The sequence below is a fragment of the Rattus rattus genome, chromosome 13 (genome assembly GCF_011064425.1).
Source record: "Rattus rattus isolate New Zealand chromosome 13, Rrattus_CSIRO_v1, whole genome shotgun sequence".
NCBI lineage: Eukaryota > Metazoa > Chordata > Mammalia > Rodentia > Muridae > Rattus > Rattus rattus.
In genome coordinates, this window is record NC_046166.1 from 52,422,542 (window position 1) to 52,494,630 (window position 72,089).

At 44.2% G+C, this 72,089-nt stretch overlaps 1 pseudogene across 1 annotated transcript; it reads left to right on the forward strand.

Annotated features, from left to right (window-relative positions):
- Window positions 1-14,931: 14,931 nt before the first annotated feature.
- LOC116914342 lies at window positions 14,932-16,199 on the forward strand (annotated as a pseudogene). The gene has a single exon (XR_004389743.1). The product of XR_004389743.1 is annotated as a 60S ribosomal protein L4-like (transcript).
- The last annotated feature ends 55,890 nt before the right edge of the window (window positions 16,200-72,089 follow it).

Here is a 72,089-nt window from a genome sequence, read left to right on the forward strand (position 1 = left end):
CATTATCACAAAGATTAAAAAAGATGGACACTGTCCTCCTCAATTCAGAAAGGGAGACACTGAGACAGAGGTTAGCTAACTTGCTCACATTGAGCAGCCAGCGAGGGATGTTTGTCTGGCTGACATCAGTAGATCATTCCACAATGTTGTCTCTAATTGGGAGTGGTGATGGGGCACAGACAAAAGATGTCCTTCCAAGAAGAAGTAGCAGGAAAGAAGTTAGTCACGTGGAAAGGGCTCCACTGGGTGTCTTTCCTCTGTGTACAACTTGGTGTATGTTCATGTCTGAGACCAAGACCACAGGCTGCTTAGTGCTCGGGATATGAAGGGATCGGAATAGAAGGTGATCTTGCAGAGAAGGTATGGACATGGGTCAGTTTGCTTGTGTCCAGTGAGAAGCAAGGATAGTCTGTCTTCCTGCACACTGATGGTCACCTGTACCAGTGGGATCCATAAGGCAGTAGTAGACCTTTCTTTTTCCTATTCTCAGCATAGACATTTCCCGGTCAAAACGTTCCTTTTTCATTCTCTGGCAGAAAGTGGGATCCAGGGTATTTGGAACAGAAACTGCAGGTAGAAGCTGGGCTTGTGGAGCTGTCTCTGTTCGTTGGTATTAACTCTGTTTTCTCATCTTGAACATTCCTTCCAGCCCTGGAGTGTGTAGTTTCTTTTTTCCCCCCCTAACTTTGTATAATTTGTTTCAAACCTGCTCAATTATTTGTTCTGTTGAAGAAAATCTCTGGTCCCTCCATTTCAAAGTCCAAGTTTTGCTCCATGAAGAAGCCTAGCGAAGGCCAGACTCGAGAGCTGCCACGTCTCTCAATCTTCTATCTTGGTGAGCGGTGGTAGCCTCAGGCTATGTGCTCCCTCGTCGGGCAGGTCATACCAGATCCCTGGCAGCCTGTGAATCTCTCCTGTAACTGTGACTCCTAAGTCACCTTTGTGTGATTTCTGAAGCCAAGTCATCCTACAGGGCCACACTCAAACATTCTCCCTTCAGGTTGCCCTTTGTTCTAGTCCTCAGAGCTACCGTGGGAACGCACCTGATGAATCATGGAATTGAGCTTACTAGGGAGTTGTGGGTATCATCATAAAGGCCCTAACAGGGACTGAAGGAGGTCCTGGGTACCAGTGGACTCAAGTCAGGTTGTGGTAGCCCTCCTGGACTTGGCTCTCCTCACACTATTCCCAACACTGACCATTTCTCCTCACAGACCCTTCTAACCTTCTAAGCTTCTAACCCCCTCATTCCGTCTCAGGGCTGAACCTTTCTTCCCTAGATATTGGCTTAGAGCTCCATCATTCTCGATATGAGTTTCTTCTCTATTGCTCATTCCCATCTCAGACAATCTTGCAGGGGGTGGGGTGAGGAGGTGAGAGGAGCTGGGCCATAGCAAACTGCAGATGAGTCACCTCCCCAGGTTGACGTGGGGAGAAAAAGAACGGGTGGATGTGCTGGGAGGAAAAAATGACACTCAAACAAAGAGTACATCTGAATCAAACATTAGTCACTGAACCCAGGGGAGAAAGATGCCCTCTCCGGGAGGGGTTGTTTGTGTATAGGGCTGTGGGTGGGGATTCTGTTATAAAGAACAGACCAGACAGCAATAAGACCTACCACCCAGTGCAGGTCGTTAAGTGTAGTTTAAGAGGGAACTGTGGATCGCGTAGATTCATGAAAGACCATCAATATTCATTACTGATACCTATCAAATGGAGACTCTGTGTTAAGTGCAAGTAAAGGAGGTTGTATTAGATTTCATGCTCAAAGAAGGAACCCTGATTCTGAAACTTTTGTAGAAATATAGCTTTGGTTCCCTAGTATCTAAAGTGGCTAAGGCCAACCCGAGGTTAGAATGGCACTAATTTATTTATATAGATCTCCAAGAGCATGGGCCTCTCAACTCAGACGGGAATCTGAGGACAGAGGGCCATGGTTCTACAGATGGAGGTCACAGTCACTCTAAAAAAGTTGAGATGGTTTAAGGTGAGTCTCTGTCACAGAAATTCATACTTTCTGTTTTGTAGGACAGAGGTAGTACCCCCCCCCTCCCTTCCTTCGGAGAGACTGGTGCCTTCAGTCTAGTGCTGGCCATCAGTTCCTCCTTCACTGACCCTGCAATGGACTGCATTTAGTAAGTTACCTGAGCATCCTGTTGTTCTTTGTCTAAAGCTGATCGCTTCCTCCAACTCAACCGTTCTTTTTGCAATCTTTTCTTCTACGTTCTGCTGCCATTGGCTGCCTTTGGGGCTTCACAAAATCCTCCGCAGTCTCCGTGTTATCCATTTGCAGCTGGTATTTATCTTGCCCAAATGCCCCTGATTTCTGCTAGAATGATGAGGTGATGGGTTGAGTGCTGGGAGCTGCTGCTGCTTCTCCTTAGAGGTTTACATGGGGGCAAACATTCGGTCTGTGCCCCACAATTTCCTGTCTCCTACCTTGTCACATGGCTGGCCTGCATTTTCCCATCCCCCATGTATTGAGCTGGAGGCACATAACTTGAGTCCCGGGCAGAAGGATGTTAAGAAAATGACTACTCCCTAAGGAACACCAGCTACAGGCAGACAATAGCAGAGCTGAGTTAAGTTGTCAGCACTGGAGATAAAAGTTCCTCAGTTCTTGAGGAGAGAAGTTGCCCACTATGAAGTTAGACTTCTACCTACATCAGTAGGAAATGCACTGGTATATGGAAGTGTTTGGCTCTATTTATAACTTTAAAAGAAAAAAGAAAAAGTCTGTCTTCCATTTAGTCTCTAACCCCTTTCATAAGTACCTCTTTCCTATTTGGCTTCATGTACTGCTGTTCTACCTGGGTTATCCTGGCCTCTCTGTTAGCCCCGAGCATGCCCATTCCTGACTTCCTGCTCAGGCTCGCTGCTTCTCCTGACCTCTGCCTTCATTTCCCTTGCTCATCTCAATCCGCAGCTCTTCCAGGAAGAGTTCCAGACAGTTTTACCCACGCTCCTCTCTCTAGCTCAGAAACTCGTCACTCTTGATTTCGTTGGAGCCAGTCCTCTCTGGCTTCCAAAGCAAGAAGAGTCCCCTGGGCCTACTCCTCTGTGCTGGGTATAGAGCACAGGCTGAGGACATTTTGTGGATGTGTGGGGAGGTTACCATCTCAGGCACGCAGACTCTATTCCTTGGAATGAATCATGTGCGGCATGTTCTCCAGTAGACAATTTGCTTATTCAACAAAAGGCTCACCGGGTGTCTGTGTTAGTTAGAGCTCCGTTACTGTGAGCAAATTGCCGGAGAGAACAACGTAAAGGGAGGATTGCTTATTTTTAGCTCACAGTCCTTTGTTCATTTTGGGTCCAAGTGAACCAGAACATTATGGCAGGAAGCAGTTACAGGGAATATAGGAAGTGGGTAGGACAAGATGTAGCCTTCAGGGATAAACCCCTAGTGACCTGCTAGACTCCACTAGAGCCCACCTCTGCTATCTACTACCTCCCAATAATACCATCGGGCTATGAGCCCACGGGAGCGTGTGTGATCCATCCATTGTGTCAAAGCCCTTATGATCTAATTGCCACCCCAAAGCTCATTAGCTTGCAGCCAAGTCCCTGATGCATGAGCCTGTAGGAGAGATATCATATCCAAACCACAATGTCATTGCTATAAACAACTGTACTGAAAGCTACAGGAACACATTAAAATGTGACGGCCCTTGCACCTATGCCGGACTGTGGAGTGCCATTGTCTAATTTACTTCTGTCCTGACTAGTCGCAGGGAGGTAAGGGACAGTTTCACTCTTCCTTTAAATCTTTATGTTAACACTGTAACTCCTACCCTGAACTCCAGGACTGCAGGCCGCCAGGGCCAGACCTCAAGAAGGAAGGGTCTGGCATTGGTTTCCCATTTGACTCGGAGTCTAACAGTTCACTCTCTTGACCTTGTTAGCAGAACAGTGGGCTTACAGGCTAGGCTTGCTGAGATAAGAGGCCATTTTCCATCTCAAATAATTTCCCTGAACTTCTTTCTCCAGGCAAGGATATATATCAGCTTGAAATAGAGACCAAGAAGATGAGAGGACCTGGTAGAGGAGACCCTCCTCCCCCGCTTAAAGGGTATTTCTCCACTGTCACAAGGATTTGGATGTCAACATCATTAGGGTAGGGTCTATGCTTCGTTTTCTGATCCCAAACATGCTAAACTATAACTGGCGTACACTAGGTGTGCAGGGCTAGACTGGATAGGATCTGCCTTTCGGCAGTCTCCTCATATTGTTTGGAAGGTATCCAAGAGTCCCCAGGGTGGACAGACACAAGCGGGTCGAGCAAAGTGGAGATCTTCTGTTAGATGCTTCCACAGTGGGGACTGTGTGAAGGATCCTTCTGACTGGAGAGGAACAGTGTTCCCAGCCATTTGCAAGGGGCCACTGCATGCCAATGAGAGGCAGGTGAGGCCAAGTCAGCCTCGGGTGACTGAGAGTGGCTGGCTCTGAGCCACAACAGCCTCTTTGACACAAATCGGTGAAGGTTCAATAGACGGGGTCACCATCTCCTACAGGTTCTCTACAGGACAGAGGAGACGGGAGACCACTTTAGTACCTTCATGGACATGGACTATCTGAGGCCCCCAGATAACATGTGGAACAGCTGGAGAGAGAAAGAGATGCCTTGGAGGGGGAGAACTACTTGAAACTGAAGTGAAACTTTTGGAGTAGTCGGAGTCTTGGAAAGATGCTAGGAAGCATATTTCGAACCTGTCTCTACTCCTTTGAGTTGGAGGTTATGTAGCCGCTCACTTCATAGGACTGCTGTGAGGACAGAGTGAGCGGATAAGGCATTTTAAGTGTCACCCAATTTGTTGTAATCAATGTTGTTGGGGCCGTGGTTGGTGTCACTCCCAGAGGGTTGCAAACCTCTGGGGAAGACTAGGTCAGTGATCAAAAATAAGATGTTATATTCGTTTTGCATATCAGTGTGCACTGTGTATAAGAGCTTAACTTAAGGGCATCACCCTCAAGGGCAACATCGCTTATGTAGAGATTTGCAACTTCCAAAGCACTTTGAAAAGCTCTTTCTCCAGAGTTAGAAATGAAATCAATCAATTGGGTAGATTTGACCTAAGTCATAAGCTCGCTTTCAAACCCAGGGCTCCGGGTCCCGTATCTCCTATTTCAACTCTGTCACTGTTCCCTGAACCAGTTCCACCAGAGGGAGCATGTCTTCCCACTGACACCCTGGGCCACGAGACTTCCCATGACAAGCACACTTTTGTTGTTTGACCAGGATGCTAACAGGAATGTGATACAGGGAGGTGCAGGAAGAATAGTGGCAGACAGATTCTGGGTTCATTTCTACAATGATGTTGCCTGTAGGAAAGACACTTGAATGTTTTTAAGTATCCCTGGTCCCCACCCCTGCATAGCCATTAGCCAAGAGAAAAGGCAGCTCAGAGAGAGGGAAGGGGAAGACATTAGGAGGTTTTCCTGGGCCATACAGAGGTTGTTCAGATAGAGGAACCATCAATGAGTCGAAGAAGGTGGTCCACATCAAGGAAGGGGAGGCCTAAAGTGATGCTGAGCTCTGGCTTTGGCTTAAGCCCTAGCACTGGAAATACTAGAACCCCAGCCACACAAGATGCCCCATTCAAAAGAAAGACCTTGTTGTCATTCAGCTCCTCCCAAGAGCATGAGACCACACTGCCTCTGCTGTCTCTGACACCACAGCCCACACAGCCTCTGCCCAGTGTCTCTGAGACCACTGCACTGCCCGGTTTTGTTGAGCTGGACAGTCTTGCCTCTGACTATCACTCGTGATGTCCTCTCCTCTGTGGGGAGGTCATCTTTCTGATATGGTCCAGGCCCTTTCTCTGTTGCATTAGTCACAGGACAAGGAGGTTGCCAAAGGAAATTGTTTCACTCCTGGGACTGAAATTACATTGTTAGGACCCAAAATAGGATCGTTCTATCTCTGATTGCATTCAGTAAGAGCTTCCCTAAGAGTAAAAATAAAATCACTTAGAAAGAATGTGGCTGATGTGTGTGATTCTTTGCCAGTTTGTGTCATCCCATTAAGAGGTGGCATGGTCAAGGCCATCCTCTGCTACATATGCGGCTGGAGTCATGGGTCCCTCCATGTGTACTCTTTGGTTGGTGGTTTAGTCCCTGGGAGCTCTGTGGGGTCTGGTTGGTTGATATTGCTCCTTTAGTCCTTTCTCTAACTCCTCCACTGGGGACCCTGTGCTCAGTTCAATGGTTGGCTGCAAGCATAAGCCTCTTTGTCATGGGAAGACTCAATGCTCCAGTGTAGGGAAATGCCAGGGCAAGGAATCAGGAGTGGGTGGGTGGATGAGCACCTTCATAGAAGCAGGAGGAGGGAGGATGGGATGGGGGTTTCCAGAGGGGAAACTGGGAAAGGGGATAACATTTAAAATGTAAATAAATAAACTATCCAATTAAAAAAAGAGGTGGCATGGTGACTGTTGCTTCAGAGGACATTTCAGTGCCATGCTCATCAAGACAATTAGGAAAGCCTGCCTGAGAGAGATTTTCTTGGCAATCGGCCATTGATTTCAGGAGTCAGTAGGGGAGAAACAGAAATGTCTGCTGGGCAGCATGGTGGATTAAGAAGGAAGCATAGGAGGGATTTAGGATTTTGCCATCACTTCAAAGACTTGAGTTGCCCACAGTGTCTTGCTCACCATGATTGGCCTAGCATTACTATAATAGGTAGCTATGGAACAGAACAAAAATGAAGAGATTTTTTAAAAATTTTTTCTTTATTATTATAGGAATTACCCTGGACCTGCCCCAGTTTGAAACACTAGGAACTCTGAAGGATAAAGTATATATGTCTACAAAAACCACAGTGACCTTTAGTCATCCAAGAGCTCCATACCACAAAATGTAATACACCAAGGGAGGACAAGGCCACAGGCATCTCTCTACCTAGCATTGGGTTAGGAGTCCACATGCTACCCCCTGCCCCTGCCTACCCATCTCTGCCAAACTCTTTTTGACACAGATTGCACAGGCTAGCCTCAAATGATCTTCTTCATCTAATTTTATGTTATTCTGGGAATCGGGATGCAGGGCTTTGTGTGTGTTAGGCAAACACTGTATCAAGGAAGCCACATCATAGCCCATGTTAACCCCTTCCTATTGTCTCCAGGAAGAGCTGTAGCTCTCCAACTCACACTGCTGTGAGCTTTCTTCACCAGCTCTGACAATGTCTGGGGTCCCTGGGTGGAACTGGGAAAGAGAAATCTCTGTGCTTGACTCTCCTCTGTTCTTAACATTCAGCTCCTCTGATCCCCAGAGCTACCACTGACTCTCCTGGAAAGCCAGACCTACTCCAAGTGTTAACTTGTCTGCAGGACACTCAAAGAAGAATGCTCAGATCACAAGTTGAGGGATCTCAGGCTTGAAGAGAGGCAACATTAAACCCCTCTGAAATGACATTCTCAATTCCGGTTCCTCAAAAGGCCACATGAAACTTCCTGAGAACTGCAGATGTGAGGGTTACTTGTGGGACTGATTACACCTGATTCCCTGAAGAAGCCTGAGGTACTAGCATAAGCTATTTTCCAACAGAGTGTGCTATTGCATGGGCCAAGGCTCTCTACTTTCTCCTTACCTTCTCAAAGTGCTGCCGTGTTACATTTGCTGTCCCGCCCCCTTGGTCCCCCACACCATCAGTTCAGTGCAGTCTTTAGAAGTCACAGTCTAGAGCGCAGCTTTCAGACCTCATCAGCAAAGAAGTTTCTTTATGCAGTGGACAGAAATAAGTGATGAAACTTACTACTGGTTAAAGTGCAGAGAATAAAGGACCGTGAAGTGCTCAGGCACAGATAGGATACCTATACCATATCTTCTCTCCAATGCCTAGGGACCATCAAGAAGAGAGTGTGGAAAGCCAGTCAGCAACTGGGGAGAACTGGAGCGAATCAGGGTCTTCTGGACAAGAGAGGATTGCTGTCTTCATGGATTCATAGAATCCCCTCCTAAGGTCTGCATAAGACCAAGCCAGGTTCCAGAGTAGAGCAGGAAGGGGCTCAGGAACTTCTGTTGCTAAAGAGGTATCAGTGGCTTCTGTGGGGATGAGAGTCAGGTTTGTTTCTGGTTTTGTTTCCGTTTTCTTTTAACAGTGTGGCTCCTAGTAGGTCAGCCATGCTCTGGTGAAGGGCCCCATCAGTGAGTATATGGACCACACAAGTCAGACTCAGTGGGTTACTGGAACAGAAAAAAGAGTTGATGAGATTGGGAAGGGGAGAGGGTGGGAGTAGATCTGCAAATATTAGGAGGAATGGCTGTGTGATAGAAACATTGTATACACATGTAATAAAATATATACACATACAGACAAATATATGTATCTATACAATATTTTGGTCATAGTCGCACGCGCTCCTCCTAATTCCTCACAGATCCATTCCCAGCTCATTACTTCTTCCCAACTTCATGAATTCTTATTTTATTTCAATAACTCACTGAGTATATATCCATACATATACATGTACATGTTCATGTTCATATACACATACAATACAAACATATATATACTACACATACATATACATATATGTATATATACATATGCACATATACATATACACATATATGTATGCATACATATACACATACACATGCACATACCTATACATATACACACATAGTCTTATGGTTTCATGAGTAACACTTGTGAAGGACAACATGTAATTGGGGCTGGCTTACAGGTTCAGAGGGTCAGTCCATTATCATCATGGCAGGAAACATGGCAGTATCCAGGCAGGCATAGTGCAGGAGGAGTCAAGAGTTCTACATCTTGTTCTGAAGATGGAGAAGACTGGCATCCTCAGGCAGCTAGAAGGAAGCTCTCAAAGCCCACTCCCAGAGTAACACACTTCTCCTAACAAGGCTACACTTCCTCATAGTGCTGCTACTTTGAGACCCTCTTCATAGCCTCCTGGAAGACAGTAGTCTCCTGTCTGCCCTTGGATCAAATTGTAGAACTCAGCTCCTCCAGTGCCACGTCTGCCTGCTTGGACACTGCCATGCTTCCTGCCTTGACGATCCAAGACTGAACCTCTGAACCTGTAAGCCAGCTCCAGTTCAATGTTGTTCTTTACAAGACTTGCCTTGGTCATGGTGTCTGTTCACAACAATGGAAACACTAACTAAGACATATATATATATATATATATATATATATATATATATGATATCGTTCTAATGTGTGTGTGTGTGTGTGTGTGTGTGTGTCTGTGTGTGTGTGTGTGTGTGTGTGTGTGTGTATCTCACATCCTTGTCCAGATGAGGCTCCTGAAGCCTGTCAGATCAAGGGACAAAACAATGCCTGTGGGCTGGGAAAGTGCTCGGTGGTAGAGCAGTTAATCCTCCCCTGGGCTGAATTCCCAGCACTTCTCAAAGAGAAACCAACTGATCAATTAAAGAAGCAAGTTCAGGCCAGGCTCAGTGGAGGCGCACACCTTTAGTCCCATCCTTTGGAAGGCAGAGGCAGGTGGATCTCTGAGGTTGAGTCCAGCCTGGTCTACTGCCAGGGCTACACACACACAAAAAAAGAAACCCTGTCTCCAAGGAAAAACAAACAAAATGAAACAACAACAACAACAACAAAAACAAGCACAGGAGCACAACAACAAAAACAAACCCACTAACCTACCCCCCCTCCTCCTTCCACGTCCCCTGTGACAACCCCTTCCCAAACAAAACAAAACACAAACCAGAAACAATGCTCTTGACATCATTATGTTAAGTTTATTCTCAAAGCGTTACTATTTTTGGAAAGGAAAATGAAGGCACATAATAAGAACAATTTTTAAAGTGAGGAAATACTCATTATTTGTACATGATCTGACCTTAGTAATTGAAGTCCTCAAAACAACTATCAGAGATACCGGATTTAATACAGTGGCCATATTTTAAAGTGCAAAATCCTTCCCTACAAATGTGAATTAATTATAAAGTAGCATGTATTAAAATGTCCTATTCTTGAGACCAGGGGGATGGCTCAGTCAGAGAACGTTCTTGCCTTCAAACTAGAAAACCTGAATTCGATTCCTGAATCCTATGGCAGAGGGACTGAAGTGACTTAGTGACTTCTGCCTGTTAGTTGTCCTCTGCATTCCGCATGCACACGCATAATACACACACACACGCACACACACACACACATACACATACCCCAAATAAACAAACAAACAAAATGCAGTGAAACATTTTAAGAATCCATACCAGTTACTTTTCCGTTGCTGTGATAAGACACAATGACCAAAAGCAACTTACAGACGAAAGTATTTACTTTGTCTTAGGGTGCCAGGGGAATGATTGCTCATCATGGCGGGGAAACAAGGCAGTAAGCATCCAGCTTGGTAGCAGGAGCTGCAGACTGAGCCATCACAACTCAACTGGACACCCAGGAAGCAAAGAACCTACCCTGGAGGTAGGGAGAGGACATTAACTCCCAAAGCCTGCCCGCAGGGATATACCTCCTCCAGTCAGGCTCTGCACTATAAGAGTTCTATAACCTGCAATCACAGAGCTACAACTAGGGACCAAGCGTTCAAATACACGAGTCTGTGGGGGACATTTCTCGCACAGCCAACAGCATCATATTTACAGCAGCAATCACAACACAATAAGTAAGTAAGCACCTGTCCTAAACTTTAAACATATGTGCACGATTGATGAAGGGAATAGTCAAAACCCATCCTAGGGACAAAAAAGACCTAAGTAAATTAGATATTTTGCTCTCAGGCTTACCTACTGTCTTAGTCAGGTTTCTATTCCTGTACAACATCATAACCACAAAGCAAGTTTGGAGGAAAGGGTTTATTCAGCTTACACTCCCACATTGCTGTCCATCACCAAAGGAAGTCAGGACTGGAACTCAAGCAGGTCAGGAAGCAGGAGCTGATGCAGAGGCCATGGAGGGATGTTACTCACTGGCTTGCTTCCCCTGGTTTGCTCAACCTGCTTTCTTATAGAAACTAGGACTACCAGCCCAGGGACGGCACCACCCACAGTGGGCTGGGTCCTCTCCTCTTGATCACTAATTGAGAAAATGATTTACAGCTGAATTTCATGGAGGCATTTCCTCAAGGGAGGCTCCTTTCTCTGTAATAGCACCAGCCTGTGTCAAGTTGACACGCAAAAGCAGCCAGGACACCTACTATTATTTGATTTCTAATTTTGGGGTCATCTCCCAGTTATCTTTTGGATGTTGCAAGAATCCACTGTAGTCAAAAGCATGGTCCGTGTGACCTCATTTGTTTTCAGTTTGCTCAGGCATGTTTCCTAGTCCAGGAGATGATGGGTCTGAACATTGTATCTGCCTCTGAAATCACACGCTCACTCCTCTTGTTGGATAAAGCAGTCTAGGCATTAACTCCACGAAAACGCTCGCCTCTGGTATTTTGGCTGATGTTCTGTGCACTTTCTGTTGGTGACTGAGAAGGAAATGCTGACCTCTGAGCGATGGTTGTGGGCGTGTTTGTTCTCCCCGCCAGTGTTATCCCATCTCTACACACACATGAACCACATACTTGGAAGCTCTACTGCCAGCACAGCCACACTTAGGACTGTTCTGTCTTCCTGGTGAGGGTATCACTGGTTGGAATTGTGTTTTCCTGGCAAATTAACATCCTTACCACTGGGTAATGACCTGTTGTACCTCCTGTATTATAAAGTCCGTGTGAGATTGATAACTTCTCTTCAGATGGTTTTGATCAATGCTCAGTGTAACTTTTAACTTTAAAGAACAAAAAGATTTGCTTTTTACTTTATGTTTATGAACACACTGTCACTCTCTTCAGACACACCAAAAAAAGGGCATCAGATCTTATTACAGATGTGGTTGCTGGGAAATCAACTCAGGACCTCTGGAGTGCTCTAAACCACTGAGCCATCTCTTCAGCCCTGTAACGTTTTACTTTTAACCTTCATCTCTCAACCTAAGATCCGTTAGATCTTAGTACTTCCTTTAGAAGTACTCTATTTAGATCTTGTTTTTCTGATTGATTTCTCTTAATTAGTATGTTCAGTGACTTTGTAAATAATACAATCATTGACAGGAATTTAAGTTTACAATATTGATACTCACCCCTTGGTGTTTTGTTCTGTTGTTCCTGATTGCTTTCTCCTTCTTTCATTAAATGGGAATTTTTTTATTACATTTTTGTCCCTACATTCTTCTCTCTCTCTCTCTCTCTCTCTCTCTCTCTCTCTCTCTCTCTCTCTCTCTCTCTTCTCTCTCTCTCTGATTGTCTATTCTTTCTAATGCCTTAAGAACTCATCTCTTATCTACCTAACTTCCAATAACATTCTACGGTTTCTTTATTGTTGAAGAATCTGAAATCATTCACTTCTGATGCATTCCTCTCACTATCAGGCTCTTGTCAGAAAGCATGTATCATGTATTCTATAACCCCCACAACATATTACTCCTGCTTTGTCTATAGCCAAAATGAATTCTCTTTTAGAGGAATTAAAAATGAGGGAAAAGTAACTTATATTTGTTCTTGTTTTGACCATCTCTGGAATTCTATTTCTTTGTACATGTCTGACTTTTCTGCCCAAATACTTTACTTTAACATTTCTTGTAATGTGTATCTGTTTGCACATCAACTACAATGACTATAACCTTTCTTCAATGTGGTGATTTGAATGAGAATGGTCCCCATAGGCTCATATATTTGAATACTTTGTTCCTTCTTGGTGGAACTGTTTGAAGGAGTAGGAGATGTGGTTTGTTGAAGGAGGTGTGTCACTGGGGGTGGGCTTTGAGGTTTCAAAGACCCTAGCTAAGCCCTTTCTCTGTCTCCAATTTGCAGATTAAGGTGTAAACTCTGAGATACTGCTCCAATGTCATGCTTGCCTGCCTGCTACCGCATTTCTGGCTATGACAGTCATGAACTCATTCTCTGAAGCTATAAGCAAACACCCCAATTGCTTTCTTTTATAAGCTGCCTTGGTCATGGTGTCTCTTTACAACAATGAAAAAGTATCTAAGGCATTCAACCTCCTTTTTTGTTTTTCAAAATAGATTTTGCTAACTAAAAATGTTCCAGATTAACTCTATTTTTCCTCTTTCCAGTATTTTGTTTTGTTTTGTTTTAAGATTTATTTATTTATTTTAATATGAGTATATGAGTACACTGTAGTTATACTGAGACACACCAGAAAACATCCAATCCCATTACAGATGGTCGTGAGCCACTATGTGGTTGCTAGGAATTGAACTCAGGACCTCTGGAAGATCAGCTAGTGCTCTTAACCGCTGAGCTTGTCACTCCAGCCCCCTCTTCCACTATTTGAACACATTTTCTGTTGCCTTTGGGTCAGAGAGTTTCTAGTGAGGAGAAGTCAGCTTCCCCACTTTATAATTTTTATGTAGCCATATATTAGTTTATATACATATATGTATGTTAACTAGCTTGAAAGTTCAGAATAAAGCGGATTCCTCCCTTTATTCCACATATCAAAATAAGTTTTAGGTAGCTTAAGTTTTAAAGTGGGAAAACATAAAGTTATAAATATACTAGAAAAGAAAGATGGACAACGTTTCTTAAACTTGGAATATAAAAATATTTCTAAATAACATATAGAAATCTAGAAATCTGGCCAGGTGGTGGTGGTGCATGCCTTCAATCTGAGCAGAGGCAGGTTGGTCTCTGAGTTTAAGGCCAGCCTGGTCCACTGAGTGAGTTCCGAGAAAGCCAAGGCTATACAGGGAGACCCTGTCTCAAAATACCAAAACCAAACCAACCAACTAAAACAAAACAGAAAACAAAACAAAAACTCAAACCACCAACAACAACCAACAAACAATGCACAAGCACAGTAGGAGTAAAGCTAGTATTTGGTAACTTCCTAGTAAAAGGCTTTCATCAGGGTCGTCCTTCAGTGACCGAGTGAGAGACACGTTGCTGCAGCTTCTGGGCTAAGCATGAAGTTTATATCTGCAATAATGGATTTTAGATGTTAGTAAGAAAAAGATGGCTGATTCACTTACATTAGGACAGGATATACAAAAAGGCAATGTTAGAAACAAAAATTAAATAAGCAAACCTTTTAGAATCTGATTGCTTGAATCATACAGATGCTAGTAACAAGAGATGGCTTCCTTCTCGGCGCGTCAGATTGGCAAAGGGGACAAGGACAACTCTGTAGGAGCAATGAGAAGACAGACCTTTTCATGTGTATTTTCTTGGTTTTCCAACTAAGTCATTCCAGTGGGTTTGTTAGTGGCATCGTGTAAAAATTTAAAATATTACACCTCACACCCCACACCCCACACTCACCCCTGCCTTGGACTTTTAATGCAGAAAACGGCACAGTGGTTGTTAGGTGCATAGGATTCCAAGTCAGATCTCAGTTTCTAACATTGTTGTAGGCTTGATGGGTGACAGTTCATATGTCTCTGCTTCACTGTGCATCAGTGAACGACATGTATCCCTCCTTGGGTTATCATTGGGGCTTTGATCAATATTTGGTAAGTAGATAGAATAGAGAATGACACACAGTGGGTCCACACCAATGTTTTTATGGCCTCGTGCTGGTTCTTACAAAGATCTTTGAAATTTGAGGCCATTGAAGCAAAAAAACCAGGTTTCAAGGAAGTTTGGTTTTTCTTTTACTGCAGAGTGATTTTTCTAAATGAGTCAGACCTACAGCTTCAAAACGACTCATAAATCATGTCATCAATCATAGTAATATGTAGCATTGTCAATTAGAATAAAACTGAATAAAAAGAAGATCGTAAGAGAGATTAGAGTCATCGTGGTTTGAGATGACAGTATAATACTTTGTCAGAGGCACAAAGAAGTGTTTGAATTTCATCGGTTGCTAGACGTTTAATGGAATGATGGTTTATATGACCTTAACCAGTAAGTGTCTGACTTCTATCCGAACTCTTGTTGCAATTTATACTATAAATTAAGAAGTCTGCTACAGAGAGAGGAGCGTGGCCTTCTCCTCTCCCCGCCATGGCTTGTGCCCGTCCCCTCATATCGGTGTACTCTGAAAAGGGGGGGTCATCTGGCAAGAATGTCACTTTGCCAGCTGTGTTCAAAGCTCCCATTCGACCGGATATTGTGAACTTTGTTCACACCAACTTGAGGAAGAACAATAGACAGCCCTATGCTGTCAGTGAATTAGCAGGTCATCAGACCAGTGCTGAGTCTTGGGGTACTGGCAGAGCTGTGGCTCGAATTCCAAGAGTTCAAGGTGGTGGCACACACCGTTCTGGCCAGGGTGCCTTTGGAAACATGTGTCGTGGAGGCCGCATGTTTGCACCAACCAAAACCTGGCGTCGTTGGCATCGCAGAGTGAACACAACTCAGAAGCGATATGCCATCTGTTCCGCCCTGGCTGCCTCGGCCTTACCAGCTTTGGTGATGTCTAAAGGTCATCGTGTTGAGGAAGTTCCTGAACTGCCTTTGGTGGTTGAAGATAAAGTTGAAAGTTATAAGAAGACCAAGGAGGCTGTTCAGCTGCTTAAGAAACTTAAAGCTTGGAATGACATCAAAAAGGTCTATGCCTCCCAGAGAATGAGAGCTGGCAAGGGCAAAATGAGAAACCGACGGCGGATCCAGCGCAGGGGACCCTGCATTATCTATAATGAAGATAATGGAATCATCAAGGCCTTCAGAAACATCCTGGTATTACTCTGCTTAATGTAAGCAAGCTGAACATTTTGAAACTTGCTCCTGGTGGGCATTGGGGCGTTTCTGCATTTGGACCAGGCTTTCAAGGAAGTTGGATGGTTTTGGCTTTTTGGCGTGCAAGGATTTTCAAAGTAACTACAACCTCCCCATGACAAGATGATCAAACACAGACCTTAGCAGAATCTTGAAAAGCCCAGAGATCAAAAAGCTCTTGAGTAATATAAGAAGATTGTCAAGTCTTGAATAAAAGAATAAAACTGAAGAATCTGAGGATCATGTTGAAGCTGAACCCTTACGCAAAGACTATCGTAGGAACACCATTCTCCTGCCAGGCTAGGAATCACAAACTTCAGTGAAAAAGCTGGAAGCCGCAGCTGCTGCACTGGCAGCCAAATCCGAGAAGATTGTTCCAGAGAAGGGGCTGAGACAAAAAAAACCTGTAGTAGGCAAAAAGGAAAGAAGCCTGTGGATGACGTTTAAGAAGCCTGGAAAAAGGTGATTACCAAGAAACCAGCAGAGAAGAAAACACAGAAGAAAAAAGTCTGCTGCATAAACTATTAAAATTTGTTAAATTCAGAGAGCAAAAAGATACAGCCTATTTGAATAAATCAGAGATGCAGTGAGAAAAAAAAAAAAAAAAGAAGTCTGCTACAGAGGAACATCACATACTAGTCTATGTCATTTTTTTCTGCCATGGACTGAAAGGAGCTAACAAAATTCCGGCTTCCCTCTCATGGAGAGACATGTAAGGCTCCTTTGGGATCTTAGGTGACAGCCCAAGGTACTGATTAGATTTTTGGAATTAAGAAAGTCTCTTCTTACCACTGAATCATACGGCAATTCTGCTTCAAGAATGTACCGGAAAACATACTAACATGTTTACAGAGATACTTACAGTGGGGTAAACACCCCAAACCTCCAACAGGATGAGAAGAGAGAGACTAGCAGTAGACAACCTCTCTCCTCTGCTCACCAGAATGGACTCCTTTCTTCCCAGAGATGGGCACCGGTTTTGTTGTTGCTTGTGTTTTCCTAGATCTGTAAGAGCGCCAACACACAAAGGCACACTTTTATTTGAATGTCTTCTTCAAATAAAACCAAGCTTGTCCATTTCTGTTATTCCGCAATTCTTATTTTTCACTTCACAGTAAGTGTTGGCGTCCCTTCGGCAGCAGAGCGGTGGCCCAGTTCGTGCCCTTTACCTGCTGCACTACAGTCTACAATCCATTTGTCACCATGGATGGATAGGTTACGGCTTCCCGTATGATAGGGATTTAATCTGGGTCTAGTCTTCTCCATTCGATAACAGTGCCACAGTGAATGACTTGCTCAGTTCTTTATAAATATCATGCCTATTCTCTGCATAAATGTGTTCAAGTGAATTTGACATATAAAAGAATGCATTCATATGAAATATTGATAACTTCCACCAAACTGTCACAGAAATGACACCCACTTACTTCCCAACTAATACTAAGCTGGAATTTCATTTTCTACCCTTCTGTCAACACAGAATCATATTACCGACCTAATGCTCTACTCATTTGACAGACAGACAAGTACATCCTTATGTAGTTTAACTTTTATGCCTCTGATAACAGGTAATATTACATACTTTTACCTGTTTTTATTAAATATTTCCTCTGTGTTCATATCCTTTGAACATTTTATTCTTAGGTTGTTTTATCTTCCAGTTGATGATCTGTAAGATTCTTAACAATATGTATTCTGATTATTGGTCCTTTCTTATATATTTAAGAAGTTTTCTCCACCAATCAGATAGAGGTCCTGAGAAGTTTTCCTAGTTATTCCTAAAGTTTTTTATTTTCATCTTTAGCACATTTATATTTAATACAGCCACTGCTTATTTCTATTTATGGTACGAGATAAAGGTTTAACATAAAAAAATTACCAAATCCAGAAACAATTGCTCAAACACTGCTACTTACATCCATTATCCCTTTCCTTAAGTGTCATGCTGTCAGCTGTCAGCCCTTGGTATACATGGAGAAATAGGTCCAGGACACCCATAAATGTCATTCTGGGGTGTGGGTTCTTTGGCTCTTTAACTCCTATATAACTACAGGGCATTTCTAGGCTTCCTGTAGCCAGTTTTAGCTCCTGAACACATGATACAGAGACTTGGTCTATCTATTAATAGGCGGCAAGCCTACTCTGGGTAGATTCTGAGCTACTCTAACCTGACTAGGCTGTATATTACCCAGCAAAATTTCCCATTACATGCCATCTGATCTTGCCTTGGCTCACTCTGTCCATGTGTGTCTCCTTACTGCTCATTCATCAAGATCTCATGGCAAATCTGTTTGGTTTTTCCTCTCCTTGGTGGATCTTTATCCCTGGTCTCTCTCTCTGGGACCCCTGTCTCAGATCGGAAGTCCCACCTATTCTCTTCTGCCCCACTAATTGGCTGATTAGCTCTTTTATTAACCAATTGGGAGTGATGGAAAACAATGTTTACATAAGATAAAGACTGAAGATGGTTGACCATGCCATTGTCTGGACTGCAACCAGATGTTTGGGTATAGAATTCAACATTTGAATACACAGTGCCCAAAACATCCCCCAACAATCCCAGTCATAACCAGATCTACGGATGCTCAAATCCCTTACATGAAGATAGAGCATTTGCATGCAAACTATGCATATCTTCCTAACACTGCACACCATTTCTAGATTATATTGATAACTAATGAGGTCGAAATACAAGTTGGACTCTAATCCTTTGAAACAGTAAACCCCAAATTAAATGCTCTTATTTATAAGTTGTCATGGTCATGGTGTTTCATCACAGCAACACACAGTAACTAATACACTCTAGAGAGTTAAGAATCTTTTTCTGAAGACCTTTTTGGATCTGGTTTAGGCAGAGGCATAAGCAGCTACTTCAACAGAGAAGTGTTACTTAAAATACTATTTCAGAAGGCCTGAATGATTTCTCTTTTAACATCGTGATCTCCCTTAATTTTGGTTCCCTTTTCTTAGCAGCGTTTCTTATCAAAGCCTCTAATAGGCCCCAAAGTCAATTCTACTTTTTAAACTTGGTTCTAGTTCTCTCCTTAGGAAGGGTTGAGTCTCTGGTTTTCAGAGACAAACTAGGTAAGGTCGCAACAGCACATGCTCAGAATGCTGAGGAGTTGTGAGGGTGTGGGTGACGTCAGAAGGAAGAGGGAAAGGGCAAAGGAAGGGAGAGAAGGGAGTCTTTCTGAGCGTCTGTGGTGTGCAGGCGCCATGCGAAGAGCTTCACACCATCCACCTTGGTGACTTTCAGTGACCTTTCAAATAAAATGTTATAAGCTTCACTTTCTGTGTAAATAAACAGGGTACTCACAGAAGTAATTAACTTCCCCCAAGCCGCACAGATAGGAGATGTCGCTTTTTGAGAACCAAACATCTGTATGGAACTAAGCTTGTAGTTACTTCCTCTTTACCTAGTAGGACCTAGGGATGGGTTGACAGAGCAGTGGGCCTAACATCTGGACCACAGTTGCTTCAAATAGGAACTACTTATACCACAGTAACTTCCCACTTTCTTCCAGATTCTGGGGACATGATCCCAGGCTGGCTCCCATGTCTGAAGAAGCTACAGTCCCCCACCCATATCACCCTGGACATGAAGGATTTATAGGGCCAAAGCATCCTTATGCAGTTGTCTCAACTCAGCTTTGATGGATTGTGTACCTAGTTCCTCAGTCTTCCTGGCTTGGAATCGTGGTCTTAATTCAGGACTGAGATATGAAGCAAATTAGCTATTAGTGAAAGGGAACAGGCCATGTTTACTTGTAATATTTCTTAAAGCTTCATTCTCAATGCCACCACTTATGAGCGATCTGATTACTCATGAAGACTGCTACCATTACGGTCAGGTTGTGCTCTTAAACTCTCGGGAGATAAGCTTTGCGGCACTAGATGAGATCTGACTCGTTGGCCAGGTCGAGTGATACACATCCACAATCTCAGTCATCTATTCAGGGTACTGAAGGGTGAAGACTCCCAAATTCAAAGCCTGCCTGGATTGCAGAGTGAGTCCAAGGTCACCCTGAGTAATTTACAGAGGTGCTGTCTCCTGAGACAAGGCCTTGAGCTGAAACTCAATGGAAACATGGTTAGTTGGCTTGTACTAGGCTCTGGCTTTGATCCTTAGCACCGCACAACGGAGACAGACAATAGGTAGATAGACCAACGGACAGACAGATGGGCAGGTGGACAGACAGACATGATCTCAGGGTCTGGCATACATAAGCAAGCCCTCTACCTAAACCTGTAGCCTCGGCATCAGGCTATGACTTGAATTTACCCAGAAAGTGATTTTCCTTGATAAAATTTATGCTTCCTTTTCAAGTCAACTCTTGACCTAAACATTGGAGTAGAGAGACTTCATACAAACTGTGGAAATTAAAGTTCAAAAGGCTATATTCAACCATTGTCTGCTCCTTGAGCTTGACCTTTCCTTCTGTCTCTTTATGTTGCTAGGTTATTATTTCTGAACTTGCCTTTGTGTGGCGACTGTGGAACTATTGTTGGCTCCTAAGGAAACAGTAGGCCTAAGGATGCCAGGCTCCCTGCTTCTCCTCACACTGTTTCCTTTGCCAGGAATGAGCTTCCTTCAGTGTTCAAGGAGCAAATGCCACGCCCCCAGGTCCCTCCTCTAGACTCTGTGTAAACATCCCCACCTCCTTGCAAGTTTGATTGGCTTCCACCTGCCAATCACAAGACAGCAAGGTAGTGACCCAGAGCAAGGATTCTGGAACATGCTAGTGTTCGAACCATGACTCAAAATGTGTATCGTCTTCCCTATTCATAAGGTATTTGCTCTTTCCTCCATCCCAGCCTTGGATGATGCTCCTGACAATGTACCTCCTCTAGGAGAGAGTTTAGTAAGTGTGTGCATCCTGCTAAAGGATGCTGGGAGCTTGGATTGTAGTTAGAAACTAGGTCAAGGCCAGCTTCCCAGTATGCCTTGCAACATAGACATGGGATTTAGAAAGCTTTGTCAGCTTACTCAGGGATAGTTTATTTGCTCATGGACGCCTGGCTTGCTCGTGCCTAATGTGTAACATGAAATTTCATTGAAAAGTAGATCTCTGAAGGACATGCTTAAAAACTCTTTTTGGAAGGTTAGCAGAGTCTCTTTCCAATATGGAAGGTGATTTGATACACCAAATCTGTACTAGCCAATGAATCAGTGCTATCCAATGAATCCAATGTGGAGTCAAATAAAGAGGTCAGATGCTCAGGATAGATTGCTGGTTTTACCCATTGTCACTGGGGTGGGAGTTGTTCACAAGAAAGCACCAGACTCTCTATTCTCACCTGCACTGTGGACACACTGACAGTTTCTCTCAGTTCTGTCCCTTTCCCTAGTGTTCATTCAAACATCTGTCAGGGCACTATTTCCCCATAGATAACTGTGTATCTGCTCCTGAGATTCTGTTAGCTTTCATTCTGTATTCTAAGTAAAAGCTTTCCTTTGTAGAGACATTCTCCATCTTGTACTAATATTTAATGAGTGTTCTGGTCTTATTGACCATACTCTTTCACAAGTCATGGGTCCATTATTTAATCCAAATTTACTTGGATTCCTGCTAGTATCAAGTCCTGGTGACATCATATTTTAACCTTCATCCCATGTTCTGGATGCTCATCTTTGAGTTTCTCCATTTATGAATAGAGCTGGCAACTGAATTTCATGAAATCTATCCATGCTTTCTAGTCAACCCTCTGTTTATTCAATGTTTGTGTGTGTGTGTGAGTGTGTGTGTGTGTGTGTGTGTGTGTGTGTGTGTAGTTGTGTGCATGTGGATGCCAGAGGTCAACCTTGGGTACTGTCTGTCTTGTTTTCTTTGACAGGAAGTCATGTTGGTCTGTTGATCTGGAAATAGCTGAGTAGACTCCTCTGCTCTCTCTTCAACACAGGGATTGCAAGTATGCATTACCGTGGTTGCCATTAAAAAAAAACAACAATATGGATTCTGAGCATTGAATTTAGGTCTTCATGCTTTAAGGAAAAGCCTTTATTGACTAAGCTATCTTCCCAACCAATGACTTGGTTTATAAATTAGTACAGCAGAAGGCTCTAATCTATGGTAATAGTTTCGCTTTTAAACATGTGACTCCAATGTCCCCAGTAGGTAGGAGGAGACTAGGAAGCCATATTACAGTATCTTTTTTGTTTTGTTGAAATGTGTCTGGATTACTTGGATGATATTAAGACTCTGAGAATGTCTGAAAGCCTGCTGGAAAACATTATCATCCTGTGTAACACCAAGCTTCCTTGGTTTGTAAAGGTCCCAGAAACAGAACAATGTAGTAGAAAACTCAACAGTTACTTTCTGGAGACTGGGAAGGTAAAACTAGTCAGGGGCATGGATGGCCCTAATCAATGTGGGTGTGGATCTCCACCCATAAAAGACTTTGCAGGAAAGCTTCAGATCTAAGTGCAAAGGTATTAGGCATATCTAGAGGGTACCACAAACATCTGTGGATACAGAGAAAGAAAAAAGATGTGGGAACAAGGAGACTGTACTGTACCTGGGGATGTTGGGTGGCCTGTAGAAGTAAGGACGGAGGCTGCCATCTTTGGAGCGAGATGGTACATTTGGGAGCCTTCAATGATCTTGTTTGGGTTGCTTTCTTCCTTGGCTATCTAGGATGTATTTCCACAGAGCTCATGTTGAACTCTTAGCTGGTACATCAGCAGTCTAGACGTTCTATTATTCTAAAGATTTTACGAATCCTCCCCCACCCCACCCCAGAGCCACAACCAGCTGCTTCATGTTTCTTGCGATGGAGCACTTTCTCTGTTCACTCCCATGAATGGAGTCTTCATTTCCATGTGAAAAGTATCTGCATTTACAGTGAGTGCTCGGTTTTGATAAACTCCAGGGACAGGCAGTGTCTGAGCAGGAGTCCGCTTCCCAGTGGAGACCTGCTTTGTCCACTACGCACTCCATTCTGTCTCCAGTGTAGATGGGAATCTTGCCTCCTTCTGGGCCAGTCACCGTCCTGTGCGGGGTGAGTCTTTCTCTTGCTCTCTTGTACACGATGCTGCCATCCCAGACGACCTCATCATGAATGGCTGTAAACGGTTTGCAAATCCTGGATGCAGCAACTGAGAAGAAGAGCATTCGAGCACCGGGTATGTGTACAGTCATGGTACGCTCTGCATGCAAATTATCTTCCCTAAGACCTCTAGCCTGTTTCCTCACCTATCAAATAAACACACTAAGGGAGAAAACTTCCAGAGGTTTCAGGCTCCAAGACTGGCTTTATCGCAAACAGTATCTGCTACTGGGATAGGGCGCAGTTTGTAGCAGGTGCCCCATCACAGGAGAGAGCCTCTAAGGATCCTAAGTTATGAAGACCATCAAGAATTACGTAAGAGCATTTCCAACTGAGATTTCAGAACACGGCAGGTACACCGAGACCCAGAGAATGGTTGCCTGAAGGTGAAGGCACGGGTGGATTAGATGAAGGTGAGTGGGTGGCTATAAATCTTCGATCCGCCTTCCCATCTATGTGCATGAGCAATCCCAGGAAATGGAAGGAGCTATTTGGTCTCTGAGAGTTACCCAAGGCTAACAGTGAACCTGAATCAGCAGAAAAAATAAGGAGAGTGTCAGGGAGGTGGTATTGGTGTTGAGAGATAATCAAGTCCTGAGAGAGAGAGAGACAGAGGAGAGAGAGAGAGAGAGAGAGAGAGAGAGAGAGAGAGAGAGAGCACTTTCTCAATGGTCATTGCTAATACATCTGCAAGCATATACTGCTAGTATACCAAGTGAATTCTTATGCTATTTGTATTGAGTGCCAACTGCACACATGAAAAATAAGCATATTTGCTTTTAAAGAGCTTTCCTAGGAGTCTTAAAGCACCACGTGGTTCTCCATCTCTGATCCAAGCTCATTAAAATTCCAGATGTCAGAAGGAGGCTGTCCTCCAGCCTGTGATTTAAGCTCCCTCTGGTAGTTCAGAGTGATGGCTGCCACATGACAAGAGGTACCAGGGTCATGCCCTCAGCCACACTTGGGTGGCCTATGGCAGGTGAGTCTGTCTTCAGAGCGTGGTGATTTGTTGATTTCTTTTTAAGGGATTCTCTGGGAATATGTGAGCTCCAGTGTGTGTGTGTGTCTGTGTGTGTGTGTGTGTGTGTGCGTGCGTGCGTGCGCGCGCGCGCGCGCGTATATGGGTAAACCCCCAGAAAATGACCTGCCTTTTCTTCATTCTTAGATCAGGCCTATAATATTTACCAGATTCTTTAAGGAAAAGAGAAGAGAGAGCCAGAGATGAAATGAGATGACATTATTCACTCCCACTGCCTAGCAGCAGATCTTTACGGGCTAGGATGAGGACATTCCTCACTCAGGGTCCCTTCTGTTAGCATCCCCTGTACAGCCCACATGCCCCGCCCACTTCTTCAGTAGCCAGAAACAGTACAACCCACTCCGGATGCCCTAGTCACTTGCAGGCCATTTCTTGGCTACATGTCCCTTCATTGCTGGGGAAAGAATGCAGAGAGAAGAAACCACTGTGGGACTTCAGTCAACACTTTTCTTTCTTGCACCATGAACATATCCCAGAATGCTTCAAAGAGTTGTCCCCAAAGGACCCGCTCCCCAGTGTGTAGGGTCTTATATTCTGGTAGGCATTGTGTAAACATGAAACAACTCTTAGCTTGGCTCTTGGGATAAGAGGTCAGAATGATTGCCAGGTGTGGAAAGAGGGCGAGGCTCCTTCTCCTACTGAAGAAGTAGGAGGAAGGTGGGGGCAGGGCAAAGCCATCCTGAGCCATAACCTCTCTGGAAGAAATACCAGGTTTTTTACAGGGCAAGAGACTTGTCTATTGTTTGTTCTAGCCTTTTCCTCCAGTCTTGTAAAATTCTCAAATCCATTGACTTTCTCCACCTACTGATGGATGTGTTTGTTAATTTACTAATAATACAGCCTTTCCTGGGTCAGGAAGGAACTTGTATTTGATTACTTGATTTTGTCACAGACACCAGCCCAGCAGGGTTGGAGTGTCTTGACATTGATGGATGGGACATTTTCTTGCTTAACTAGAGGCTGGCTCTCATTTAACTCTGGGCTTTGCCTTTTGTTGACTCAATGTCTGACCTTGCTCTTACTCTCAAGACTGGAGAGACTGGCTTACAATGCTTGCTTAACCCTATGTTCTTCCTAAGTGGAAATGGCTGGTTGCTCTGTGACCTTTGGGAGAGAATTGTGAAAAGGAAAGGTTGTTTTCAATCGGTGAAAATTGTATTGGATTTCAATTATAAACTAGGATGGTGTTAGAAGTTGATATGTGGGAAAGTATTGTGAAGCTGAAGGTCCCTTGCTAGCTTTGAGGAGATGGTGCAAGAGGGTAGGTCCCCTAAGACAAAATTGTTTATTTGGAGGGAAGGGTGGGGAGCAAGGCATGTTCAACTACTAAGATGAGGCAAAGACAGAACAGGAGTGGTAATTTGCATGATAGAACAAACACAGGACGTGAGGGCTAAAATATCAATGTACTTACTAGCTGTGTAGCTTCCAACAAATAATCAGAGTGTCAGTTTTCCAATTGCTATGGGAATTAACTCCAAATTAAGACAGTTCATCCATGAGGAAAGCTTGGTAAGATCAAGGAAATTCCAAAGGGAGGCTCATTAAGTAAGATGGAAAGTTAAAACTCACAAGTCTCAGAAAGTCCCTGAAATTTACAAGTCTCAAGGCCTCACCTTCCTCAAGGTTATATAAGTAATATAGACTATCTAGGAGACGAGACCTTTGGACCTGTCCAGCTGCTTAAAAGTCATAGGGTTCCAGCTTGCACCTATGCTAAGGTGGGCTTTCCATGATGTGGTCATTTATCTTCTAATGGAGTAACTCCTCACTCATACTTTACTAAATAATCTCAGTAAGTTCGTTGGTTTACCAAGTTGGACTTTGTTGAAATCAATTTGGTGTGTTGTCTGGGAAGTCAAGTAAATGTTTCTTCACACCTCCACAGGAGTGGCATTACATAACACCATTGACCCTCTAGGAACAATAATGTATCAGTTGTGACAGCATTATTTGCAAATAACTGAAAAGCTATTTGAGATAATTTAATCATTAGAGGAAATGATTAAATCATAACTGCTGGAATGCTCATCAGTGACAAGATGTTGAAGTTCAGGCATGGCTTGATCAGGGCTACAGATGCAGCCCCTCCTACTCTTTCCATCTCTCCCCTTTTCCCCTTCTCCTTGTAGGTCAAACGACAACGTGCAGAAGTCAGTTTTCTTTCCTTGTGTATGGCCCAGGGATTGAAGTCATGTCATTAGGCTTGATAGCAAGTATTTTTATCCATGAAGCCATCCTACTGATTCTGAAAGCTATTATTATTATTATTACCAAATGTCTTTTGTTTCTGCCCTCCTTCACATCCACAGTTGAGGAACAGACAGCAATGAATGCTTCCTAGTGTCTAGGTCACTTTCTCCATCTTAAACAGTCCAGGCTTTTCTGTCCCGGAGTGGTTCACCCATAACTAAAATGGTTCTCTCCATACCAATTAAAATAATCAAGGTAATCTCCTGCAGACATCTTCGGAGGTCCATCTCCAGAGAGATTCCAGATCCTATCAGGTTGATTAATGTTTCAGTAAAAAAATAAAATAGGCACAATGGGTTCCTGTGCGTGGCCTGGTGGTTGCTCTCTCAGTATTCTAGCTCTGGTGGAACATTGGAACTAGCACTAATTTATCTCAGTGGCTCCATGCTGCTCCCAAGTACTTTCTGACCCACTGTCTGAAAGCCATTCCAATGTAGCACCCTGTCAGGCTGCCCCGCCCTTACTCACAGCTCTCTTGGTGGGTTGCCAACACGCCAGGCATACACATCCTAATTCCGTGGCCTGCCAGTGTATCCTGCCACCATATACTCTCTTGAATTCAATTAGGTCACCACACAAATGAACACACCACACGATATCCTCTGATACAATCGATAAGATATAATTTGCCCATCTAGATAACACAAAATCCTGTACACACCCATCCCTTAAGAATAATCATAACAACCTGTAACTATGCAGAGAAGAGTCTTAGCATATGCCGCCATGTTCTCTCGGCTCCTGCTTCTCACTCTGGCTTCCTCTCTCATCCTCTCCCTTTCTTCTAAAACCTCTGTTCCCATCTCCCTTCCTTCTCGTCCAATGACAGACCTCATTTTATCCTGTCTGCCTTCACCTTTATAATGACAACAACCTATAGATTAACTTCAACCATCATAATAAAAATACTTTTAAAAAGCGTCACTTTCAAATCACTGAATAATTGCTATCCAAACACGGCAACTGCTTCATAGAAGACAGGGGGGAATGCTGATGTCCAGCAGAGGATAAAGGCAAACGTTAATGCCTGATCCAAACAGTGCGCTGGTGGGAAGTCTGTGGTGAAAGGCCTTGCATATGCTTTCTAACACTGTAAAACACTGAGTCACGATTACACTATAAAGCACTGTACCATACACTTTACAGCCTACCACAACACACATTTACTAACTCCATTCCATGGCCAGATGTCTTGGTGTGGCATACCTGGACTCTGCTTAGGATATCACAGGATCAGAAACAACATGTGTCCCAGGCTGAATGACACCTGGAGCTCCTGTCCTCCAAGCTCCTGAAAGCTATCCCTAGAGTTTTTTACTGTTGTTGTAGGACTGAAGTCTTTGCTTCTTTGCTGGTTGTCGTAAATGGACCACTCTTGGCTCCTGAATGCTGTGTTCACCTTCTTCTCCATTTTCAAAGTCAGGAACATGTAGTTGACCCTGCAACCAATGTCTTCCTCTGTCACATCTGTTTGTGCCTTCTAGAGCCAGCATTAAAAAGATTGTGAGATTAGATGAAGCTCACTAGAAAGTTTCCCTCTTGGTAGACTCAAAGCCTTAGTCACATCTGAGAGTCTCTTTTTCTGCAGAAGGTGATCAGTCACACAGGAGTGTCATGCCCTCAGATGTCCAGGGTCCACTCTAGAAGAGAGTGCCAGGAGATAAGTGATGTTTTTATAATTCTGATTACCACACACTCTGAGAGTAAATACCTACATATTGTATTGTGTTTTGATCACGGTGCCCACCATTGAAAAAGTACTAGAAATGGGTTCTCAATGATAGAATGAATGAATGAATGAATGAATGACATTGATTTTAAGGTCCTTGAAACACTAGAGTATGATGCCCTCATAAGTCCAGGTTCTACTCTTGAAGTTCATGCCAGCAGATGAGGGTCTTGAAGGCTGTTTTATAATTCTGGTGTCTTAGTTAGGGTTTCCATTGCTGTAAAGAGACACCGTGACCAATGCAACTCTATAAAGGACAACATTTAATTGGGGCTGGCTTACAGCATTAGAGGTTCAGTCCATTATCCTCATAGTAGGAAGCATGGCAACGTCCAGGCAGGCATGGTGCTAGAGGAGCTGAAAGTTCTACATATTGGTCCAAAGGAAGACAGAAGACTGTTGTCTTCCAGGCAGCTAGGAGGAGAGTCTCTAAGCTCACCCCACACCCTTCCTCCAACAAGGCCACATCTACTCCAACAAGGCCAAACCTCCCCATAGTACCACCCTCTGGGTTAACCTAAGCATATTCAAACCTCCACATCTGGTTACTCCCGGACACTATGCTGATGCCAAGAAGTGCTTCCTGACAGGAGCCTGATATAGCTGTCTCCTGAGAGGCTCTGCCAGAGCCTTACTGATACAGATAAGGATGCTCGCAGCCAGCCATCGGACTGATCACCGGGACCCCAGTGGAGGAGTTAGAGAAAGGACTGAAGGAGCTGAAGGGGTTTGCAGCCCCATAGGATGAATATCAACTAACCAGACCCCCACAGAGCTCCCGGGGACTAAACCACCAACCAAAAAGTACACATGGAGTACCCATGGCCTCAGCTGCATATATAGCAGAGGATGGCCTTATCTGGCATCAATGGGAGGAAAGGCCCTTGGTCCTGCCAAGCCTTGATGCCCCAACGTAGGGGAATGCCAGAGTAGGAAGGCAGGAGTGGATGGAGGAGGGAGCACCCTTACAGAAGCAGGAGGAGTAGGGATGGGATAGGGGGTTTCTGGAGGGGAAACTGAGAAAGGGTTGAAATGTCAATAAATAAAATATCTTAAAATATTTTTAAGAGGTACCTTTTAATGTCTTTTCAATGATAGAATTAGTGAATAAATGGCATTGTTTTCAAGGTCCTTTGTGGTCTGCCTCATACTTATTTCCTGCCTGCTGACCCTAACACACACTCTCTTGCCCACACTCTTAGGTCACTCCTGAGCCACTTTGACGTTCCAAGCTTGGGTTCAGCAGCCCAGCGACAGAGCAGCAGCATTCTCATGCTGTTTACTCTGGAGTGATTTGTGAGCACCATAGTGACCGTGAACGAGTGCAGGGGGTCATTTCTCTCATCTCGGCAGACTGCTTTGAAATGAGATGGACCATGAATTCAGACACATTTTTCAGAGTCAGACATTCTGTAAGCACGGGCTTAGAATCTTTTAAGTAATAATGACCAAAAATGTGTGAATCTCTTCAATATTTCTTTCTCCTTAAAAAAAATCCACATCCATTTTACAGAAAAAAATATTGTTAAGGAAGCGATATGTCATTCGTCTGAGGGCTGGGCGATGGGGTGAGATTAACATGGGGAAGAGTCCAGAGGCCTTTGCTTTAGTTATTTTGTGAACTTGAACTAACTCTTACTCAACCTTAGATATTCTGCTAAGGCTCTGGCCAAAGAGAAAAACAAAACAAATAAATAAACCCAAAGGGACAGGTCTTGCCTGTCTGATGGTACAGTGAAATGACAGCGGAAACATGGTGTCTCTGGATCCACACACAATAGGGGTGACATCGTGCAGAATGGAGCTCCAGACAAGCCAGAATCACCTTGGTGAGGGAACCTCAACAGGTCCCATAAAGCCTCCATCAGATTATCGTGTGAGCATGTCTGTGGGAGCATTTTCTTGATTTAGGATTAATGTGGGAGGTCCCAGCCCACTATGGGCAGTGCCATCCCTGGGCAGATGGTCCTGGGTTGTATAAGAAAGCAGACTGAGCAAGCATGGAGAGCAATCCAGTAAGCAGCACTCCTCTGTGGTCTTTGCTTTTGCTATTTCCAGGTTCCTGCCTTGAGTTCCTGCCTTGGTGTTCCTTGCTGATGGAATGTAACCTATTGGAAGCCAAATAAACCCTTTTCTCCTCAATTGCTTTTGGTTAGTGTTCATCACAGAACCACAAAGTAAACTGCAACGCAGGAGGCATCTTGTTTCAGCTTTCTAAGCACTTGAGGAAGTGGCGTTCATGCTTCCATTTTATGGATGAAAAAAAGTGAGGCTCAGCAGCTTAATCAGTCCCTCAGTCCCATCAGTCCCATCAGTCCCATCAGTCCCATCAGTTTTGAAGAGAGAATCAAACCCTGGGCTTTCCCCTCTGTTTCTTTTTCCTCTCATTGGTTCTTCATTGTATGCCTTCTGCCTCACTTGCAGGAACAATAAGAGGTTCAATACATGTGTGGGAGGGAAATGCAATGTAACTGGAAAGCAGTTACACTGGGAGGTGATCTCTCTCTCTCTCTCTCTCTCTCTCTCTCTCTCTGGGTGTGTGTGTGTGTGTGTGTGTGTGTGTGTGTGTGTGTGTGTGTGTGTGTGTGTGTGTGCGTGTGTGTTATACTAGAATTGCACCCTCCCCAATTTTTGACATATCAATTGGTATTAAAATAAAAGGCACAAACAAGTGCTCAAAATACAGTTCCCTATGCGCCCTACAGGGTTTGCTTCTCTTTTCTTGGAAATACTCAGAGCACATGGGAGAGAACACACGGGGGTAGACATGGACATCACTCTGGATACGTTGGTAATGCAGCAGCAGACGTGGAGATTGGCTTGTGTCTGTGCGTGGACAGCTTCTGTTCTTCTGCTGTCTGAACAACTGCACATTGTTCCTTTGACTTCCACTGTCTCCCAAGGTAACACATGGTTTCCAGTACCACATAAATGCTTTGAGCTGTTCACACCCTCATAAGCGCATCCATAGGACAAAGCCTTAGAGTTAGAAGCGTTGGTATTTAGACCTTAATAAATTTGCCAAAATAGTCTCTGTATAGATTGTGCCAACTTCCGTTCCCACTCTCAGGGTCTGATGAGATCTCTCTCTCTCCCTCCCTCCCCCTGCCCCCCTCCCCCTCCCTCTCCCCCCCCTCAGTATTTTTGCTAACATAGAATGCTAGAAAAGTTTTATTGTTGCCAATTTGGGGTTAAAAATCTTATTTCAGTGAGATTCTATTTTTAATTATCCAACTGAGCAAGATTGAGTATCTTGTCTTAAACATAAGAGCTGTTTAATATCCATTTCAAAGATTTCTCACAAGACCATCCACCCATATTTCTGTTGAGTTCTTAGCCACTTTTTACATCGAATTATAGGAACTCTGAAACACTTGGCTTATGCTTTGAAGAACTTAGGTAAGAGCATTAATCATGAGGGTGTCAGGAAATACAACGTGGTAAAGAAGACAGAAGTGAGGAAGAAGAGCCAATAATAGAGCTGATGACTGGTTTAATGTGTTATATAAAGGGAAAAAGAAAAATCTAGTATGAATTTGAAAAATCCTACTGTAGACACGTAGGAGAGTGATGTCCATGAATTAGGGTACAAAAACCCACTTAAGAGTCATGGAGGCTGAAGGTAATAGTTGCTTGGAAATTATTAATATGTGTGTATGTGCATGTGTGTGTGCACAGATACTGTATGCATATACCATATATAGAAGCATACATGATGAGTAACTGTACACATAATGTGTGTGCATGCCTCCTGCCCATGTGAAAAGGATGTAGGTAGGTTCTATGCACATGTGTATAATAGGAAAGAATACGGAATAGCTGAAGCAATTTGGTTAAAGAATAAGTGGAGAAGTGAGATAGAAAGCCAGGGTGAGACAGCACATACCTACTATGTGTAAAGAAGTAGGCTGTCCATTTAGCTTCCCCAGGACAAAGCCAAGATGAAAACATTACCACCTGCCAGTCACTGCTCAAGCACTTCCCTTGCCCTTAACGGGTGAATCAGATTCAACCAGCATGAACATTCTCATGTCAAATGAACAGAATGTGTCCATTTTCTCCTTATCCCGTTGTAAGCCTATCTGAGCATCCCCACGGAGCATCACCTAAATCTGTGAACAAACCATGTCAGTGGTTGCTAATACTCCCTAATCTAGGCACGCCTACCTTCTACCGCCTGGAGCACCTCTTGTCTCCCAGGGGTCTAAGAGTGCATTTAATTCTGGGGAACCATCATGAACCAGAAACCTGTCACCTGGGTGGTGCTGCCTACAGATGGCATCATTTGAAATCTACAATAGCAGGGCCACAAAGGTGGCAGCAAAGCCAGGCCACTACAGTATGCCGGAAGCCAATCCTTCAGAATAGGTCACCCTGTGCAAGAGTCACCATCAGGCCATCCTGAATTAGACACTGCCATGGCCCGAGTTGTTTTCCACTCTTTTTATGAAGTGATATCAAGTTTCAAATGGAGCTCCCCCATCCCCCATCTCCAACCTCCCCACACCTGTTTGATCACTTCCGTAACTGGCAACATCCTTCATTTAATTTCTCTTGGGCTAAACATGTGAATTACCTTTAACTCCTTCCTTGCCTGAAGCCCCTATTCCAAAGTATTGGGAATTCCTTTTGAGCTCTAACTTCTAGGATATCCAGAGTCCAACCACCTCTCACTGCAGCTATTGCCAGCCACAGTTATGGGGGAGGGTACGCCATACCTTGTGTTTGGGCCTCCTTTGTCTATTCTATGCCTCTTGACATTTCCTCTCCATGACACAAGAGTCAGAATGACATTTCTCAAATTGCAGGTCGGCCTGTTAGTGGGAGACTGAGTCCCCTTGCTGTGGCTTCTGAGGGCTGTGTTTCTGAGCTGTGCCTGCTCTCCTGACTCTGTCACCTCTCATTCTGCTCACCATTCCAGTCAAGTCTCATCGTCTCCCTCCATGTCATTATTCCCTGTTCGTTGGTTTTGGGTTTTGTTTTGTTTTTGTTGCTGTCATTTGTTTGTTTTGGTTTGGTTTTGGCCTTCTTTTATTTTGAGTTATGAGACAGTGTCCTGCTATTTCGACTCTGACATTTTTTGCCCCAGCCTTCCAAAAGCCAGTGTTATGGGCCTGGAACATCACATAGGACTTTGATGTTTCTGGCACGTACTAAGCACATTAGTGCAGGCTGCAGGGACCAACGTCGTCGAAGGATTCCCTGTCTGGCAGTGTGTGCATGTGTATGCGTGCACGTGCGTGCCTGTGTGTAGGCCGCATAGAACACAAGCTGGGGCAGCCAGTCTCTCTGCCTCAGAAAGTTATATTCTTTGCTCATTCCATGCTTAGTTTTAAGAATTAGTAGTAGGAAAGGGGGGTAGAGGAGAAAATGGATTTGTCTAAGACAACTGGTCTCATTCCACAAGATCTGACAAGGAATGACAGAGACCTTTGTAGATTATAGAATTTCCATCAAATTATCTTTGAGCCTCCACCCAGAAAAGACTGGCATGAAGACCTGCAGGTCCTGGGCAATCTTGACAATCCCGTGGAGGAGTGGGTTCATTGGTTGGCCTCTGGATTTCAGTGGAAACACTTTGAGCAGCTTAGCTTCAGATTCCCACAAAGAGTGTTAGTCTGTGTTCTGAAGACTCATGGTTGTCCAGATGTGGAAGGTATCTGCTCCTCAGGGAGCCCAGCTGGGAACTTTGAAAGGCACTTTTAAGTTCCATGACAGAAAGCCTCCAGGAAATTTAAAGCCTATGAACAAAAATGTAGGGCCATAAGTCCAGCCAAACTCTCCAGGCTCGCAAATCACCATTTGGTGGGGGATCTTTTGAACTCTCAGAGAACAGAAACAGAGTTCTCATTGCTGCCCACTTACAGCTCATATCCATTAAACTCCTATATCGAACCGAGTCACTGAACTGGGGGCTAGCCTTAGCCACACCTTATAACATCCTGAGACAAACCCTTTTAACAGTTGAGGGAAAGTGGGCAGAAAGGTTAAGTAATTCGCTCAAGCTTATACACTGCAAACCACAAAGGCAGTGCATCCACATTTCTAGAGTTTATGCATAACCTAAAATGCACTTTAATGGGTTCTCATAAGACAGAATCTCTCTAGTGATCCTTACAGTCTTGGTGCAATTGTCTTACTCATCAAAGGCACAGACTTTGATTGGCATCTGAAACATTAGCATAGATCCCACTGTCTTTTCGCTCCTTTATATGACAGGATCCCAATCCTACTAGCCTCTATCAGTTGTATCAGGCACACTGCTGTTCATCCAAGGGGTACTTTTCCTACTGTTCCTTGCAATGAGACAATAGAAACGGAGCTAAGCTATTACCAACATCGTGGGAGTGATTCAAAATTAGGGTATTGTTCTTTGAAACTTATTGGGTATAGGTATCCCTTGGTATTTCCCTGTGTCTTCTGGGTAGAAAATGCATTGACAAGTAGAAGATTTTTCATGAACATATGACCAAAATGACACATTTACAACAGTCATGCTGTATTCTATGACCACCAACCTCTGGACTACTATGTAAGAGTGTGTCAGTGCACAACACATTATCCCCAACCACAGTAGCTTAAAATAAAAATCATTTGTTATTTCTCATGAAATAATAGTCTACTCATCTAGACTGGATTCAACTTGGCTGAGTATATGACTCATCTATGGTCAACTGGCAGATCAGCATGGATCACTTCATCTGAAGTGTCCTTGGCTAGGATGATGTTCCCTTCCTCGAATATGTTTCATCCTCCAACAGGCTGATCCAAAATTGTTCTCATAGTCAACAGGAATGGGGGTAGGGATGTTCAGGGAACAAGAAAAAGAATAAAAGCAAACACTCAAAGTCTCTTGAAACCTAGAAATTACTTCTGTTACATTCTGTTGGCCAAAATAAAACCTTGTGTCAACCCAAAGTCTTCAATAGAGCCATAAAGTCACATGGGACACAGGAATTGTCCCTGTGGGGAACTGAGGCCAGTTCAGTCAGCCAGTGCTCATATACAATATGTACTCCTCTCCACTCCAAAGACCTCCAAAAGATGTCTGTAAATAATTATATGTAATGATGCCTCATTATTACTCTAAATCTAGGGTCTAATGGGCCTATAGATCAGCAGCTTGGACTAAGCTCGGCTGGATGGTCACTTTGCTCTTGGCTGTTCTCACTCAATCGCCTGTGGCCTTTGTGAAATCACCAAGTGGGACTTCCTCTAAAGATTATTTGCTGAATGTCTTGGCTCTCCATTGCACTTTCCTTTCCCTATGTTTCTTTCACGTTCCTCTAGCATATACCCTAAGCTTGTCCTATGGCAAGTCGAAGGTTCAAATACAAGCAAGTCCAGCTAGCCGTACAGGTGAGCATTCACAAGTCCTCTTGACACCCAGGTCTGAATCAGGTATTCTGCCAGACTTGCTGCATCTCATTGAGCAGTGCAGGTCACAAGTTGGCCTGTGTGAAATAAGGAAAAGATATAGAAGACTACTAACGAAAGCCATCGTCTCAGTCAACTAAGTCCAATGGTACCACTTAGGTACCATTTTACCACTGTGTTCTGATATGACAGCATCCACTGCTGTTTAATACTATGTGTATTGATACATAGCCATGTTCCTGTTTTCAGAATCAAAGGAAACAACATTGTCCTCAGGAAAATAATATACCTACTTCCATCAAGATATTTCTTAACATGTATGCTTTTCTCCTTTCTAGATCTGGGCTTTGATGGAGAAAAATTCTGGAAAACATAACTCTTCTTTGCGGTATACGCAAAAGGACGAGTCCAAGACCCCATGATTTATAGGCACTCTGGAGACTCCAAAATAAAAATAAGCAAGCAAATCAAATGCCACCGTGGTCCATATTGACATCAAATGGCTTTTCAGCTCACAGGCAATGAGGGTGTTGTAATGTGTCTTCAATTGAGAATATTTAAAATACAGACTGCTTCTGGACAAATGCGGCCTCCCTCCACTATGGAATGAGTTGCGCTATCCCACAACTCATATCAGGATTTCACCTCAGAACTTTGAATGCAACTGCATTTGGAGATAAGGTATTTGAAGAGGGAATTGTTTAAATGGAATCCTTTACGTGAGTCCTAGTTGAATATGTACTCTGATAGTTTTGAGGACAAGTGTTTGTTCTGAAATTTCCTAACTGGGGATGACTTAAGGCTTCACTTACCTACTCTGGACCTTACTGTCTACATTTGTACAATTATCATGTAAAGTCCACATCACTGCGAGGTTGAATGATATAACTCATGACCACTATTTTAAAGACTTACCCAGGCTACAGGAAATGTTAGCCTTTGTGTTTTATGACAATATCAGGCCTGGTTGCCTTTAGAGCATCTCTAATCCAGCCAGCCTGTGTGTCAGGGTCAGAGGTCAAGGCTGTTTCCTGCATTACACCCTCCCCCCAGTTCCTTGTCGCATCTGCTCTTATGTTTCCTTAAAGGATATGACCTTTGTCCATGACCTCGAGTTGTAGATGGGGAGGTCACAGAAGGTCTCACGCACACCAAAAATGCTCAAAATGCAATATGAACCATGGCACAAAGAAAGCCAAAGACCATTGTATGTGTCCTCCGAGTCCACATGCACAGGAAAAGGGGGAGTGGTTTGGAACAGGTTCTTTTCCACACCTCAACTTGCTGTTGTTGTTTTCACTGAGTGAAGTTCTATTGAGTGAGGTTATGAGAAGAGGTGCTGTATTGGGGACCTGAGGTAAGATAAACCGTATGTGTGCAGTGCACCAGACTGAAGGAGATGAAGAACATTTACAAGAGTAAAGCAATGTCATCGAATGGATGGAGCAGCTACAGGTTTGGAAAATGTAAAGCGTCCCTAGAGAGGATTGTGTTGATGTGGGTCTTAGAGGTAGAGAGGAGGAGGAGAAAGGAGATGGTTTTTACATCTAGGCACAATGGATCCCCCCCCCACTTGAGTATGTTAATGCACTGAGCTCTGCATGTAACTAATGTAGGCTTAAATTTGTCAAAAACCTACTTTAATAAATGTACTTAAATGCTTTAACCTCCCTTCTAGCCCACCACCCACCAGAGGAAGTGAAAAGGAAAGGTTAATGTGGCAAAGGGCGATGTGGACTTGTTTACGAATAGTTCTTTGGGGAGAATCCAATTTGCGTTGTCAGGATATCAGCAGTTCAGTTCACATGGGTGAGCGGAGGCAGCTCGATCCACTCTCAAACACCATTCGTGAATTAGCAATGGGAGTTTGACCCAGAAGAAGCCAGGAGGCTCTGCCAATCAGCCCGAGCTGCAAGAAGCTGTCGGAAGGCCCCCAGGAGTTCTTTGGTATGCATCACTCTACAAAGTCGTGGCAAATGATGATCAGCAAGACAAACCAATACCGCGCAGCATCGTCGAAGACCACCGTCAGCAAAGCCCAACGAAGACCAGCAAAAAGTGGCAAGTTGAGATGAAATATTTTCAACAACTAACAGCCCAGAAGAGCTGAATTCCAAGTGGTTCAGTCCGTAACATATTCCCAACTAAATATTTCCCAAACGTAGCAGAAAGGGGCTGGCTTCAGAGCAATTGTTTTGACGGATGAACAGTTCTGATCTTTTCCTATTTGAGCATCCTCCCTGGAATTGGACCCAGGGACAGCAGAGGTCTCTGGACAAGGCTGCATGGTCTCTGGCTGTAGGTGTATTGGGGGTGGTAGGCAGGCCGTCTCTTACCATAGATGCTCTCAGGGCATTCTCAGGGATGTACCCTCCATCCTGAGTAGGACTCTATGGTCCTGGGGCTGTCCTTCTGTGGAAGTCACATCTTCAGGCTTTTCTGTTCAGGACTGGGGTCTCAGAAGTTCCAAGTCAGGCTGGTGGCTTGCTTGGAGCAAGCATGTATATTGTTAGGGTATACAGTTCTTAAAACTCATCCTGACTCTTCCGAAAAACTCCACCTTGGTCTCCATCCTTCCTGAGCCTACCCCCTTTCCCCTCCAGCTCCTTAGCATTGTAAGTGATGCTTAGGCGTCTCTGGAAGGAGCTGTCACTGAGTCACACTGCCTTTGCACTTCTTCTATGCTTACAACCTTCACATGCATGGCTTTCTTCGGGGGTCAGTGTCTCTCCTCCCTTCCCTGTAGTTTCTCCTCTCTGCCTTCTTTATTGTGAGATCCCTGGAGCTTGCGACCTCTTTTTGTTTTTGTTTTGTTTGTCTGTTTCTGTGTAATTCTGGCTGTCCTGGAACTTGACCTGTAGACCAGGCTGGCCTCGAACTCAGCGGTCCCCTTCCCCCTGCTTCCTAGTGCTGGTATTAAAGGCAAACTAGTACCTTCTTATGGCTTGTGGATACCACATCCTCCGTGGGTCAGTGGCTCCTCCATGTGTTTCCCAAGCATAGAAATCTCCCCCATCTCTTGCATTCTTACTCAATGAAATGAATGGCTTACTTGCCCATACCCCTGCAAAAGTTGCTCCCCAAGCGCCTAGCAGAATGCCTAGCTTATCTGTTAGACACATGTAACAAATGTTTGTTGAGTTAGTAAGAGAGTGTTATTGTTAAGCGACTCAGTTAAGTGACTAAGCTAAGACAGAATAATATGTGTATGGTTTAGTGGTTTATGATATGTGTGTGGTTTAATCATGAGGATTAAAGGAAGGATTCAGTCTTTTATCGTTTGTAGGCCTGGCTGTTCTGGAACTCACTCTGTTGACGAGGCTGGCCTCAAATTCACAGAGATCAGCCTGCCTCTGCCTCCCACATGCTGGGGTTAAGTATGCACAAATGACCCAGCTATACTCCAAGTTCTTAGGACAGAGTCTGTCATGCACTGAGGTGTCCTCTCACCTTGAGACTGATTCACTTCTCAGCACTGGATTTACCGAAAGCAACTTCTTTGAAGAAGCACGGAGCTCATCGCCATGAAGAAAAGATACAAATGCAGAAGAAGGCAGGCTGAGAGTACAGCGAACTCTATGGCTTGGATTTGGAGTGTTCCCACAGGCCCACTGTTAGAAACGCGTTAGAATGTAGCTCCTGCTTGGTGCCACCAGGAGTGCGCAGTAGTTCTCAGCCTGTGGGTCACCATCCCTTTGGGACTGCGACCCTTTCACGGGGCTGCCTAAGACCGTCAGAATCATTCATGACAGTAGCAAAACTACAGTTATGAAGTATAACTTTGTGTGTGTGTGTGTGTGTGTGTGTGTGTGTGAAATTATATATTTTTATAATGAATGGGGATCACCACAACATGAGGGACTGTATTAAAGGGTCTCCTGCATTAGGAAAGCTGAGAACCCCTGTGTTGAACCTTTATAAAGTAAGGCCTAGAAGGCCTAGTACAAAACCTTAAATATTGGTTAAGACTCCCCACCACCTCTAATTCCTGACAGTAATGAGTATGGCTCACCACTCACTCAGCCATAATGGACAAACACAGACACTGACTCAAAGTCACAGGCCCACCAAATCATGTGAATGTGGATTACAATCTCACAAAACTAGGAACACCAAATAAATCCTTTCTTTATAAGCTGATTGTCTCAGCCATTCACTCCAGCAATGGAAAAGCTAGAAAAGTGATTAAAGATTTCTCATAGAGGCAGAGCCCTGTCAGAACATTCAGGTGACGGAAGGCTCCAGACCACTGTCAGCCCTGGAGGGGATACGAGGTCGCATTGTGGGAAGAGGGCAATCCCGGGGCCAGCAAACAGCCTTTTGTCCACCCTTCCACCCACTCTGACGCTCATGGGGCAACCTTTCCTGGATGTCTCAGGTTCCTGGAAGTTGGATCAGCATTTGTGATATCCAGGGATATTCAGTTGTTTGACAAATATAATGATGGACTTGATGTTTGGTGTCAGGAAAATCTTGGACAGGTATGGAAGCTACAAGTTCCTCTGCGTATCTTATTCAGTTTGGTGGTCCTAGAATCAAGCGTATTTCCTTGCTTTACTGCTTGTAAACCAATTTCTCAAAGTCTCTTCGTGTTCACAAAGTCCCTTACAGTCTTACTTCTTGATCAATGGAATCACCAACTTTATCCCCAAATACCTTTTCTTCTTGTGGGCTCTCAAAGCACACAGAGGTCACTGGGAACTGAGGTCACTGTAATTATATCTCTGCAGTCACAGCCTGGTGGGAAAGAGAAAAGTGCCCTCTTGACTCATGAGAAGCAATACCATTTCTTCAAATGTGGACTGAGCCCCACTGAGTGTCAGATACTGGGAACAGAGACAACCAAGAGAGACCGGTGACTCAGGTCACAATCCCCACCCCATCAGCAGAGGATCCATAGCGCTGTTCTAATAGGTGACCTCAAGTGCTTTAACTTGATCCCATTCTCTGTGACTTCTCGGTCCACCAGGCCACTCCTAGGACAAACGATGCAAGTACACACAGATACAGCCCATGCAGTAGCCACCTCAAATTCTTTTAGCTTCCCGATAACTCACAGAGTTACTCCGACAAGAAAATTCTAAAGCTGTTTTCTTGATGCTCTTAGATAAGAAAGGAAACAATGCCAGTCTTAAAAGATGTGGAGGTCTCCATTTCTTTCTGAAGACTCAATTTTTCAAGAGAAGCCAGATTAAGATATGGAGAAATTAACTATCTCCACTCTGACCATTTCAATTTTGTCTCCTCTGGGGTTAGGTTTAAGAACTTCAGTGCTTGTATACAACACCTGATCAAGTCATAGGCGTGAGATTTTGACACAGCCCTAATGGGGTGGGGGTAGGGGGGTGATAGACAAAGCAGAGCTGTTAAAAATGAATGCTAAGTGCTTGATTTTAAGTTGTCACCCTTAGGATCTGAATAAGAAGGAGGGCACATGGGTGCTCTTTGTCTTGCATAGAGCAGCAAGGGGGAGGGGAAGAGGAAGGGGAAGGGAAGGGAAGGGAAGGGAAGTGAGGGGAAGGGGACAGGAAGCGGGAGAAGAAGGTAGGAGAAGGGAGGGAGAGGAGGAGGGAGGAGGGGGAAGAGTTTTAATAGCAATCCTATAAGAAGGAAAACCCTTGAATGGCCAAAGTGAATCAGAAAATAGCATCAAGAGGCTATTCTTACCGCCCGGAGGGTGTTTAAGATCTGCGCTTTCTATATTGAAAGTGGAGGCTATGCAGACACTTAAAAAAAAAAAAAATTACACCATCAATTCACCACCAAGCATGGCACAGTCTAGAAAACTCCTACTCCCTTTATTAAAACAACAGTTCCTCGGGACACTATAGAATTTCACTAATAAGTGGCTGAATATATGTTTAAGCCCAGTAATCATGGCTAGCCAGCTAAGAGGTACTTACACTAATTATACCTCCAGCGTGTAGGTTGTCACAGAGGGAGGCCTTAATTATCAACGTGCCATGCCCCTGCTTTGCATATAACAAATGGCTTTAACGTGGCTATTCGTGTTATAGGTTAAACATCTTGGTAATTAGAAAATGGAAAATAGGTATAGCTGAGGGGGTTGTCAGAGCTTTATCTGTCCTCTTCGGTATTCTGTACTCCCTGCGAGCTCAGAGGTGGGGCCAACATGACTTGGATTTCCTGGACCTGTGACGAGATTCAGAAGCTGTGGCCGACGGGGAACCGTTCCTAGAATTACCCTCACTTATTTAACAAAGCCTGTGCGTTGATCCCTGTTCTATGCACGTAAGAAAATAGGAAAATCTAAAACAAAACCCAGAGAGACTGAGATAGACACTGCGGAAACTGAGTTTATTAAACCCTACGAGCGGATTGAGGCGGCGTGGTCTCTACCAGCGGATCTGCCAGGGACCAGATCCAGTCCATCACCCCTTTCAGTAACTGGGATGAACTGGCTCCTCCTTTGATTCCCCATCCTCACCGGTCTTCTACGAGACGAGAATTACCTGTGCCTGCTTTTGGACTGCGGGATGCATTCAGATTTCACAACCCCATTAGCTTCCTTCCCTCTAAAGATACGAGGCTGGAAACCGCACGAGTTAATACCGGATGTTGGAGTAAGGATTTAAAAGTCTCTCTTATCTGAACAAGCGGCTTCAAACCAACAGTTTGTGCTCAGGTGTGATGCAAAGCAGTAAGGTCTGGGGACGGAGAGCTCCTCTGGTCCTTTTGGCACCGCTTTCGAGAGAGTATCAGTTTCCGGTATTACTTCCTGTCGTTTATGAGATTCCTTTTTTTCCCCCTGGTACTCTGGGGGCAGTTGGCTTTAAATGCAAGATTAATAAATTTAATAGCCTTGTTTAAAGAATAAGAGGATTTAGAGTTGCCATTACTCTAGGACAGAAGGGGCTATGGCTGAGGTGATTTAGGAGTGGATCTCGGATATATTCTCGCTTGCTCTGTTAAGAAGCAACCCAAAGTACAATGGTCTGAAAGGACATTCGTTTTATCGAATTCGTTTTTGTTATACTCACAGGTTTTGTGAGTTAGGAATTTGGACAGGACCTAGTGAGGGTAGCTGTCCTCAATATCTAGTCTCATCTGGGAGGACTGCAGTGGCTGGGGTTGACTCAGATGTCTGGAGCTGGAAGCATCTGGAGTCTTCGTCGCGCTCATCTGGAGTGTGTTAAACACCTGTGCTGAGGGGTCTGAATGCTGGGCCACTCTGCACTGCCCCCTGGAGCTTTTCAAGTGGCCCAGGCTTCCTCCCAGAACAGCCTTAGCAAGGTCAGGGATTTCGTAAGGCACCCCGAAGATCCTGTAGTGAGGATTCTAGCAACCATTTGGAATGGACGTTGTGGTCCTCTGAAGCCATCCAGATTCAAGAGAGAAAACGTAGACTCCATTTTTAAAACCACCACACCAGTGAGCAGTAGGCCCTTCCAGCATGTTCCAGCTCAATCCACACCACCAGAGTAACTTCCAGTTAACAAGGAAACACTAGATTTGGCAGATGTGACTGCCACCCTTAGCTCTTTGAAAGACTGTCCTATGCAACAGCAAACAGATTTAGCCCACGAGACCTCAAGGACAGAACTAGGGAGCTCTGAGCCAACAGAAGAAAAAGTACTCACTAGTTTTTATGGGATGCCTGTCAATGATTTCTTCTGGCTAGCATGACGGTATATTCTTTGATTTGTGAGCTACTGATGGACCCCAAAGCAGCAATGTCCTAGAGAGCCCTTAGTCATTGTCTGGGAGATGAGAGGGAATCATTTCTTTAGAAAAGCAGGGGATGTAAGTGACCACATGCCAGAAACATCACAGCAAGACACAAGAGATCTTGAGCAATAGGCCAAGGCCTCGGCTCTCTTTTCTCAAGTCACTCCTGAGGCATGTGACTGCAGGGATGGAGAGAAGATCTGAAGGACATTTGTATGTCCTTCCTGTATCAGGGGCTGAACATCCCCCACTCCCCACGAGACGTGAATTCTTTTAATCTTTGTCAAAATGGCATACTTCAGGAGAGGTGAGAGCAAAGCTTTTTTTAAAATATGTAATTTAACATGAATGTGTTTAGTATGTAATTTAACATGAACGTGTTTCAAGCTGTATTCCATAAGCATCACTGGACAAGAGAAACCAGGGAAACCAGTGTCTGGGAAGGGTGGAGAGAACTGCTTCAAAAGAAGGAGAGGAGATAGACCCCGGAGAGGCCAGAACTCCCTGGTAGAAGGCTGGTTTTGTTTTGTGTTTCTGTTCTTTCTTAGCTTATTGTAAAAATAGGAAGCCACAGTTTTCTGAATAACCAGTAGTAAGTGGGTACTCTATTAATTCCTCTTTCTCAGTGTGGGGAATACAAACATGGTTCCTTTTGGAAAAGACCAGGAAGAAGCCTCTTTCCTTGTCAGAACAGAGAGGGAGGCCACCCTTGGTCATCTGTTTCCATCCCCACACTTCCTCAGAGCAGGGATGATCTGAGGCCTAACTTCCTGGGAAGCCATAACAGTCTCTATGTAAACAGTATAAAAAAAAAAAAAACTTAACCATAAATTCCCAAAGCAATCGAAATCCCAGAGGAAGAAGGAGATAGTGTGGGGGTGTAGGCGTGATCCCAAGGGAACATATTTCAGGTTGGACTCACGAGGTCAGTCATTTAAAAATGACCCTTTTCCAGAACCCAAAGCTGAGATTCTAAAGGAAGTTGCACAAGTTATCATAAACAGAGCACTCAATACAGAGAATAAATAACCAAGGGGCTCCTGCATCTTCCCTCCTTCCCCCTACTTCCGTTCTGTCCCCACTCAAACCTTAGCACTGTATTCCCCCTACACTTCCGCACATGCGCACTTTACCATCTCAGCCCCAGCCCCTGTGTGGCTCCTTTATTGCTCTGTGGCCCCTTTTAGCCTGATTTCTAAGGGTAAAGTGAGAGGCTTTCAGGAGAGAATTCCAAATTGGAAAGAGTCAGATTAAAGTGAGCCCAGTAGATATCTTGTGGTCTCTGGATCTGGTTGTGTCTGGAGGTCCAGAGGATTCTGACTTTGGTACCTACTCTTGGTGAGCAGATACCAAAGCGAAAACGCAGGTTCTGGTCCCTCTTGAGCCCGTTGGTCCTTTTATCTTCTACTATTTTCTTGTAGTGGGTGAAAAAGCCAGTTCCCCTGGGGGGTTCAGCACTACAAACCTTCTTCTGAGCTATAGGGATTTTAATCTGCTTGTAAACAGCCCCCCATGAGACCAAAAGAGAAGGCTTCCAATAGATACAGTGCATAACATCACACAGTCAGACTCACTGGAGATCCGAGGATAAAAACACTATTCATTTTCCCTGACACAATATGAAACCAAACAGAGTCCTGAGTCTGGTATGCATTGCCAGGGATCAACTTTACAGGGCCACAGACACCATCCATAGTCCCCAAGGCCCCTTAAAGCGATTTTTCTAGCATTAGGCAGCCTCCAATATGTAGATGTCATGGTGCTGAGCTAGTGAGATTGAATATCAACCCACTATTAGAAGATGGAAAGTGAATTCAATACACAAGATCAAATGGAGGCTTTGTTTCTCTCCTCCCCTCTCCCCTTTCTTCTGTCATCTCCCTGTCTTCCCTCCCTCCGTCTTTTCTCTTAGTGAGCCAGCAGGTCTCTGTTGTGAAGGGATTTCAAACTTTCAGAAGTGCAGTCACAGTGTTATGTTCAACAAATTTGTTTTTAAAGGAGCCATCGGTAGAATTAGGGGAACGATGTCTTTGGCATAGATCTTGTCCAAAGAAAGAACAGCCTTGGAAACTCGATATGAATAAAATTTCAATGGGACTCAAGGGGGAGTTATTTTATACATGAATTTGATCTATGTGAACCCAGTGGCAATAAACAGGACTTATAATACTATTGACGGCCAATAAACACAAATGAAAATCAGAAATAATATCACACTCTAGGAACCGACTCAGCCAATTCCCCACTCTGCGAGACACGTTTTTATTGGTTCACGGGCATAGAAATTCAAATAAGCTGGAGAAAATAGAGGGATGGACTTCTGCAAGTGCACTCTTGTTGCCTGGATTCTGAAAAAAAAAAAAAAAAAAAAAAAAAAAAAAACCAAAAAACCAAATCATCTGTCTTTTGAGGAAAAACTCAAAGTCTCTCCCATTTGTACTGGTTAAGGAAGAACCTTATCCAGGCAATTTCCTCTGAGAGTTTTGCATTACAAACCAGCCTGAGTTATATACTTAGAATGTTTAGTGTATAGGGCTGGAGAGATGGGTCAGCAGGTAAAAACCCTGGCTGCTTTAGCAGAGGACCCAGGTTTGGTTCCCTGCACCCACATGGCAGCTCATAACTGTAACTCTAGTCACACGGGATCTGACATCCTCTTCTAATTGTGAGTTCTGCAGAGAAAAGTCTCCAGCTTAAAATTACCCTTTTCTTGTAAGTGATTGGAGAAGCAGTTTCTTGGTTGGTCTGAGAGGATCCACAGCAAATTCGGCTTGCTGGGGAAGAAGGGTCCAGTGACTAGAAGAGATATTTATAGGCAATGTGTTTGTCCTTGGAAGACTTCCTTGAGGAAGTAGGAGTCTATAAATATGCCAACAAGCAAACTGACCCACAGGTCATATAAAGAGGGGTGCAGACCTCAGAAAGACTCGAGTAATCCGGGGAGAATGTTTCATTCATTCATGTATCCTTTCCCTGCGCTGTAGATCAAACCCAAGGCCTGGTGTGTCCTGATCAAGTGTGCTCCCGAGCTACACTGGAGCTCCTTTGATTTATTTGAAAGACACACCAAGAAGAAGAGACAGCCGAGGGAGGTCACAGACCTGATGTGAGTGAGGGAGAGGGGCCTAATTGTCTGATTCTCACATACGCTTTTGAGGTTCTCTTTCCCTACTATACCCGCGTCATCACTGATGGAGAGTCACAGAGGTGAGAAATGAAGAATGAACAGCTGGGTTCAGAACACGGCTTCCTTTCCCAGAGAGAAACACCAGGGCAAGACCCTGGATCAACAGCTGTGGTTTTCCAGTTACCCTGAGGAGCAGCAGGTAGTTAGATGTCTTGGACAAGCAGACATATACTGTCAGAAGGGAGCGTCATTATTAGTGACCCAGTGAAGAGCTCATGAACCCTGAGCCTCAGAGGTTCATGACTGTTGACTCTGGGTTCGTTCATTCTTCGTACGCTCAGCCATTCATCCTAACTCCCTTTTCGTGGCTGTTCTGTGAATTTTCTGTGAATCAGGAGCTGTCTACTCATGGCTTATGCGCCGCATGAAGTTCATCTATTTTGTTTGCATTTTCGTATTTTCTAGAGCAGAATTGACTGTTACCGACACATACAGCCAGGACTCGTCACCATAGCAATGTGTGTGTTTAGTGATTCACAGTTTAGAAGGTTTGTTTCCACGAACCCCTCAGGTCAGCCACCTGTGCATGTGACAAATATTTGCTGAGCACCTACTGGAAGTCAAACATGAGCCGAGGCTGAGGGAGGATGAAAAATTAATACAGTTGAGTCTGGATAAAGTCATGCATTAGTGTTAAAGGGAGACATAGCAGCGATGAAGTGTCACGAGGAATAAACCTGTCAAGAACAATGGGTGAAGGACAACATTAATTTTATAGAGGATGTGAAAGGGATGTGTGAATGACAGTGGTGTGTCTTCTCGGAGGAAGTTGTGTTGAAGTAGCAAAGGTGACATGTTCCCAGGCAGAAGGAGAGTGACTGATATCAGTAGAGAGCCCTGATCCCCATGTCCCGTGCTAGGTAAGGTGGCAGAGAGAAGCTAGATCTTGACTTCTAAGAAGTGAGAAGCATCTGTTTCTTTAGAGGGTGCCTCCAGACTCTCCGTGGCACAAAGGTTAGCACCCTTCTTCGCTATCTGTGAATGGCTATGGTAGCTAAGGAACTTGTGAGGTGTTATAGGGATTGACAAGTCACCCAGTGACCTAGTACCAGAGAAGTGCCCAGCAGGGAGTCTTGACAGTCCTCACTCACTGTCATGCTTTCAAATTCCACAAAGGTTGAATGAGATAGTGAATGGGGTTTTGGTGTATCAGACAAGGTCATTTACAGAATGCCTACCTAGTGACATCCGGACAGATATATAGCTGTACTTCAAAGTGTACTTTGAAATTCCCTGAAAATAAATAATAATGATAATATACTAGGTCTTCATTAACCCATCCCAAATGTAAAAAGACATATCTATCTTATTTCCTAACATTTGGGAAAGCAAGGAAATTTGATACACACGTGTGTGCGTATACATACATAATGTGTGTGTGTGTGTGAGTGTGTAAAACACACAGAGACGCACACAGTTGGAGCTATCTATCTTGAAAAACATCTTGCCTGTGACAAGGCGTCTGGGCATTAAACCCGGAGCTCTCAGCTGCTTGGCTAGACCAAGGCCAGGCAATGAATCGTCTTTGTGTGGGGCTGACTAAAGGACAATGGGAAATGTCTGGAGACGATTTGTGCGGCCAGCATCTTCAAAACTGAGAGAGGATGGAGAGAAAAAATATGACCAGGGCTGGTGGTGTGAGGAAACGATGATTCAGTTTGTCTCTTTGACCGGAATAGTGCATAGTTTCAAATTGTGCCCAGTAATCATTGGGACAGAAACAATTCTTGTCAATAAATTAGAGCGGATGTGGGGAAATCACTCCCAGGGTGAGGTCTAGGCCTGACTGAGTCCCGTGAGGTCAGTCCTCACAGAAGGAGCTGCCAAAATTTATATTCTCCTCCTTACCCTCTGTCTCTGAATGGATAGAAACCCATACAGTGCAGCCCCAAACCCCCTCTCTGCTTGTCCTCTGGCCGTGTGCTGAGGTGTATGATAATGGTGGTCCACAGGGAGGAACTGGATAGGCCTGATGGATAGACGATAGCTTCACTGAGTGTTACGTGGCTACCCTGACTACTCCAGACTTCTGAATTCCTCCTGAAAACATCCATCCCTCATTAAAATGTCCCATCCCATCAAAAGTACCATCTCATCATTATAAATAATGAATTTCTAATGAGTGCCCCAAAAAGACATTTTAGCGTGTATATATAAATATGTATACATATTTAATTAGAAAAAAATATATGCACACTCTAAAAGTTGGAGAATGTTTAAATGGGGATGAAGTAAAATATGTCTTTCCCTTGATAACTTTTTATCCAAGTTCAATTTCTCATAAATAAGTGCTAATGATTTATTGTGCATTCTCTGAAATATTTTTATTATGTACAGAGTAATAAACATGCTCGTGCTCTGGCTGGGTTCGAACCTTCCACTTAGCTGTCATAGTACTACACAAGGTTCTTAGCTTTTCTACAACTCAGCTGTGTTATCGTTTTAAAAATTATTTATTTTATTTTATGTGCATTAGTGTTTTTGCCTGCATCTGTCTATCTGCACTGTGTGCATGGTTTTTGGTTCCTGCGGAGGTCAGAAGAGAGCATCAGATCACCTGCAACTAGACGGAGTTACAGGTGGCAGCCATAGCGTGAATACTGAGACCCAAACCCTTGTCCTCTTCAAGAGTAGCAAATGCTCTTACCTACTAAGCCATCTCTCCAGTCCTGCCATCTTTAAAATAATACTAGGTCACAGGTTGTCACAAGGATTTAACAGATTTAAATATAAGCACGCATAGGATTTATGTCTGATATGTCATAAACCCTAAATATTCACATAAAAAAGACTAAAATGAATATTGTTTTGAAAAAGAATTCATGAGGGACTTTGTTTCCAAAGGAGGATGTGGAAGTGGAAGACTGAGTTGGTTTTTTCTTTTTTTCTTTTCTTTTTCTTTTTCTTTTCTTTTCTTTTTTTCTTTTTTTGTTTTGTTTTTTTTTTGAGCAGGATAGGTTGGACTTTTAGTAATCCCTACTTTCAGAGAAGACCCTGCTTCAAGGGAGAGAGAGATTTGTCATTCCCCTGTGGTGATCAAAAACACAGACTTGAAGGCCAGACAAAGATAGTGACCCTCTGCTTGCTAGTGTCATGGTAGTTACCCACCATGCTTCTCTGAGCTTCAAACTTTGTCTGTGCGATGAGGACAAAGGATTCTTTCCAAGGATCATGGGAATACACAGCCATGATATTGTAATCTTTTAAGCATGCTGAGCACGGTGGCAGGAAGTGAAGGGCATACTCCTTTCCTTCCCTTATTTACTCAGGAGAGACAAGGAAGACAGAGAGAACAAAAATCAGGACAGGAGACTTGACTTTGGTTGTTCTGAAAGTGAGCGATTGGCACAACAATGTTATCTCACTGTTTTATTTTGTTTGTGACTTTTGGCAATCTGTTATGCATAGGTCACAATAGATTTTCAGTGAACGAAGCACTTTCAAGAGCATTTACTTGGTTGCTACCCTTGGAGTGAGAAAATGGCTAAGGTACCGTTGGCAATGGATTAGCATTTGGCCAATGTCACCTAGCTCATGGCATCTCCATATTATGGCAAAGTCCATGCCCTCACTCCAGTTTCCTGTCGATGGCCAGTGCAGAGTACCTCAGGCGTCACAGATAAAGTCTTTCGGGGGGTCTTCTGGGTCCTCACAAAGAGGTTGTCAGACCAAAGCATCTTTACCACCAAGTCTACCTCCCATGATTGCATGGATCCAGAATTCTTTTTATGGCCCTGGTATGGCTGATGAATGGAATATACTGGCCTAAAGTAATTATAGAGGACCAAGATAAAGCCATGTCTCCCTCACCAAGGTGATCTGTGTTTGGGAAAGTACAGCTCGCTCTTCCCTTACACCCCATTCACATTTTTTGACTGAAACACGGTCGGGGCGATTTATCTACAGCGTTTGGGAGGGAGAGGATAATGGGGATTTTAATGAAAACGCCAACGCAGTGAGGCTAGGAATCGGTTCTTTTGCAATAGGAAGCAGCTACTTTGCTCAATAGGCGAGAAAGCCTTTAGCCTGTGTTCATGAAAATTATGACCAGCTCTGGCTCCGTTGAGATTTAACCAAGGGGAAAAAAAGAATCTGAAGGGTTCAGAGGCAGTTCAATTGCAAGTTGATCCCTAGAGCAATAGCATTTCCCGTTTTCAAAGGGGGCACAGAAAGAGGCTGGGTTCCTGTGCCTTGGGATAAGGGGTCTCTGAATCCTCAGACTGTATGCAAATATGTGTTTCTGGTTGTCTGTGCTTTGTGTCTCATGGCTATGAGACGTTATTAATGGTCTGATTGTAACATACCGGGGTCATGCACTGAGGTCACCACATCAGGCACAGGTCTGCACCACTGTCTTAGTTCGGGTTTCTATAGCTGTGATAAAGCACCCATCCCCAAAAGCAGTTAGGGAGGAAAGGGTTTATGTCAGCCTACAGTTTACAGTCCATCATGAAGGGATGTCAGAGCCTGGAGCTGGGAATTGATGAAGAGGCCAAACTCTGCTTATTGGCTTGCTCAGCCTTTTTTCTAATATAGGACCATCTGTCCAGGGGTAGCATTGCTGGAGATGGGATGGACCCTCCCATACCCATCATTAATACAGAAAATGTTCCAGAGGCTTGTGTACAGGCCAATCCTGTGGAGACATTTTCTAAATTACGGTTTCCTATTCTCAGATAACTCTAGCGTATGTCAAGTTGACAAAAGTCCTTACAGGACAACCTTGAACAAGAATGACAACCTGATCATCCACCAATGCCTAATTTGTGTGCTGTGTCTCTGGCATGGGCCATCTAGAGCAGGGGAAGGTAAAGGGGTGGTCAAGACCAAGCTCTACCAGTGCTGATGTATGTGTATCTTAGGTAACCATCTACTAGGGGCCTAAAAGAGACCTTCACACTCACAAGGCACTGCCATTGAGTGGCAGGGCAGGGGCACCCTTGTGTTTTTAATATACTGTGTCTGTCATAGGTTCATGTCTTTGAACACCTTGTTAGAGACTGGTGGCCCTGTTTTGGGAGATCCTGCTTTAAGAGGTGGGACCTCACTGGAGGGAAGTGGGTCACTGTGGGCAGGCTTCCAGTTTTATAGACTGGACCTACTTCCTATCTGCTGTTCCCTGTTCCACTATGGAGCTGCCCGCTGCCTTGCCTTTCCCACAGTGATGAGCTGTATTTCCCCAATTGGAAGCTAAAATACCATACCAGCTAAGTCACTTCTTTGGTGAGAATGATGAGAAAAGCCATTGGTGTATCCATCTAGTCTTCCACTGAAGAAATGAAACCGTTTCCAAGAAGGGCTCCATCACAGCTCCTCATGACAGAGGATGATGACACTCAACAGCTACCATTTTGTTCCAAAAAAAAGAAAGGCCAGCCAAGATTTCAAACAAAACTGTGTTCAAAGCCTGCCTGGTTGTCAGGGTGCTCATAAGACCAATAGCAGTTAAAATCAACACAAAACGGAGTCTCCTAGTGATATCTGGAAACTTTGTTCTCCCTCATTTGTTCATTTGCATCATGATGTGCATGAGTGACCCCAAGCTCTTCCCATTGCTCTGCTTTGTGGTGACCCCTCTCAACGAAAGGCCAAGATTATTTCTCTGCCCCAGGACTCTGGATTTGGCTGTGGGACTTGCTTTGGTCCACGTTATGCTAACAAACATGACACAAACTGAAACTGAAATGTCATTGCACAGTGGACTTTCTATCTCTTGAGGTTCTCAGAAACCTGAGGTCGCTATGCGAAGATACCAGAGCTAATCGATTGTGTGATGAGAGAAATGTGGTCTAGACACTCCTTTGTTCTGGTCAACGATATGCCAACCACCAGAGACATGAATGAGCCACACTAGAGGGGCCTGCAGATGAGCGAGTGAACCCAGCAGAGTCAAGATCTGCTCAACAGATAGAACGGCTGTTGATTCAAACCGTTAGATTTTGCAGGTAGTTTGTTACTCAGCAGAAACGAATCTAGATTTCTTCTCCATCACTTGCTTCTTCCTGCTTGGAGGGCAGATGCAAGATGAAAGGCAGAATGGCAGCTTCCCAGTGATCACAGAAATAAATGTCCCACAGAATGGTTGGAGGGCCTGGGATAATGGCTATGCTGGAGAAACCATGACTGTTGTGATACCATCTGCTCAAGACTTTGTTTAGTGAGAACAATAAAACCGTGTTGTTAACCACCTTTGCATCATGTGCTCTTAGATGTGGGCCAATGAATCTACTTTTGGTAGTCTAAGTAGAGAGTGGTTTATTAAAATATGTATCATCCTAGAGAACCTCTAGAGATCCAGAAAAACAGTGTAGGATTGTATGTAGGCAGGAAAAGGGCAGCCAAAGACAACAGAGCTGGAAAATAGGCCCAGAGCAGGACTGTTCCTATCGAAATGGAAATGTTGGGGACGAACATCAGAAATTTCCCTCACAGCCAACCCCGAGGGACAGAGGCTTCACATGGGGCCACTTCTGCGTCAGTCTCCTGCCTAGATTCCTATTTGGTAGAACCGTGGGTTGGATTCAGTTTCTCCTCACTAGTTGGCAAGGTTGGGATTCCTCTTCTAGGATTGCAGGAGTGGCCAAGTCTATACCAACTCTTAGAACAGGACAGAGAGTCCCAACAGTTTATAATTCAGACATTCACAGGGCAGGACAGGAGGACACCACAGGCTATGTAGGGCCACATGAGCATGGGGGCAGACAAGTTGAGTATCCTAATTCCTTTTCTTGCCACTGTGACCAAATACAGGACAGAAAGAACTTTAGGGAAAAAAGAGTTTCATTTTGGCTACAGCTTGGGTAGACTTGGTTCATGGCTGGAGGAGCTTACGGCCATTCATATCAAAGCAACAGACCAGAATCAGAGAGTTCCATAGGAAGCTGGCCAGCCTGCAGTCCTTAAGGCCTGTTGGCATAACCTGTAGTAGGCCTCATCATTAAAAAAAAAAAGCCACAACCTCCAGAAGCAGCCTCATAAGCTGAAGATAGTGTACCTGAACACAGGAGCCCACGGTAGATACCCCACTTGCAAATAAAGGGCCCCGAGGAAGCCAGTTGTGAGACTGAGGTGCTCCTGGGTCCCATCCTGGGAGAATCTGGCTGACTCTTTTGAATAGCTCCCTGTGCTACCACAGGACCGAAGCCTCGTACTCAGTACATAGACCCCACAACAGGGAAGATTATTTAGGTAGAAAACCCTACCTACCAGAGCAGAGAGAGCAGAAGCCTTTGGTCATTTGAAGCCCTTCTAATTTTCCCAAGCTGGACATACTGTTGAGCTTTAATTCAGGTTTTATTCTCTGACATAGCTAAGCAGGGACCCAGCTGAAGGGCAGGTTGGCAAGCCTAATTTTTATCTTTCTGTTCTCTAGCTCAGGAAGGCAAGCTCTGGAGATCAGAACGGCTGGCAAAGGAGCACTGTTCCACCTTTTATTGTTCTGTATCCGTATAGAGCTTTCTTTCCATAGCCAGAGTTTTAAGTAACCGCAATAGCAAGACTGTGGTTCTACCTAATACAGGCCTTCCTCGTCCCCTCGTCCCCGAGACAGATCCAAGTCTACTTGGTCAGCACTTGCAGCTCTGGGTGATGTTTATGCCTCCTATACAAAAGTCAGAATCCTGCTCATAGCCCAAGGACTAAAGACAGTGGGAAAAAGGCCTGAGAGGCCAGGAGATGCATATTCTCCCTCACACAGGCATCATGGGAAGGAAGGACGTAACAGGCAGCTACTGCCGTCACATTCTGAACAGGCAAAACACAAGAAGGCATAGAAGCAAGAGGATCTGCAGGCGGGATGGTGATAGCCCCATCTGTAGAAAGCCCCAGAGCAAACACCAAAAAACAAGAAGAGACAAGGTGTGCAAGAGCGCACTGCATGGGAGTCCACGCAGCTTTAGAACTATGAGGAAGACTCTGCAAGGAGCTAGATCCTTGCATTGCTAGGAAAATAAGAGCCAGCAAACACATGCTAAAAGTCACAAAACAGCTACTGCATGCTATCTCCCATACGTGGGGAGAACTGCACATGCTACTGTGGGGGTGGGCAGGAAAACTAAGAAAGGTTTTTGTGGAGGACATGGGACAGTAATAGAACACAGGGGGCAAGAAAAACCGGAAGCAGGGTGAGTGGGGGTGGAGTGGTCCAAGGAGAGGCAGGGGGATAGGGAGGAGGCCTATTGACAATACAGTGTGCTAAAATGCCAATCAACACCTAATGTGCTGTATGCCAATGTAAAAAAATCACAAATGAGGGCTGATAGTTTTTGTCTGTTGTTTTCTTCATTTTAGTCCCCCTCCCCAGGGTGGGGCGAAATCTCAATGTATTTTTAATTCGAGTTTCCCTGATTTTTAAGGAAGTTGAGCTTCTTAAAGTTTCATTGCCCATTTTAGCTTGCTCTTTTGAAGCTGGAAACATCAACTTGAAGTAAAACTGCTAGAAGAAAACACAGTCATTGCCAGGTGTGGTGGCTTAGAGCTTTAATCCCAGAACCAGAGTGGAGTTCTATGAGCTCAAGGTCAGTTGAGACTACATAGTGAGTCTCAGACCAGGTAAGTCTACATAATGAGACCCTGTCTTGGGGAAAAAAGAAAAGAAAATATAGGTAGGGTCTTATAAGACATAGACAGGAAAGGGCTCAGTGAGATACACACACACACACACACACACACACACACACACACACACACGCACATGTAATTTCGTTCTATATAAAATCTATATCTTTGTTTATCTGTCTATTCGGCAAGGTAGGAGAAAAGAGCCTGACCATGAGCTACACCCATCTGGCAAGACAACAAGTCATAATGAGGCCTGGTAGTTTGCATGGAGCATATCCTGTGTTTTCAGAGGTTACAAGAACTTTCCAGGCCCAGTAATGCCTACGCTGGCTTCCCTCTCCGTCAAAGAAAGGAGATACTGTCTGAGTACAGTGAAGTCATTTGATTTCCTCGTGCCTCCTGCAGGCAAATTCTCCTATCCTGTCATCTGCCTCTCAGCTGAGCAATTCTGGCTGGTAGCAGAGTGACAAGAAAGGGTTTTCTCTTATAAACATATCTTAAGTGCTGTGTGGTAGACAGGATAATTAGCTGGAGGTCAGGAGACCTGAATTCATCTCTTGGCTTGCTAGTGACTACTTCGGCCAGTGACTACTGGGTTTTGAGCAAGCCACTTCATCCTGGGGGGGTGGGGGACTGGGTGGGGGGGTATTTGCTTCATCTGCAAAAATGATAGTGTTCACTTGGAGCTACTGTTTTCCAGCTGAACCCTGAAATGGTAAGAAGACATGGTTTATGCCTGAGGGATGGGTAAGAAGATCAAGTGGGCTCGATGTAGTTCCCTGTTAGAGCTTAGTTTCACATATTGGTGTTCCCATGCTATAAAAACCCTAAACCATCTAAAGAATTATCCAGACCCCGATAATCAGTGATTGCAAGACAGTGGTTGATGGTTCTAAAGATAGCCTATGCCCGCATGCCTCAAATGAATATAATTTTGGGTGGACTAAAAATAAAGAATGCTGGTTTCATTTCATTTCCTTCCTTCCTTCCTTCCTTCCTTCCTTCCTTCCTTCCTTCCTTCTGTCCTTCCATCCCCCCAGAACAGCTTAGAGAGAGTGGACTGACTGAGAAAAAAATATTTTGTGAGTAGGGAATTATGTGTCTTTCCTGCCAAGATTTCTTACATAAGCGTGATTTGTCCTCAGCAGCCCCAGCCCCAGTGTGAAGCTTTACTGCATGTGTGCTGGGAGCTTCTTATAGGCTGGGCCCATACATCTGCCTTAATGGTGTGTGCTGGGAGCTTCTTATAGGCTGGGCCCACACACAGCCTGCCTGGAGCTTGTCAGACCTTCCAAGGAAGTCAGTGGGGAAGACGAAATTAATGTTTCTTGTTGACACCTCTAGAATCTTAGTCACATTAGGAAATTATTAACCCATAAGATAAATGCCTGTTGCTGTAAGGGGAAGCTACATTACACATAATTTTAGAGCAGTTCCTAAGCAAGTGGGCTTACCCAGTGTTACTTCAGAACAGCTGTTAAATGCTCTGGCAATATGAGAACTGTAAGGAAACCGACATTCTCAAGATGCGTTGCTCGATATAACTGGAAAATGGTTTCCAGGGCACAGACATTTGGGCTAATAAAATATAAGGGATGAAGGGACTCTAGAGAGTCAAGTATTAGAATTCAGATAATTGGAGTTTTTGTTCTTGTTGTTGTTTGTAGATAGATAAGCACCCAGGAAGATCCCATCGGGACTGTCTTCTAGTGAGGAAAGAGGTTTTGTGAATTAGATCCTTCATCATTATGCCCCCCTAAGAAATAAGGGATGAGAAATAAGAAATGTGTCCATTTCAAGGCAAATGGCTAGAGAAGAAGACATTTAATGTCTTGCTAACTGTAGGTAGAGCATGTGGAGAACTGTGAGGTGGTAGAATTATTATCAGCACATCACATCTGTACAAGGTTGGTTGTTTAAAAAAACCTTTTCCTGTGTGTAGTATGAAGAGATACTGAGCCTTAGTCAGGTATGATAGCTCAGGCCCGTGACCCAGATCTCTGTGAGAGAGGGCTAAGACAAGAGATTGCCATGAGTCTGTGTCTACCTAGGGATGCCTAGCAAGACCTCAACTCAGAATATAAAAGGGGAAAGCCTGCCACAGAGGGGTGGAAGCAGTGACAAGAGTAAGAGAAGGGATGCCCTCCTGTGTGGTCATGGGTCCCCAGGCACTGCAAAGTGAGAAAGACTGACCACAAAGACAACTTTGAGGAGATGCTGGCTTTGACAAGGCAGTGACAGAAGTGACCTAGTGAAGAAGTGTGCCAAGACTGTGCAACATGGCTTGATGTCCTTGAGAATGGAAGGGCTTTGAGATCTGGCCCTCATTGATCAGGGCTTCCCCCAGGAACCCCTGCAAACACTCAGCTAGATACAAAGGCCAGACCACCAATGTGTTTATAACAAGAACGACCCTCAGGCATTAGACTGGAATACACTGCACTCTGGACTGAAGACAGGGAGTGCTTGAGGAAACTGAGGACGGGGGTAAACTACTAGAGGGGCCCTTGGATTTGGCCACATTACAAGTCAGAATGAATGTTTGTAAAGACTCTTTGCTGTCCGCCCTTGACAAGGTCTCCAAATATTACTTCTTCAATGAACTCAAACTTGTTCCCATAGTCCCACATACATGCTTTCATCTTGCTACTAGAATCAGGCTGCCTGGTCATAAAAGTCATAGAACCATTTTGCTTGGAGAAATATTTTGTAGAAAAACTATGATATATATTTAATCTTTTTCCTGTATCTCTGATGATTAGATCCATCAGCATCACTCAGTGATCACCTTTTCTCTCTCTAGACAGTGTTAAAGGAACCAGACACTCCTGTCACTTGACACTCATGGTACCCATTTGTTCTTTGAGGCATCAATTATCCCGATGCCTGTGTATTCTAGAATATTTGGAGAACTTTCTGGTGCATTCTCAAGTTTGATTTTTTATTTGTTTATTATCTCCGGTGCTGGGGATGGAACCCAGGGCCCTAGGCTTATAAGGATGTATCCCACCAGTGAGCTACCCTCTCTACTTCAGTTTCAGGGTGCCTATTCCAGTTTGGTTGAGAATTGGAGGATCTACATATTAAAGAATTATGGAATAATAAATGGGTTTCCTCAAATATTATATCTTCCCTAAATTTACTAGATCAAATCCTGGATACAAACAATAATAAATATTCCCCATTCTTTGACATTTGATTTTCTTCATGCTGTTAATTTTCTTTTGGAGCCATTTCCAACTCAACTTTGAGCATAAAGAGAACCATGTTGTTAGAATAATGCTCTCCCATGCCCCAGCCCTGACCACCAGCAAGTTTCTATGAGGGGGGAGGTTTTGAAGGGTGCTGCTACAGGACAGTTACACACCCTCTTCTCTCTTTTCCATTTATGGATCCCGTGGGTTGACCTTGAGTTAACCTTGACACGACTGCTTCCAGCCTTATTTTTCCACCTGCAGAGAGGAAGATAAGGGAGTCTCAAGTCTCCACCGGTTCTATGATCTCAGGAGGCTTCCCTTAGCTTGAAGAATCTGAAATTGCACATACCGCCAATGGCTCTTGTTTCTGTATGCTCTATTCTGTGGATGCCTAGTCATATTCTAGATATTTGGAGCTGAGTGATAGGGTTCCCTGGGGGTGTCGTGTCAGTTGCTCTCTAGGCCATTCATTCAGCCCTTTCCAGGGACCAGCCTCTGAACCATCCCTAAAGCATAACTGTCCTTTTTGTCTTTAGAGGCTTGCAACCCACACAGAGTATTCTGATTAAAAATGTGCATTTTGAGAAAAATGTAAAGTTACACCCTCATACAGTGGAAGAAAGGATCTCTGTTAACTCTCCACAGGCATGAGAATAAATCTCCTGTTAAAAGAGATTGCTCATTCTACATATCCTCCCTCTGCTGGGGGCTAGCCCAGCACCCAGTTCTCTCAAGGAAGGCAATGAAGGGGTATGGAGTTGGTGATTATGTAGCCAAAAGCTGCTTATTTTGTCAATTTAACTCTTTCTTTAACTCTTTCCTATTCTGTGGCTGAAAGATGCTGGCTTCAGTCAATTTATCCCCTGATAAAAGAAGGGGATTTAAAAAGGGGGCTTAGTTACCTGGGCTCTTTTCTCTCTGACTCAAGGGTCCCTTGCTGGCCAGGTGGGATGCTAGGAGTTCATTAACTCTTCATTAGACAGAGAGAAAAGAAAAGGAAGAAAAGAAGAAAGTCAGCACACACACACACACACACACACACACACACTAGTTGGGCCTGACCACCTGTTTCACCAGTTTCACAAGTGCATGTGCAGATTTATATGCACACATATATACCTATATAAGTATGTATGCATGCATATACGTGTAGACACACAGATATATCTATATACATTTGGTGGATGGAGCAGAGCCCCAAAAGTCACATTTTAGATCTTCTTTCAGCCTTTTTATTCCTTCTTAGACAAAACTTCTTTACAAAATTACCTCATAGATAACATGTTACACAAAAGGGGAATTACAGAAAAATGTCGAAAGTAAGTTCAAAGCAGTGTTTCATTCTGCAAGTTCATTATAAGTTCAAAGCAACAGTTTCACATGACCCTGCTTTATTATAGTGCACGCTTGTGGCTTCATCCTTGGGCCTGACCTAAAATAAATGCTTTTCCTTGATCACAATTTGTTCCAAGCCTGTTTCTCTTAGTATAATTTATGAAAGCTCATTGTATTCCTTATTATGCAGTCTTTCCTTACTATTCTCTGAGGAAGGGACACATTCTACTATTGATTCTAACTTTATTACGTCTTTTTAGCAAAACAACTAAAACCATCTCCTTAAAATTTTTCTTCCTAAAATTATTTGAATCAAGTCAGGAATGCTATAAAGTCATTAATTCATCTTAACAGCATTAATTCATGAAATTTCATCTTTGTGTTGATCTGTAGAAAATTTGCCCAGAAGGGTGGGCTGATGCCCAGGGATCATTAAGCTGTATAATAGTGGCAGGAAAAGTAAATCAGCAGAAAGAAGCAATCTGGAATGAAGTCTCTGGGGCTGTTCCTCTTCAGAGTGTACCTACCATAACCATGCAAAATGGTGGGCCATCTCCAGGAAACTCACTTAGTTGTCATAGCCTTCCCTAGATGGTTTCTGTCACTCCTCCAAACTTCATAATCCACCCTGAGCAGAGGAGCTACGATTTGATTTGATTCAATTCAATTCAATTCAATTCAACTCAATTCAATTCAATTCAACAGAGGAACCCTGTGGTCACAAGAACAGACCCTTACTTACCACCTGTTAGAGCCTTCACATGGTAATTCACTCAATTCAATAAACATGCTTAAAGGACCTATTATGTGTCTTGTCTGATGCTCAGTACCATGAAGGATCCAAAAGTAGTATATAGTAGACTCTTAATGAGTCAGATATGATTTGGATCAAGTTTCTAGGGTGTACAAACTCCATGGCCCCCTTGAACTTGAGAATCTTCATCTGACAAACAGATATAACTGGTTTATGATGACGTTGTGAAGTAAGTCATGCATTGCACCTGAGCAACGACTGGTTCCAGTCAGCCCTTAATAACTGGTAGCTACTATAATGATCAAAAGTGGAGAGATGACATCCATTCAGTGGGCCTTAGTCAAGAGCCTTTCGTATTGCAGACTGTTTTAGGACACTGGGACATGCATTGCTAAACAAAACAGACATCAACACTGTTCTCACTGAACTTGTCTCATGGGAGATACAGTCTGTATAAAATAAACAAACCTGGAAGTATACTGGGCCAAGTTACAGTAGGTGCTATGAAGGAAATAGATGGTGTCTGCATGTGCTTGTGAAGTTCCTGTGGGCACAACCATGTGGGTTTTTAGAAAAGAAAATACCCTTGTGAGAGAGAGGCCCAGGGAAGGAAAACACTTGACAACAGGAAACTTGATTTTGTTACATTATTGACTCACAGTATTTTAATGACTGAGCATTTATCTAGAAATGTCTGCCCCACATCTTTTGCTTTACAGCTGAAGGACCCTAGGGGCTTTCACCAGCCTTACACCCACCACCTCAGGTCAAGACTAGTCCAAATAGCTTCCTGCCTTGGGTCAAGGCTAGGCCAAGTTCCATTCTCCATCCAAAGTTCTTGGGAGGAGCAGGGACATTCTTGAAAACTGCAGAACGTACTGTCTGATAGTCACCTGACTCTCTGGTCCCAGATAGAGTACAAATGAATGCTAACCAATACATTCAAAGGTTAATATGCTTAGCCAATAAGTTTAAACTGTAAGCTGTACCCCTAAAAAGTATAAAAACTGCTTGTTATAGCCATTTGAGGTCGCCTTCTAGTTACTAGCCTCGAGGGGCTGATTAAGGGTCAACCCCAATGTGCTGGAAAAATAAACCTCTTGCATTTGCATCAAACTCTGTCCCTATGTCTCATTTGGTGGGGGAGGGGTCTTCCAGTAGTTAAGACTCACTTTGAGTCTTACACAGCCAGGTAAACAGAGTCAAGGAGAAACAAGTTGCCTCCAGGCATAAAACCAGATGAAGAGAGTGAACTCTTCAGGATTCCAAGGTTTTGTTTTTCTGTTATAAGCTCATAATTTGCCTAACATCTGTCAGAACACCTAGGATTTTTCTAATTAAAGAATCAATGTATCTTTTTCTTTTACCACCAAGAAAAAGGAGGCTTAAGGTGAAGAACCTATGAGAATCATACATTTTTTAAGCGGTTTGAACTGGAGCCAACTCCCACTTCCCCATCCACACTTTGCCGTTGAGTGCTCCCCTTTGCATGTGGATTATGTTGCAATCACATTTCCATAAAATTCTCTTGGGAGCCTAGAGTCCAGGGCCTGCTCAGCAAGCTTAAGGACTCTGCTGTTAGACCCCACCATACACTGCATATAGCATGAACCACTGTGCCAGCTTTGCCAGGCTACTCATCCACAGTAAGCCAGAAGGGGCTCTCACTAGGGATCTGGCTGCTGTCACCAACACCTGGACATGACCCAGAAAGTAATAAGATTCCAGCTAGCGCTGAGGGAAGTAGATGTCCTAGATGGCCACTACATGGGCTTGGATAAATCTGGGTTTGAATTTCCATTCTACTGCTGAAGGGCTCTGGCACCAGGGGTTCTTCACAGCGATCTCTCATCTGACTAGGTGTGTGGGTTCAGATGAGGTGGAGAGAACTCGGGCAGGGAGGAGGGACAGCTTTCAACGCCCCCAGCTGCTGGCCGTTCTCCTTTCTGCCACCGCCTGCTTCAGTTGCTCAGGCAGGGCGGAGCCAGCAGAAGACTGACTAGTAGGCGAGGGGTGCAGGGGAGCTTCTGGTGGCGATTTTGGGGACGGCAGATCTCTTCCCCAAGCGGAGGTGTTACAGCTGTTATGACAGAAGCTCTCAGATGATTGAATAATTCCTGCACACCTTTAATTCTGAACACGACACTTAAATACAGTTTTTTGGATGGGTCCAGTGTCTGACAGCAGGTACTTCCTATTGGTTTGGCCCTTGGGAAGACCTCATCTACATATTCAGGGGTGTGGTCTTGTTTCTCAACTGATCTGTCTTGAGCCTACTTGACCTGTGGTCACATCTTCACCTGTGGAGGAGGGTTTTGGGGCGTTGTCTTGAGCCTATGTAACCTGTGGTCACATCCTCACCTGGGGAGGAAGAGCTAGAGGCATTGGCCTTCATGACTGGTCTGTCTCAAACCTCTCTACAGGGGTCTGGGGCGAGGGGGGGGGTATGTGAGGCCCTGATATCCTAGGGGAATGGGAATGCCTGCCGTCCCTTTTAGGGTCTCCCAGGATTCGACCTATCTCAACCAGGAATCAAGGTACCTTTCACCGCCTGTCGCCCCACATACTACTTGTTCAAAACCTGTTAATCCTGACTACTAATGTTCTTATGAAGACGATGATGACGAAGATGAAGACAAAGACGAAGATGAAGAAGGAAGGAAGGAAGGAAGGAAGGAAGGAAGGAAGAAAGAAAGGAAGGAAGGAAGGAAGGAAGGAAGGAAGGAAGGAAGAAAGAAAGGAAGAAAGAAGGAAAGGAAAAGAAAAGAAAAAGAAATATCATCAGGGACATTTGAACATGTCAAAACTTTGTGACACTCCCTCTCCTTCCTGCTTGAGGCTCAAGATGTGAATTCTCAGCTATTCCAGGTGCTATGCCTTCACTCCACCATCATGAACTCTAATCCCAAATAAACGCTTTCTTCTATACATTGGTCATAGTGCTTTATCATAGGAATAGAAAAGTAACTAATACACTATGTTTGCTGCAATAATTAATAATATCAATAAATCCATGGTGTTTATGGACTGCCCACTTGCTGACTGGCATCATCCTTAGCGTACGATCATGATCAATTTCTTTAATAGACAAATGAATGGGCTTATATCTACAGAACTAGGGTGCTTGGAGTGCTCAAAGAATGTTCTCCTTAAGATTTCTGGCAAGCGTCCTGTAAGCTTCACCTCAGTCACTATTTCCTTTTGGCTTATGAGACACTTTCTGACCTTTTGAGTAACATGGTGAGCTCTCCCCTGTTAGGGAACCACTGTACTATCAGTAGCTAGAGTTAGAAAGTTCTAGAAGGGTAGAAACTATATCTTATTCAACTTCGTATTCCATTACCCATACCACTGGTCTACAGTAAGGAAAAAAAGTAAAAAGGAAAGGGGGTTGTGGTGGTTTGAATACAAATGCCCCCTCCCCCCACAGGCCCATAGGGAATAGCACAATGAGGAAGTATGGTCTAATTGGAATGAGTGTGGCCTTTTGGAGTGGGTGTGGCCTTGTTGGAAGAAGTGTGTCACTGGGGTAGAGTGGGCTTTGAGATTTCAGATGCTCAAGCCAGGCCTGGTGGCTTACTGTCTCTTCCTATTGCTTAAGGATTCAGATGTAGAACTCTCAGCCCCTCTCCAGCACCATGTCTGCCTACGTTCTACCATGTTTTCCACCATGATGACAATGGACTAAATCTCTGAACTGTAAGCCAGCCCCAATGAAATGTTTTCCTTTATAAGGGTTGCCATGGTCATGATGTCTCTTCGCAGCAATAAAACCCTACTATGACAGGGGCAAAAGGAAGGAAGAAGATAACAGGGAGGAAGAAAGGAAGGACAGAAGAGGGAGGAGGGAGGGGAGGGAGGGAGGGAGAGGAGAAGGAGGAGGAGGAGGAGGAGGAGGAGGAGGAGGAGGAGGAGGGAGGAGGAGAGAGGAGGGGGGGAGCAAGGAAGCTGTTACTACTTAATAAGTCAATGCTAGTATTAACTTTCCTCATTCTTGGTCCCTGTTCCCAGCTCTCGTTGCCCCACCAGGTAAGAAACGGGAAGATGAATTTAAGTTTAGATTCAAAATGGTTGTTACCTCATGACCACAAAATGACCATTTTGAGGTGTTAGGGGAGACAGGTACCCTCCTCTTAACATGAAATCCTCTTTCATTCCATTAAAAAGCGAACAGGCCTGAACCTGGAGCTAAATGCAACCCTGATGAAGTTGGAAGATGAGAGCCAAAGGGTACTAGCACCCTGGCCCTCTACCCTGTGGAAGGTGGTGGGGCATCGGGAAAGAGAGAGAGCAGGTGGTAATCCCTGAGGGATGAATGGGCCAGGTAAAGCTCTCTTGGAGCAGACACTTCTGCAACCCTGATCCCAGTTCTTCTAAGCTGTTATTGAAGCCTTCATCTCCACTCCTAAGGTCTTGCTTGGCATCTAAGTTCTGCAACTACACCTGGAGAGACAGATGAGCATCAAGGATAATGAAATGAGAGACTAAATGGAGTGAGAGCAGAGGACCTATATTCATTCACCCGTTCATTCTTTAAAATGTCCTTTTAAAGAAAAATCTTCATATGTTATTTTTAGTTTTTTTTCCCTAAGAACAAATATCTTGAATTAAAATATTTTCTTCTTTACCTTCATAACTTCATTTTAATGCTGACTATGTCTTGAACAGTTCTAGACTTAGGGAATAAGTGTGATGGTTTGAATATGCTTGGCCCACGAGATGTGACCTTATTGGAGAAAGTGTGTCACCGTGGGGGTGGGAAATGAGACTCTCCTCCTAACCATGTGGGAGCCAGTCTTCTTCTAGCAGCCTTCAGATGAAGATGTAGAACTCTCAGCTCCTCCTTCACCATGCCTGCCTGGACGCTGCCATGCTCCCACCTTGATGATAATGGACTGAACCTCTGGACCTGTAAGCCAGCCCCAATTTAATGTTGTCCTTATAAGAGTTGCCTTGGTCACAGAGAGGTGTGGTCAGTAAAACCATAACTAAGACAATAGGGTAATAAGTAGTGGGCTCTATTGTTGTGAAGTGTAGTGATTTAAATGAAAATGTCCCCTTAGGTTCATAGGGAGTGGCACTGTTAGGAGGTGTGGCCTTGTTGGAGTGGGTGTGGCCTTGTTGGAGTGGGTGTGGCCTTGTTGGAGTGGGTGTGGCCTTGTTGGAGTGGGTGTGGCCTTGTTGGAGTGGGTGTGGCCTTGTTGGAGTGGGTGTGGCCTTGTTGTGGGTGTGGCCTTGTTGGGTGGGTGTGGCCTTGTTGGAGTGGGTGTGGCCTTGTTGGAGTGGGTGTGGCCTTGTTGGAGTGGGTGTGGCCTTGTTGCAGGAAGTGCATCACTGGGGTGAGGGTGGGTATGAGGTTTAGATGCTCAAGCAGGCCCAGTGTTGCCTGTTCTGCGGATGTAGAACTCTTGTCTTCCTCTCCAGCATCATGTCTGCCTGCATGCTCCTATGCTTCCCACCATGATGGCAATGGACTAAACCTCTTAACTGTAAGCCAGCCCCAATTCAATGATGTCTGTTCATAGCAGTGGAAACTCTAAGACATGGAGTGTATTTATTTCCCGTTAGTGTACAAAATAACGAGTTTCATCAATACATTTTCATGCATCCGTTGTCCTTTGTGCAAAATATGAACTGGAAATACATTGAATCAAAATAGAACCCTGCAGACAAGGAACTCAAACTCCCTCTATCATGCCCCCTTTTACTTTATAGAAATGAGAAGCTCGGATCACTTTCAGGACACCAATTCCTATTCCAGTAACTTGTCCTTTCCATAAACGTAGACAAGCCTATACAACTTTTCATGTAGGTTCAGGAGTCTCTTATAGACACCCTGAATCCCACTCACAAATATAGAACCCAAATTCTTGGGTGAGAAAACTGTTCTAATGTCTCTCCTTTCAAAGCCATGTTCTTCATAAGTTTTATTAGGAGAATATGATATTTCTCTTGCTCCAATGCATTCCTTTAAATGTATTATTTTCAAACATTCAGCAAAAGCTTCAGGCTTTACAAAAGGAGTTGTGCTTCGATGCAATTCGAGGAGACTGACTGGGAAGGAAGAAGAAAGCAGAGCTATGGTCTGTCCACCTCATTCCCTTCTTCATCTGACACGAGAGGTCCTCTGTGTACAGCTCATCTGGCTTAACAGGGAGTCAGGCTGGCTCCAGAGCCTTCTGTGACAGGCATGGCTCAGCTTCCAGTGAGAGGATGGGGTGGGAGTTCGGTTCAGCAATTCTATTTTTCAGTTTTCCTCCTCACCAGCTTCCTCACGTCAAGCACATCCCCATTTAACCCTGCCAGGCCTCTTGCGTGCCTCTGTGGCCCAGCAGACCAGCAGAAATACCTCCATCCAGCAGAAATACTTTCATCCCTAGTCACCAGCCAGTATGTGCCAGGGTCCCTAGGGATTTAGCAGAAAACACAGATATTTACATTACAGTTAACAGTAGCAAATGATAATTATAAAGTAGCCCCAAAATAACTTTATGGTTGGGGAGTCAGCACAACATGAGAAACTGTATTAAAGGGTGGCAGCATTAGGAAGGTTGAGAATCGCTGGTCTACAACCTGACTTCCATCAATGCTTTATTGTCAGAAATACTCTCCTCTGTCACATCATTCCTGACCCATCCCCTCGATGGTCAGAGCCAAAATGAGGTTGGGGGAGGCAGGAGAAGTGACCGGAATGTAAGCTTAAGCTGCACTCACCCTCCAAGGTTGCTCCTGGGCACCTGTGCCTTCGTCCCCATGGGGTGACTTCCCAAACCTGCTTGAGATGCAAGGGCTCTCTTCTAGAATTTTCTAACTGTTATTTTCGATATCTGGAAGGGATCAAAGGATGATATATAGAAAATCCTACTGCTGAGAGAGAAAATTCATAGGGAAGAGGTTTTCTTTTCTTTTCTTTTTTTTAATCTCAAGCACAGCCAGTTTTATGACCAGTGATTAATCCCTTTATGAAAAATAGCAATTTGAACATTGGCAAGAGTAATTACACCTTTTCTTTGTGTGGTAGTTGAGCATTTCCTGCTGTAATAATTCAGGTGAGTGCCTCATTTGGGGAAGCAGAGGTGTCAGCACACCATTAGTTTCCGGTGCCTTGGCCCATTTGTTTCCTCATGAACTGCATCGGGGATCTGCTGCCGGTGATTCATGGTGCACATCAACTTGGGTTCTACAGGGCATCACCAAGAAGGGCCTCTGCACAGAATACATTTCTCAACTTGGTGACAACCCAGTGACCCAGAGACTTACTTGGTCAGAAGGGTCTTTAGCTGTAAGTTTCTCTCTTCTAAGATATTCAAGGCCGCTGTATCTGGAAATGAAAGGTAGGGTAAAGGAAAAAAAAAATCCCTGTACTAAGGGTCAGACCTCTTAGATCCTTAGTCCTGCCTTGGTGTCTAATTTTTCTAAACCTGACCTACAAGAGGAGACTGGTTGAGAGCTACACCAATAAAGACCTCGTCAGCTTGAAAATTCCACGCAGCCTCTTGACATGAGCATCGGGCTGCTTCCCTGGACTTAGTTTTCTAAAAGATCTTTCACAATAGCAGTGCGAGTCTGGTTCACAATCAGGTGCCACACTGTGTGCTAAGACACTCAAGGCACCTTGGAAACCTCACGTGTATTAGCCTCCTGACCCCACCTCTTAGGACGCCTCCCTTCCTGCCCCACGGCATAATACCCCCTCACCGAATCTTCTCACCAGCTTCCCCTCTGCTGGAGCTGCTAACTCAGGCATGCTCAGAGGAGGCCTCTCCGTCAATTCCCCAGAACCATCTCCCTCCCACTAAGGTTTCTGACTCATCGGTGCAGTATAACATGTGGCATCCCAGTCAAGAATAAAACTGCAAATTGCTTTTCTCAGTTTGTCCCTTCAGGATACCAGAACTGTGCTGGCAGCTGAAATTGGATTGTTCACAGGTTAGAGAACATTCGACTTGATCCGGATGTGTTCTTTAACTTGGACTTTTAACTCTGCTGGTGCATATCCACATACAAATGTGCGGAATTATATATATATATATATATATATATATATATATATATATATATATATATATAAAATATGAGGTTATATCTATGTGTATGTCTTTATATTCATATACAAATATGGAATTATATACGTATATGTCTATAATAAGCCTAGCTACTGTTTATAGTAATGTCATTCTACGGCTACAATTGCTTTACCTGTATTGGATTATCTAATTATCACCAAGCTTTTGGAGTTTTATTCTGAAGGACATGTTCAGAATACTCTTCTCTGAGTATCAATTCTTCCAACTGCTTCTGGAGAGACAGCTTAGGGTAGGATCGAGTGGGTGCCAATGGCAATGCCAATCGACTTCTAGCAGCATCCTCGTAGTCATGTGAAGAAGCAGGGGGAAGCACAGGGGGAGGAGCGACATGTCCTGGGCCAGCAAGGAACTACTGAGTCTGCGTGCTACTTGCATGCCACCTTTGGATGACATCTTGGCTGTCATTTCACACCACAGAAGGCACAGCATGACACTCAACCAACATGGCTATTGTCTGTGATAGATGAAAGTCCCGGAGGACACAGTAATTCAGTAAGGAACACTGAATGAAAGAACACACTGCTGTAACCTTAATGCTGGAGCCTCCCTTCCACAGCACCCTACGTGGTAAATGAATTTAAAATTTTAGTGAGGATGAAAGGGGCTTCACTGGACTCCTAACATTGACAGCGGGCAAATAGAAGGAAGTGGAGAACCCGTGTGACCTGCTGAACCATTATGAAGCAGATAGAGGCATATAGGAAGTTAAGGCCAAAGCCCCATTGGATTCTATACCGACATCCACTTCATGCTTACTAAAAAACTGGTGACTACCAAAATGGTCTCACTAATACTGAATGACCCCCCACACACACACACATACATTTTCCTATACTGGACACTTTACTTTCCAAGTTTATGTAAATGTCAGTGGGAAGTGAGCTCCTCGGTAGGTGGTTGGGTCTTGAGCCCTCTTGAATGTGTTGAACGATTCATAGACTAATGGATTATCAAAGGAATGGCTTCATTATAGAGCAAACTTATCAATTGTTGCCATTTTTCAGATGCTCCCTGCTATGGCATGAGCAGCAAGATGGCGCTCACAATGCCAAGAAGTGCTTAACTGTCTTCATCCTGGTTTACCAATGCTCTCTGTTCCCCGCAAACTTTCCCCCAAGTCTCTTCATGTTAGAACAAGATTTTCTTTCAAAAGGGACCCAGCACATCAAATGCTAAGAACTATTTTTCCATCCTGTTTAGTTTTAGAACCAGAGGAAAGAGCCCCCCACCAACTTATATGGCTACAATTTTTTTTTTTAAATTCCCAATTTGCCCAACAAAATAAAGCTATTTATTTTATGCATAAGGATGTTTGGCTTGCATGTGTGTACTTGGTACCTGCAGAGGCCAGAAGAGGGCATCAGATTTCCTATAACTAGAGTTACAGACAGTTGTGAGCCATCATGTGTGTAGTGGGAATTGAACCTGGGTCCTCTGGAAGAGGAGCCTGTGCTCTTAGCTGCTGAGCTCCCTCTCCATTCCCGTGTCTATGTTTTAAGAATCTTCCTTCTGAATTTTCTAGTTGCTTGAACTTTTAAGGAATTCAATTGTCTGTGATACACACTTTCCCATTTGGGAGTCTATTGATCTCGTGTATCACATTGCTTTTTCTGTCTTCTCTGATCCCAGTATAGCCTGGCTTATTCTCTGACTCCAAGAGGGATTTCAGTGGATGAAAGAGAACATGTTTTTTAAGAAGAACAAGGAGGATTCTAAAATTAATAAACTCTCATCGATATGCTCAGGGATCAGGTCTCTTTGGCACAGCAGTGATGCATTCCGTTGTTGGGTAATAGAAAGAATTTAAATTCTCATCGTTACCTCGGTGTCATTTTTCCGGGGAACACTGGTTGTTCTCCCAGGACTCCCGATCTGGGAGCCTAAGTGGAGGTGGGACAGGCTCCTCTGTGTGACGTAACAATCCCAGGGCGGACCTTTCTATACACCGGGCATGTGCCAGGGTGCAAGGAAGAGAAGGAAGAACAGAAATTTATCACAGCAAGCCTCTGGGAAGTCAGATATTATGTAGTATACGATGCACTTCTCACAACCCAGAGCTCTCTTCTTCACCGGGGCACTGCAGTTTACTGAGGCAAGTAAGCCTCTCCAGCACCAACTGCTACAGCACATCTGTGACTTTATAGGTGGCAGGCGAGAACACTTGCTAAGTGTCTCATGACAGCATTGTGGAAAACAGGTAAGTCACTGACTGGTCTGCCCATCCACATCTAGAATGAGTGGCCCTCTTGGGCACAGGTCACATTTTATTGGCATGCCACATAGAGTACTCAGTGATCCAAGTGTTCTTTCTAGTGCCTTTAAAGGGACCATGCATAGGGCAGGTGTCCCTTGTGCCTTGCGTTCTATCATTCGTCGCTCACTGTGTGACATCTTTTACCAAACTTTTTCCTCTTCGTGGCTACTCCCCTTTTGCTTTCCAGTGTCATAATACTTTTCTGGAATATGTCACTGGTATAATTTCTGTGTCTGTACCACCCCCATCCCAATTCATGTGTCGGACACTTAATCCCAAAATTCATGTGATGGTGGTACTTGGAGATGAGACCTTTAGGAAGTAATGAGGATATGATGATGACATGAGGTCCCGAGGATGTCATTAGTGACATTTGAAGAAGGAGACACACAGCCATCAGGCTCACTCTGTTCCAACATGGGAAGCACTCCACTGTGTTAGGAGCCAATAAGAAGGCACTCAACAGGATGTCAGTACCTTGCTCTTGAACTCCCCTAGCTTTTAGTGATGAGAAAGAAATCTCTCTCCTTTGTAAATTACCAGGATGTGGTCTTCTCTTGTAGGGATGTCCAAAAAACCAAGGCTATCTCTTTTGCTCCTTCCCACCCCACTGAGCGAAGGGTCACAAAAAAGCAGCATGCACACAGGCCAAGTGGATTCCAAAGAGGATTTTCCAGGCTCCGCAGGCTCTAAGAGTACTTCTGTGGACTCTCTTGTGTTCTCATCATTGTCACCGTCCCTTGCCCTCCTTTACTAACTGCCAGTTCTTTGGAATTCAGATTGTAATCCAATCCTGTGTCCCATAGAACTAAACTGAGGTACAGCCCAGTGAGCTTTTTAGGGTTTAGACTGATTAAGATGTAGCCTTTGGCTCTACCTTCTTCTCCTGCAGAAACCTGGAGGGTAAATGACTTGCTGCCATAAAATGACAGGGAAAGTTGTTTATCGATACTCAGCTCAAGGTCTCCATGGTTTGGTGGTGTATAGTATATATAATGTTTGGACCAATGGATGCAAGCTGATATTCTTGTCAAGTACCTGGGGCTATGGAAGAGGGAACAGATGTGAGTGAGGGTCAAGGTTAGAGAGGTCGGGAAGCTTCCAACAGGACTCAGGACTGGAATGTGCTGGAAGGCATGTTAAGATCGACCTGGGCAACCCTAGGGAATCAGGAGCAGCCGTCTGAGTGGGGGCCATTCCGTTGTTCCAATGAAAGTGGCTTCTTTGACTAATTATGGTGCCGATGACTGGAGACACTACAGATAAATCTGCTCTAAATAGCAACTTTTAACTCTCTCAATGAGCAGTCAAGAGAAGCTTAGTCACCATAGCCAACTGTTGTCACATACCTCAAGTGCACTTATGTGTGCAGAAAATTCACAGCCAGTCTCTTAAGTGTACAGACTCTGGCTAGCCGTCATCATTCAGGCTTTTGGATTTGAAAATTGTGTGGAGGAAAATATGCCTTTTCTCTCTAGGTTAGGTTTTTGTTATTGTGTATCATGTGGACTTTTAGATGATAAACCATTAAGGCGATACCCATAAAGAGAGACCAAGGAGTCAGCATTAGATGATTAACTGTAGCCACTTCTCTGATTATTGTAGAAGGGTGCTGCAAAGGAATAGAACCAGACACTTTGGACCAATATAGTGGGGGTCAGATCTAGCATGGGGCAGAGAGGAAATGGGGTTGAAATTGATGTCTTTGGAAGATGCTGGAATTTAGAAAGATAAGGCAGAACCTGATAAACCATTAAACGGAGATGCTCGGATGTTTTCTATCTTGGGAAAAGATCCACCTTGCCAGCACACTGTTCTGTGAGTCACAGCTCCCCACACTAAACTCCGTGGATTAGTTTTGACCTACGGGTTCATGTAAGCAGAGGTGGTGGCCATGGCAACTGCCTCCGC